Source organism: Psittacula echo (assembly GCF_963264785.1).
Source record: "Psittacula echo genome assembly, chromosome: 3".
NCBI lineage: Eukaryota > Metazoa > Chordata > Aves > Psittaciformes > Psittacidae > Psittacula > Psittacula echo.
In genome coordinates this window covers 41529278-41601366 of record NC_137736.1, presented here as the reverse complement: position 1 = coordinate 41601366, position 72089 = coordinate 41529278, and the positions used below count along the sequence as shown (strand labels likewise).

General features: G+C 39.5%; 1 protein-coding gene across 2 annotated transcripts; it reads left to right on the top strand.

Annotated features, from left to right (window-relative positions):
- Window positions 1-28040: 28040 nt before the first annotated feature.
- On the top strand, window positions 28041-59735 carry GK (glycerol kinase; the record flags this gene model as incomplete). Of its 2 annotated transcripts, none has more annotated exons than XM_080612931.1 (19): window positions 28041-28118; window positions 35819-35892; window positions 36558-36664; window positions 37339-37416; window positions 38383-38462; window positions 39434-39571; window positions 41182-41291; window positions 42495-42561; window positions 44683-44718; window positions 45343-45410; window positions 46765-46807; window positions 47454-47534; window positions 49433-49511; window positions 50958-51054; window positions 52685-52769; window positions 56096-56216; window positions 57169-57312; window positions 58284-58364; window positions 59644-59735. In XM_080612931.1, 19 exons carry the CDS (start codon window positions 28041-28043, stop codon window positions 59733-59735), a joined length of 1659 nt encoding a protein of 552 aa, XP_080469057.1. The 2 variants fall into 2 exon arrangements, with proteins under 2 accessions (XP_080469057.1, XP_080469056.1); XM_080612930.1 differs by having other exon boundaries at window positions 42495-42573.
- Between the last annotated feature and the right edge of the window lie 12354 nt (window positions 59736-72089).

Genomic DNA, 72089 nt, shown 5'->3' with positions numbered 1-72089 from the left:
TCTGTAGAGGTCCTCAGAAAGTTTTCAAAATATATTAAAAATCATCTAAGTCCATATAAAAATAGCCAGATACAAATGGGCAGATTTTTTGAAAGTAAAAAGTTCTTCCACAGCCAGAAAAGCACAGCTACCCAGCACCACTGAAAACTATATCTACTTTATAGAGATACCTCAGTATGGATTCAAGACTTGCTTTCGGGCACTTAGATTTGGAAAAAATAAATGGCTTTATTTTTATTTCCCCAGGCATGCGCATGTAATGTTTTTAGTGCTCTAGAGGAAGTCAAACACTATCTGTATTTGTACACAGTAGCTGTATGTGTCTATGGAAGAGAGATGTAGAACTGTGTGAGAGGAGAGGGAAAGCTTTAGCACCTTAGGGAGTCTCAGTCAGTCTCCTCATCTGTAAATGTAGCTCAGATTGTCTGAGGCAAAGCCAATTTATTTTTATCAGTGTACTCCACTACAGTAAGCCCAGGGCATCAAGAATGTGTTATCCCTGCTCCCACAGGTGAAAAGGAAAACATTTGAAGTAAGTTGCACAGTTCCTGTTTCCTTCTCTACCACATTCTTTCTACTCCCAGGGAGTTTTCCCCAGGAAACTGCTTTAATTTTGACCCTATATACACCTTAGCTTTTTATTTCAGTTCAGGAGTTTATTTCCAAAACAAATCTGCCAGTTGTATGCCCTCACTGTGCTTTGCCTCTTTTAATAATGTGAAGCAGATTTCTTTTGAATGAAACTCAGCAGGGGGACACTCACCAGGACCATACTTCAAATGTGCCATGGGCAAGTTTCCCCATGGGCTTTCACAGGATGCAGCGGAGCTAGTCAAATCTGACTGCCTCGGAACATGTATACCATAGAGGTAGGGTTTCAGCACCAGCTGTTCCACTGTTCACATCTGCTCCAAATGTGGTGCACTATTGGCTGATTTAAGCAGAACAGAAAAATGTTGTCAAGGGACTCATCTATAGGATTCTACTGGACAGTTTATCATTTCTTCACCGAGTAACCCTTGCCCACTGATGCCATTCACCCAGCATGTCTCAGTATGTTGTAACTGATAATGCTATACTGTCATAAACACAAGGTTGAAGTTCCTTTTGTACACCTACATGCTCCACCACAGAGGTTCAGTATAAGTAAATCTCTGCTTAGCCTGGGCCTGTTTTGTCGAGCAGTGCAAAGCAGCTGCCTGTCACTTCTAGGTGAAATGTTTGCGTTCTAGAAACAATAAGTTGGGAGCCTTTGAGAGGATCAATATTCCATAGCTTTCCATTGCTTTTCAGCATAAGTGCAGAAAATAAATCAATTTTCATGTACATATATTCAAGCAGGCATGTACAAAGTAAGATTGATCAGGTTATCAAACAATTATAGCTCTATCCCCTTTTGGTATGTCTATGCTATTAACTAGGAATTTTGAAATTTCAAAGGTCAAAGATAACACCATAAGATTACCACCTAGTCTATAATTACTTCGTGCATTATGATGACAAAGAGAATATTTTGAATCCTTTTGTTCATTGGAAGGGAAGAGGTTACTGAAGGAAATAAGCACATTATCCAGTGCTTCATCATAAAGAACAATCATGAAAGATTTATGTTCCTTACAGCAGCAAAATCACTTATATTTCAAGCTTCCCAGTATGCCACATTTGATTAGAACCTGAAGCTCAGTTTCCAATGTGTCAATTACACCAATATAATCAATTATTTGAGTAAAACATCAGTCTTTAAACAGGAAAGAAGCCTCCATTGTGCACAGTTTTCTTTCCTCTCAATTACTTGAAGTAGAAAAAAGATCAATATAATTTTCCAGATAAAATGTGAGGATCCCCATCTTCCACAGGAGTGCCAGGAAAGACTGGTTTTCAGATATCTCAGTCTGAATGGAGCCTCACGGATGAACTACTCCAGCCCTCACCTGTAAGGTGGAAGAAAGGTGCCTGTGGCATAATCATCCTTTTGGCCACATGCTTCTAAAGAGGAGGAAAAGGGCTTAAATGCACAGACAACCTTTGAAGCTCTGGAAAATGTGGGGGAGTTTTGATGCCCACCTCTATTTCTTACTTCCAGGCGCCCATGGCCAGCAACTGCCCCCACATCTCTGAGAAGTCTGGCTATGCTTAAGGCCCAGAGCCTTACCTTTAGGAACTAAGCCAGGGAGCACAGCAGCTTTCACATCACTAAATTGATCGAGTTTTGCACTCAGAGTTTGATACCTTGAAATGAAACAGTCATTTCATCATACAAATGACCACTAAATCTTTTACTTATCTACAGTGGCAGGAACTATGAATTTCCTGATTTCTTGTTGCATTATAATATGATTTTTGTACTTCAAGTGACAATGGAATAGGGAACATTTGCTGCCTTACATGCTCCTTCAAGTCAATTAAATCATAGAATCATAGAATAGTTAGGGTTGGAAAGGACCTTAAGATCATCTAGTTCCAACCCCCCTGCCATCGGCAGGAACACCTCCCATTAAACCATGCCACCCAAGACTTTGTCTAACCTGGCCTTGAACACTGCCAGGGATGGAGCATTCACGACTTCCTTGGGCAACCCATTCCAGTGCCTCACCACTCTTACAGTAAAGAACTTCTTCCTTATATCCAGTCTAAACTTCCCCTGTTTAAGTTTGAACCCGTTACCCCTTGTCCTATCTCTACAGTCCCTATTGAAGAGTCCCTCCCCAGCATCCTTATAGGTTCCCTTCAGACACTGGAAGGCTGCTATGAGGTCTCCACACAGCCTTCTCTTCTCTAGGTTGAACAGCCCCAGCTTTCTCACCCTATCTTCATCCAGGAGGTGCTCCAGTCCCCTGATCATCCTCATGGCCCTCCTCTGGACTTGTTCCAACAGTTCCATGTCCTTTTTATGCTGAGGACACCAGAACTGCACACAATACTCCAAGTGAGGTCTCACGAGAGCAGAGTAGAGGGACGGGATCACCTCCCTCGATCTGCTGGTCACACTCCTTTTGATGAAGCTCAGCATACAGTTGGCTTTCTGGGCTGTGAGAGCACACTGAAGCTGGCTCATGTTAAGTTTCTCATCCATCAACACCCCCAAGTCCTTCTCCGCAGGGCTGCTCTGAATCTCTTCTCTGCCCAACCTGTAGCTGTGCCTGGGATTGCTCCGACCCAGGTGTAGGACCTTGCACTTGCCATGGTTGAACTTCATAAGGTTGGCATCAGCCCACCTCACAAGCGTGTCGAGGTCCCTCTGGATGGCATCCCTTCCCTCCAGCGTATCAACCGAACCACACAGCTTGGTGTCATCGGCAAACTTGCTGAGGGTGCACTCAATCCCACTGTCCATGTCACCGACAAAGATGTTGAACAAGACCGGTCCCAACACCGATCCCTGAGGGACACCACTCGTTACTGGTCTCCAGCCGGACATCGAGCCATTGACCACAACTCTTTGCGTGCGGCCATCCAGCCAGTTCTTAATCCACTGAGTGGTCCACCCATCAAATTGATGTCTCTCCAATTTAGAGACAAGGATGTCGTGTGGGACAGTGTCGAACGCTTTGCACAAGTTCAGGTAGATGACGTCAACTGCTCTACCCCTGTCCATCAGTTCTGTAGCCCCATCATAGAAGGCCACCAAATTGGTCAGGCAGGATTTCCCCTTAGTGAAGCCATGCTGGCTGTCACCAAGCACCTCCTTGTTTTTCATGTGCCTTAGCATGCCTTCCAGGAGAATCTGCTCCAAGAGTTTGCCAGGCACAGAGGTGAGACTGACTGGTCTGTAATTCCCTGGGTCACCCATATTCCGCTTCTTGAAAATGGGGGTTATATTTCCCTTTTTTCAGTCAGTGGGAATTTCACCTGACTGCCATGAATTTTCAAATATGATGGACAGAAAATATGCAATTTATTCATGAGAATATTTTGTTCCTCTTTTGTGGCTCACATAAATATTTTAGTTGTGTCCAACCATCTCTATAGGTTCAATCTATGTGAAAATGAAGGAAAAAAGCAAGGCCTTTGATATAAGAAAATTATAAGCTAGACCATTGTATCCTCCGATAAAATTTCCAAGGCCAAAGGGAGTTTTCTATGGGAAAAGACAGCAGTATTGGACACAGTATATTGAAGCTGTTCTACATTATGTTCCCAGCATCATTCTCTTGTAGTAATGAACAACCAGTTAATGAAGTCTTTTCAGTTCATGTTCTTTTCTCCTCATACTAATTTGCATGAGCTATGAGGCTGGTCTTGTCACTTGTCTTGAAATCCTTCCCTGCAATCTCAACCTCTCTTCGTTCATAATCCTTTATTTACCTTTATTGGACAAACTGTTCTGCCCAAATTTTTTTAATGAAGGCCATAAATAATGCTGCATCAATGTACTCTTAATAAAGTGTCTTACTGTAAAAGCAATCCCATTGATGGCAGAGAGTGTATCGTGGTTTCTGTGCATAACCACATATGGGCAGACAAACATACAAGAATTACTATTTACTCTGCAGTGCATGAATCACAAGTGGCCTGTAAAGCATCAGAAGTTAGTATGCTGGACAGGCTACCCTCTTTCCATTGTCAGTGTCTGGCCAAAAGAGAAAAAAAAGGGGTTTTTTTTCCTTTTTCCTGATTTTTTTAATTTGTTTTTCATTTTGTTTTTTAATATTCTTTTTAAACTAGTAGCATGATAACTTAGAAATGGTTGGCTTTAAACAATAGATCTAAATGCCACCTACTTTTTAACACCCCCGGAGACTTAAACAATAAAGAGAAAAAAAGGAGGTCCACAATGATACATAGAATCATAGAATAGTTAGGGTTGGAAAAGGCCATCTAGTTCCAACACTCCTGCCATGGGCAGGGACACCTCACAATAAACCATGTCACCCAAGACTCTGTCCAACCCGGCCTTGAACACCACCAGGAATGGAGCACTCACAACTTCCTTGGGCAATCTGTTCCAGTGCCTCACCACCCTCACAGTAAAGAACTTCTTCCTTATATCCAATCTAAACTTCCTCTGTTTGAACCAATTACCCTTTCTCCTATCACTACAGTCCCTGATGAAGAGTCCCTCCCCAGCATCCTTGTAGGCACTCTTCAGATACTGGAAGGTTGCTATGATGTCTCCATGCAGCCTTCTCTTCTCCAGGCTGAACAGCCCCAACTTTCTCAGCCTGTCTTCAAAAGGGTGGTGCTCATAGACAAATATTCACTGAGATACTGATGTACACCATAAATTCTGTGTACAGTTTGCTCTCTGCGGCTGACTGATATGCCTCAGGGTATGATGCATTTCAGTCAGCAGCAGAGAGGAGATTGAAAGCCGGGTAGAGTACAAACTGCAACTACTCCTTAAGCAATAAAGCATATTCTTCCCCATCTCATCAGCCAGCTTGGCTGAAAGATTTATCAGCAGCTATAACCTTCTTGTGTTTGCACCTTCCACATCTTTTTAGGTGGTCTTCTAGGATCATTTTTTTAAACTTCCAGACATCAGTTCTGCTTCTTTCATAGACTCTGTGTTATGGTAGTCCTTGTCCATACCTTTAAGAGTCCATTTTGAGAGAAGAAATTTAGGAATGAAAATTTCATAGAATCATAGAATGGTTTGGTTTGGAAAGCACCTTAAGATCATCTAGATCCAACCCCCTTGCATGGGCAGAGACAACTTCTACTAGACCATGTCACTCAAGATCATGTTCAATCTGGCCTTGAACACTGCCAGGAATGGAGCATTTACCACTTCTCTGGGCAACCTGCTCAGTGTCTCACCAGTCTCACAGAAAGAACTTCTTCCTTATATCTCATCTGAATGTCCTCTGTTTGAACTTGAACTCATTACCTCTTGTCCTATCTCTACAGTCCCTGATGAAGAGTCCCTCCCCAGCATCCCTGTAGGCCCCCTTCAGATACTGGAAGGCTGCTATGAGGTCTCCACACAGCTTTCTCTTCTCCAAGCTGAACAGTCCCAACTTTCTCATCCTGTCTTCATACAGGAGGTGCTCCAGTCCCCTGATCATCCTCATGGCCCTCCTCTGGACTTGTTCCAACAGTTCCATGTCCTTCTTATATTGAGGACATCAGAACTGCACACAGTACTCCAAGTGAGATCTCACAAGAGTAGAGTAGAGGGGCAGGATCACCTTCCTCGACCTGCTGGTCACACTCCTTTTGATGCAGCTCAGCATACAGTTGGCCTTCTGGGCTGTGAGAGCACACTGAAGCTGGCCCATGTTAAGTTTCTCATCCACCAACACTCCCAAGTCCTTCTCCGCAGGGCTGCTCTGAATCTCTTCTCTGCCCAACCTGTAGCTGTGCCTGGAATTGCCTTGACCCAGGTGTAGGACCTTGCACTTGGCTTGGTTGAACTTCATGAGTTTGGCATTGTGTCAACTCACAAGCATGTCAAGGTCCCTGTGGAGGGCATCCCTTCTCTCCAGCCTATCAACTGAATCACATAACTTAGTGTCATTGGCATACTTGCTGAGAGCGCACTCAATCCCACTGTCCATGTTACCGACTAAGATGATGAACAAGATCATTTTTCAAACATTGAAAACTTCTTTAAATGCTTGAAATTCACGTAAATCATTTCAGCAATGTGAAAAAAATTCTTAATTATTGTTTTTCACCTTTAAGTCTGAGCGTGTGTAGCAAATAGGTGTGATCAAAATCAGTATTTCAGGTGGCAAATAAATCAGCCACTCCATATCCCTGTATTTCAGAGCACTTCCTGAAGAACAAAAAAGTGCGTGAGCCTCTATATCACATCACTTCCTACACAGGAATCCCACAGGGATGTTGTAATGCATGCTTTGCCTCACAAGTATGAAATGACTACTCACATATGCTCACCTAATTAAGCAGCAGTTAATTACATCCTATGCATCAGATAGAAAGGCATAGCATTGGATTAATAAGACTAACCAGTAGATCTGGAAGGAAATATTTTTGCTGCTTGGAACATAGCTCCCCTTTTATTGAAGGAGTATTGTTTATTGACTGCAGAGACTCCTGCAGTCCACAGCACCGTCCCTGGAAGAGCATAGCACAGTCTGAAGTTGTGCTACCAGTGTTGCCAGAGCTTGGCTTTCTTTCCCTCAAGAACCCTTTTCTGCTTTTTTGCCCCACGGTGAGCTCTGGATTCCCTTTTCAGCAGGTCTGCAGATTTAATAAGCTCTAAGCCTCAGAAAATCCCAGCTGATAAGAGGTGAAGCTTGTTGTTCCACCTGTGTGCATCTTGAGGACAAGGAAGGTTAGAGCCCTCATCTCTGCAGGACTAGCTCAGTACAATATTGGCAGTTTTCTCCCTGGCTTATCCCTGTCATATTCCCACTCTGGCTAGACAGACTCTCTGGGATAAACCAGGATTTTCTGTGTAATTCCAAAGCAGGAAATAGCTAATTATATTATGAAAGTCTCAAATGCTATTTCCAAAGGCAATACAGATTGGCTGGAACGCTGCCTACCTGCATAAAATCCTGCCATATGATACATTCCCTAATTGCAATGCTTGCATTGAGTCTTTGTTAAAAATAAATCATGTGTCACACTGCTAATGTACTTCTTGGTTCAGTGATAACTAGTCACTAGTGATGACACTTTAAGATCAGGCAAAAAGCTTTTAACTGAAAAACAAGATTAGGCAATAGATAAGATTTTTCTTCTTTTTTAGTTTTTCACTATACCTCAGTGTAATGTAATAAAACCAAAGGAAGTCAGACTTCTAAGACGGAATTTATGTTGATAGTGTATCAAAATACCACAGCAATTGCAGAAATCCGAGAAGTGCCAGAGTTTCAGGTTACTATAGGTGCATTGACAGAATGTAATTTCTACTTAGAGCCATCCAGTGGTGACTGGCTGAATTTCATGTATCTTTTCCTCAAGTACTGGCTCTTAGTTTGACTCTCATTTCCACATCCCCCACTTATTCTTTCACCTTTCCAGCAATCAACAAATTCAATTCAAAATTCTCTCTGAATTAAGGCACTGTCTTCAGGAGGTTTACAATGAAGATGACTGCGGAAACCTGGAAGCAGCAACAGAAAAAACAGTGGATCTGCTGAGTACTTTTAACAAAATAATAATAGAAAACCCTCTTGCACTTACATAAAAACCAGATGCCAACAAACCACTGCCTGTGCTTTTGTTTGAGTTAGGTATTCCCGGGCAACCATGCCATGGACAAATAAAAAAATAAAAGCAGCAAATATGACAGCCTAGAACGACTGCAGACATATCGTCAGTTAACTAACAAAGAAACAATGCTCATTGTAGTTTGCTGCTGAAGCAATATCGAGGGGTGTGAGACCTGGCAGAGGGGGTAGAGGGAGGAATGGTACCATGGACTAGTTTCTGAAAAGTAGATTGAAAATTAAGGGTCGCCAAGTTGATTTTTTGAAAGAGAGGATTGCTGGTAAGAGGCTGGAAAACACTAAATCAATTAATTATACAGTTATAGAGAGCCAAGGAAGCTTTTTCAGATGGAGGCTGAAACTGAGATTTTGCAAGGAAAACTGGTGGCAAAAGGTTATTTAGTTACATTGATAGGAAAACAATTTCAGAAAAATGGATGTAGAGTGATTTCTAAAAATAAATTCATCTGCTTAAAGGTGGGACTCAGTGGGTTAATTAAAAGTGTATTTTTGATGTAGCCCTTGGAGGATTTACTGAAGATATATATACATATTCAAGAGGACGGGGACAGAAACAATAAAAAGATTTAGGAATAAGGTACACCAGTTTATATTTTTAAAAATGCAATTACAAGACTCCAGTGTGTCCCTGCAGAAGGAAGGCCAATATCATCTTGTGCTGCATTAGGCAGAGCATTGCCAGCAGATTGAGAAAGCTGATGCTTCTCTTCTGCTCGTCCCTGGTGATACACCTCTGGAGCACATCTGGAGGAAAAGCAGAGACAGCTGGGACTGCTCAGCTGGGAGAAGAGAAGGCTCTTAGATTTATAGACGTGCATAAATACCTAATGGGGAGAGTACAGACAATAGAGCCAGGCTCTCCTCCGTGTTGCCCAGTGACAGGATGAGAGGTAATGGGCACAAACTAAAATACAAGAAATTTCATGATATACAAGACACTATTTTACCATGAAGGTGATCCAGCACAGGAACAGCTTGCTCAGAGAGGCAGTGGAGTCTCCATCCTTGAAGATACTCAAACCGCAACTGGACACAGCTCTGAGCAGCCTGCTCTTACTGACTCTGTTCTGAGCAGATGTTTGGACCAGATGATCTTCACAGGTGCCTTCCTGCCTCAGCTGGTCTGTGACTCTAAATAGGAAGAAGAAAATAAATAGAAATAATCAGTACAAAAGAAACAAATATTTCTCTGTGAATGTTTGTTGCTACTGTAACATAGAATAACATTGATGTGTGAAAATATATCAATACAATACACAAATATGTGGCTGTAAGCATGACACAATAGATAAAAGCTGGATATGAAACTAGACAAGGAGGTAACAGAATAACCACAAACAGGAAGAATGGAGACAAAAGGTAAATAAGGACTTTTTTGCTCAAGGTAGCTTTTGATACTTGATAATTTGGGTTATATTGCCAACACTGCCAACATTCTCTGTTTCTGAATGAGATCTGTAAATATTACATTACTAATTTTCTCAACTCATAAAATCACTTAATAGCAAGTACTAGTTTATGTAACACTTTCAGGAAAACAAGACAATGTCATGGATTTGGTTACACAAAAGGCAAACAAATTCAATTGATTTCAGTAACCACTAAGTAAAACTGGAAACTAAGAGAAAGCTAACCAAAGAAGGCAGCCACAGGCCAAGTAATTACATTTCCATAATAGAAGATATTATTGGAAGGAGGCTGAATGCTGGTATCAAGAATCCCAAAAAAGCAGAAAGATTTCTGAAAACCAGAAGGAGGTAGGAAACTTAGAGTCTAGGACAATGTGAATGACAGGAGGTTTGGTTTGTTTGTTTGTTTGCTTGTTTTTAAAAGCAACTATGAAACCAGAGAGGGTAGGAATAGCCTCTAAACTCAGAAGTTTAACTCCTAAGTCAGTATTAAGGAGTGTTTGCATCTCTCTGGGCATTCTAGAATTGCTGAAAAATGCTTTGCCTGTGCTGTCAGGCAAAGTTGGTTATTTGGGGGGGTTTTTTCTTTATTTTTTTAATTTTTTGTTTTATGTTAGGTGGCATCTTTAGTGACTTGACAAGGATATTTATTAGGAAAGAACTCAATAAATCATCAGAAATTAGAGCTGTTTAGTACTTGCACCATTTCTAATTTTTTTTTTTTTTTTTTTGTCTCATATCACACCAAACTGCTCAGTTTTACTTACATCATTATTTACAACACAGGAATTGTAACTGAAAAGTTACAGTGTCCCTATAGCATCTGTATCACCATCAAACTGAGGAGACATTCATGTTAAGTCAGCCAATACTTACGATACAGAATTTTATAGAAGTTTGTAAAATAATTGTACACACCCAGATGCTGTGATAAGATAAAGAGCACTTGGCATCACAGCATAATTCATATTCTGCTATGGACTTACTGTTACAAGTAACCAGGAAATATTTCATAACCCACTTGACTCACCCATATGTGACACATAATGCAGTCAATGGTCACAGAAATTTGCATCTAGCCATGTACCATAACACAGTACTTTGAACGCCATATTAGTATACCAAGGCAAAACTCAGGGTTAAGGCTGATTGCTGAGCTAAAAGGAGGTTGTTTGCTTATCACTCACAGAGTCTGGACTGCAGAGGAAAGTGGTTTTATTGTACATAATATTCTCTGGTAGCCCTGGGGAGCTCTAGACTGTTCAGCCTGGAGAAGAGAAGGCTGCGTGGAGACATCATAGCAGCCTTCCAGTATCTGAAGGGGGCCTACAAGGATGCTGGGGAGGGACTATTCATCAGGGACTGTAGTGACAGGACAAGGGGTAACGGGTTAAAACTTAAACACAGGAGAAGTTTAGATTGTATATAAGGAAGAAATTCTTTACTGAGAGGGTGGTGAGGCACTGGAATGGGTTGCCCAGGGAGGTTGTGAATGGTCCACCCCTGGCAGTGTTCAAGGCCAGGTTGGACAGAGCCTTGGGTAGCATGGTTTAGTGTGGGGTGTCCCTGCCCATGGCAGGGGGGTTGGAACTAGATGATCTTAAGGTCCTTTCCAACCCTAACTATTCTATGATTCTATGACTGCTAAGGTCAGATGTCTAAACAGAAGACCTGGTGTTGACCACCCTCAAGGGCTGGACTTTTTTTTTTTTTTAACTGAAGTTTAACTGAGTTTGAATTAGCTACATCCTTCTAAAGAAAAGACTGGGAGGGACCGTATCTCCGTATCTCCCCAGCTACCTCCCACAACTTCTCCATAGTCCCAGTTGCATCTCCAGCATGAAGTCTAAGGTCTTCCGAAAAGAAGAAGCTGCTTGGTCACAGCCTTGATGCCTTTCAGCTGTGGCTAAGGAGAGGACAGAGGAGAGATACAACTTCAGCCATTCTGTTGCTTGCTTTCCTGCCAAGCAATGTGACCTCTGGGATGAACTGAGCAGGTCTGACCAGCTCTGCATAGCAATTGAAGGGCACTCCCCATCAAATATACACCTCTTAGAGAAGCCCGGGAAAGAGGAAAACCTACCAGCACTCTGATTCACAACCCTGGCAGCTACACATTGATCCAATCTGTACTGGTAGGATCCGGTCTGATGAAATGGGAGCAGAGAAGAGGAGAGGGAGAATGAGAGGAAGAGGGAGAAGGAGACGAGAGGAGAGGGAGATAAGGGAGAGGGAGGGGGAGAGGGAGAGCGAGGAGGAGAGGGAGAGGATCTACCTCAAAGTGTCTAAGTTATGCCCTTCGCTGATTTCATTGGTAAATTGAATTTCTTACGATTAAGAGATTGGATCTTCCTCTTAAATGCTGAAATGTTTGCTAATGCAATGAACACCAGCCTAAAATAAGGATCACTGGGTGTCTCTGTAATGCAGGGGAGAGAGAACTTTGTCCTGTCCTCTGGAAAAAATTACTGTTGTGAAACAATTTGGGAACTGATAAGCTCCTTTACCTGCAGACTGGAAAAAATACCCTTTTAGGGTTGGTTGGTTTGGATTTTTTCACATCTTCAGCCCTCAGGCCCACAGCCACAGCTTACTTGATTTGCCTGTTGCAGGTGGTATAGCTCATGTTTAAAAGCACAAAGATGAGAGTTTGGGCCTTTTGAGATTTGCATTAGTGAGATAACAAATATTTTATAAGATCTGCTAAGAAATGGACACTCCACCCTTGAACTGCTTCTTCAGAAGAGCACATTGCAGTTCCTTATTCTTTGCTTCCTGAGGTGAATGAACTGATCACTGCTCACAAAATTGTAGAATGAATTTTCCCATGTCCACTGAAATTTGTTATAAACAAGGTAGTCTCTGAACTCAAGTCATTAAAAGAGATAGAGTGATCGCATAACAAACACAATATCAACCCACCAGCCACTCTACGTGCAGAAGGACACAACACATCCAGGGAAAATAGCTTCTCACTTTTCTTCCACAACAGCCCCTTCTTCAGTGAGTGATTGCAGAAAAGATTTCTTCAGGAGGCTGGCTGTTTAAAGTTTAACTGATGAGGGCTTTTTGCAAAGCCAAAGCAGGGTGTTTCTTTCAGGAGGTATTTTCTGTATAACAGTATAAATCTGATCTTCAAACTTTCTGGAACTGGCTTGGAGAAAAGCTAATATTCCAAGCTAAAAATAAGTTCTCAGAGTTGGTGATTTTTTCCATCATTTTGATGGAAAAATCTCTCCTTTATTTGCCGAAATATATGGCTCTGAACTGATTTTGAAGCATCTGAAATGTTCAGTGCTTAGTTCTGTTATGTAAATCCTAAATCCCTCCTTTCCTGCCCAGTAAGCTGTCATGAGAAATATGCTTTGTTATCTGAGATCACCTGTTTCACATACACTGCCTCAGCTGTCAAAATGATAAACAGTAAAACATTCTGCTGACGTGCATAAGGAAAACATAGCATTTCAGCCACAGAAAAGTTCTTTGGTTTAGACCAGGCTTCTAATTATTATAAGATTTTAAAGAGCAGTCTTTCCAGGAGAAGGTATGGAAAAAATCCTTTTATTTGGATGCTGTGTCTCCTGGGAACTTAAGGAATAGTATAACATTTCTCTAGGGGGAAAAATGTGGGGGTTTTAATCTTAGAAGACCGTAATAGGATGACCTGAGTTCCCTCAAAACCTAAGTTATTCTATGAAAATTATGGCATTCAACCACTTATTAAGGTATGCTATTCTGATATATATTGTGTTATTATTTTATTATATGAAAAAGGTATTTATTTGGTTTTATGTATATAAATGTTACAAATGTAACAATTACAATTATTTAGTGTTAATACCATTTACTTTCAAAGTTCACATCGTACTTTGAAATATTAATAGAACTGTAGTTCCCTACATTTAAAATGCATCTGAGGTTTTTTAATACCATCTGTCCTCTTTTGTCTTAGCAGACTCACACGCTCCACCATTAATCGTCTGAGAACTTTGTACAAAATGCACCATGGAAGTTGTTTTTTCTGTTTACTCACTGTTTATCTTGTTTACAAAAGTACAGCAAACAAAGATAGTAAGCAGAGATATCTGAGAGATAATTTGATGTTAAAATGTTAATCTAGTTTCTTTCTTAAGTAAGCAGTGCCAAGGCAAAGCAAAGCAAACACAGACACAAACATCAAGCACATTTTATGGCATCCACAGCAGAAATCCATATCTCCTTTCTTTTTTAAATTCACTGAAAAAGCTTCCTTTAACTGCAGAGGGAGCAAGAATTTTCCTGAAGTATTTTGAAACATTCAGCTATGGTGCACTCACTGTGCAGTGTCTTGGTCATTAGCCAGATAACTATTTCTGCATAGAACAGAAAGAACAAACTACATCTATAGTATCTGAAATCAAACTGAGCAGTGTGTTTCCTCAGGCTGACTCCCTGTCTCAATATGGTCGAAATAAATGTATAAAAGAGGCTAAAATTAGCAATTCAATTTCTTTGTATTATTATACAAAAAATATAATCTCATACAGAATGAAGTCAGCTATGAATTTATCTTAGAATAATAGGAACTTTATAATGTCATTAGAAAGGTAATTTTTCTACTGCAATAAGTAGATGAACTTTACCACTGCCACACTAATGTTCATCATCTGAATGTCTAGCCTTATGATTTTATCTGTGCCCATATTGTACTTTGTCCTAATAGCCTCAACAAGGAGTATACACAGAGAAATCACTCTTCTACAGTCATCATCATGTTATTCAATTGCATGGAAGAATCAACACAGCTTCTAGAGGTTAATGTACTTACAGGGATGACTCACAAACAAGGCAGCTGGAGAAGTTTCCACCCTAGCTCTCAGCTCTGCCCCTAAGGAGCTTCTTCTCCTGCAGAAGAGTGTTGTAACCTGGACAGAACCAAATGCTTATGAGTAAGCTGTTCTGATGATGGACCAGAGCATTACTGGAATTAGACAGAAGTTAATAACAAGTAGCTGAGATATGAATATATAAGTACATCCTGTTAATGAACCATTGCTGGGTAGACTGAAATGTCAAAGGCCCTGAAATATGAGGAGGGAATAACAACTATAGTATGCTGCAGTTATCAGGAGTTTACTTCATGAAACATGAGCAGGAAACTATGTTTTGAGGTACATTAAACAAAAATGGAACCTGCTGTTGGAAAACTATTCAGACAGTATGCAAGACTCACATAATTTGACCATGTTCAGAACTGTATAATAACCTACTGAAACAGCCATAACTGGTATCATAGGTGGAGGCATCTTTACATTGTATATAAGCTTGTAAGAAACATCTATTGTACAAGTATCTGTGCTTCAGAATCCAGTATGCAAATCTGACACTCTGGTTGCCTGCAATGCTGTGTATGTTACATTATGGTCACTCCAGGCAAAGACACCCTTTACATTTGCCTCTGGTCTAGCATCCCTTTAGGGCTTGGCTGTAATCTGGCTGGCTCTGACAGCAGATATTAACACTGGCATTACCCTGGGTTTCCTGGACTGCAGCAGGCTGGTTCCTGTGCTGGCTCAGGACCATGGGATGAGCAGTTCATCCTCGCCTTCCAGGAGAAGAGCAAGAATAGCAAGAACTGGTCAATGTTTCAGACAAGAGATTTTCTTGGTTTTCTGCATGTCATGATCCTCCACCGTTGCACCAGGAAAGTGCATTCTTTAGCTGCCATCAGTAATGTTTGAGATGTGTAGTCTCAGCAGATGCTCAGAAAGCACACAACAAAGTATAAAAAAGTCAAACTCAGTCTTTGAAGATGAGTCCACGTATACACTTTCTCTTTGGGTGATTGGGCTTTTTGCTCTCATCATATCTACTAGACATGTTTCAACTTTCTCACACTCTCCTCGGAATATTCTACAGATTTTTTAATTTCACAACCTCAGTTATTCCCTGCTGCTGAAAAGCACTTTTCTCTTGGACAGCTTCATTGATAACTTTATTGATAGCTTAGCTTCCTTTGTGTCTTTTTCTTGTAGTTTATTTTAGCTGATTCCATCTGAGAGTTTCTTTTCCTTTTAGAGCTGGGTTGTTGGGTTTTTCCCCCATAAACATTGCTTCGGGCTTCTGATTTGGCAATACCTGAAATAAATATATGCAATATCTACCAAATTAACTTCAAATGCAATCCAATTCCCAAATCAAACACAGCAAGGCATTTTTTATGAAGTTCAAAAAGGCTGGTGTTCACTTCAGTGTCCCCAGTGAACTATATTTGCCAGCTTACATAGCAAATTAGTTTTCTGATTCAGTAAGGAACTTGTGCAGTATGTGTCTGTCTCTATTCCTTTGAACCTGGAATGCTCCAAAATAAGAGAGTACAAGCCTAAGGAACAGCTGCTGCTGATGCATGTCTTCACATCATTGTCAGTCCCTGGCATCAGAAAGCACCTGTTACTCTGGATCAGTTCTTTCATACCCTGGTCCCTGGAAACATAGGTCAAACTGAGACTTCCTCATTTGACATCTCTTAGAATCATTGAACAGTTAGGGTTGGAAAGGACCTTAAAATCATCAAGTTCCAACCCCCATGCCATAGGCAGGGACACCTCACACTAAAACATGCCACCCAAGGCTCTGTCCAACCTGGCCTTGAACACTGCCAGGGATGGACCATTCACAACTTCCTCGGGCAACCCATTCCAGTGCATCCTTATACACCCTTCAGATACTGGAAGGCCGCTATGAGGTCGCCACGCAGCCTTCTCTTCTCCAGGGTGAACAGCCCCAACTTTCTCACCCTATCTTCACAATGGAGGTGCTCCAGTCCCCTGATCATCCTCATGGCCTCCTCTAGACTTGTTCCAACAGTTCCATGTCCTTCTTATGCTCAGGACATCAGAACTGTACACAATACTCCAAGTGGGGTCTCATGAGAGCAGAGTAGAGGGGCAGGATCACCTCCCTCGACCTGTTGGCCATGCTCTTTCTGATGCAGTCCAGGATATGGTTGGCTTTCTGGGCTGCAAGCATACACTGAAGCCAGCTCATGTTCATTTTCTCATCCACCAACACCCCCAAGTCCTTCTCCGCAGGGCTGCTCTGAATCTCTTCTCTGCCCAACCTGTAGCTGTGCCTGGGATTGCTTCCACCCAGGTGCAAGACCTTGTACTTGGCATGGTTAAACTTCATAAGGTTGGCATCAGCCCACCTCACAAGCATGACAAGGTCCCTCTGGATGGCATCCCTTCCCTCCAGCGTATCAACTGAACCACACAGCTTGGTGTCATCGGCAAACTTGCTGAGGGTGCACTCAATCCCACTGTCCACGTCACCGACAAAGATGTTGAACAAGATCGATCCCAACATCAATCCCTGAGGGACACCACTTATTACTGGTCTCCAGCTGGACAGCTTTTATAAGCTCTTATTAGCTGCTTCCACCTTTTATAAGCCTCTTTTTTCCTTCAAAGTTTCCTCAGCAGCTCCTTATCCATCTATGGAGGTCCCCTGGTCCTCCTGATGCATTTCCTTCTAGTTGGGATGCAATACTCCTGAGCTTGGAGCAGGTGATCCTTGAATACCAACCAACAGTCTTGGGCCCCCCTGCCCTCTAGGGCTGTATCACATGGAACCTTATCAAACAAGTTCCTGAAGAGGCCAAAGTCTTCTCTCTTGAAGTCCAGGGCAGCGAGCTTGCTGCACACTCTTCTCACTGTCCTGAGGATCTCAAACTTGACCATCTCATGATCACTATAACCAAGGCTGCCCTGAAGCATCACATTTCCAACAAGCCCTTCCCTGTTGGTGAGCACGAGGTCAAGCATGGCACCTCTCTCTCCTTGTCAGCTACTCTATTATTTACAGAAGGAAGTTGTCTTCCATACAATCGAGCAACCTCCTTGGTTGCTTGTGCCAGGCCGTACCATCCCTCCAACAGATAGCAGGGTGGTTAAAGACCCCCGTGAGGACAAAGGCCTGCAAGCCTGAGGCTGTTCCTATCTGTCTATAGAGCACTTCATCCACAGAGTCCTCTTGATCAGGCGGTCTGTAACAGATGCCCGCACAAATGTCCCCCATAGCTGTTCTTCCTTTAACCCTGACCCACAAACTCTCTGTTAACTGATCACCAGTCCCCAAAGTTCCATATTCTCCAGCCTATCCCTAACATAAATAGCAAGTCCCCCTCTCCATCTGCTGGGCCTGCCTTTTGTAAAGAGCCTGTAACCTTCCATTCCAACATCCCAGTCATAGGAGCCATCCCACCATGTTTCTGTGATACCTGTTATATCATATCCCCATACATCATATCATGTGCACACATCTTTAATTCCTCTTGTTTGTTCCCCATACTATAGGCATTTGTATAGAGGCATCTGAGCCCAGCTGCAAATGAAGCTGGCTCATTGGCTGGAGTGGCTGAAATATCTCTACATTGCTCCGAGCATTTATTATAGGTGCTGGCAACTGACTGCGTGTGTTGGGATGGAATGGTGCCCCCTTCCCCCAACACATCTAGTTTAAAACTTTCTTTACCAGCCTGGCAAGCCTCCTACCAAAACAGCTCTTCCCTTTCATTGTCAGACCAGCTCCACCACCCTCCAGTAGACCTGGCCTCCCAAATCGATTCCCATGTTCTAAATACCCAAACCCCTGACTATGACACCACCCTTTTAACTATTTATTAACCTGGCCAATCCTCCTAGCCTTTTTAAGGTCCTCGCCTTTATCCTGGAGAATTGATGAAAGGACAATCTGAGCTCCAGAGCCCCTAGCCACCTCTCCCAGGGCTCTGTAGTCCTTCTTAATGTTCTCTGGGCTACTGCTATCTATATCACTAGCACCCACATGGATCACTAGAAGTGGATAATAGTCAGTGGGACTTACTAGACCAGGCAGCCTCTCTGCAACATCCCTGATCCATGCCCCTGGTAGGCAACACATCTCCCTTGAGACTGGGTCAGGCTGACAGATGAGTGCTTCTGTGCCTTTCAAAGTAGAGCTCCCTACTACTACGACTTGCTGCTTTTTCCTGGCAGCACCAGTAGTGATGTTCTTCATCAGTGCATCAGCTGGCTGCTCATGTGGCAAGATGTGTTTCCTTGTTAGCCCCCTGCAGAACTGCAAGGTGGTTCTGGGTGGGGACATCAGATTTATGACGAAGCCCCTTGCTTTTAATTGTCCTCTTCCTCCTTTCTTTGTTGGCATTTTTTTTTTTGTTTCCTGGGTTAATGGCCTCCTCCTTTCCTCCAGGAGCTACAGGGGACACTTGAGGCCCCTGCACAGTTTGGGCTTGGAGCAAGCATTCCTGCTTCCTCTCACCTTCCCTGACATCTTGCAGCCTATTAACAGCGTCCCACAGCTCAGCCCCTGCTGCAGGAGGACCTCCACCAGGGAGCACCGAGTGCAGCCCTGCTCATTGCTCACGCTCCCCTCACCAGACCAGTGCAGGCACTCTCTACACTCCAAGCTCTGCACTGCAGCCTCCCCTCTCATCGGCTCTGTCTGGGTGCCTACGCTGGCTACCGCCGGTGCAGGCAGAGCAGAGCTCCCAGACCGGGCCCTAGTCATGGAGCGAGCGCTCACCATCCCGCTCTCTCTGCCTGCGCAACCTGCCGCGCAAGCTCCCATACCACGCTTGTTCGCCCCGCAACTTGGGGCAGGTTTTTAACCAGTCAGGGCTGGTGTCACTCCTCGTGGCTCCGCCCCCTGTGAGTCCCTGCTCCCGTCAGCTGAGCTGCCGGCTCCTGGGCAAGTCCTGTGGAGGACTTGAGGCTCCCTCGATGGGTCTGGCCGCTCTGAGTTGAGGCTCCTGGATGCTGAGCTTCTCCCCTCAGGTGTTGAAGGCATCCTCTCTCGAGCTACTCACCTCAGCAACTGACACACTTCAGCAATTTCCACAACTTCTCCCAGTTCTTGACCATTTACAGAAGATGTCTAAGGAACTTTGATTTCTTAATATCCAGTCGCCAGTTCAGGAGGTTCTGGGCCAAGCTTCAAAGCCCTTCACCAATAACAGCAAGGCCTTGAAGGAGAAGAAAAGAAGGTCCAAGGGCTTGGCTTGGTCCCAGAACTGCTTGCTGCTCCTGCCACATCAGCTAGTACTGATGAAAGAAAGGAAAAAAAAAAAAAAAAAAAAAAAAAAAAAAAAAAAAAAAAAAAAAAAGCAAAAAAAACCAAGGTTACTAAGAAGAAAATCTGTTAGATTTTCTGCAGGACTCAGTCTCAAGGAATCCTTTAGAATCACAACTGAAACTTTACATCTATTGTTCCAGCCTTAGTAAAATATGCTGCTCTTTTCAGAAAGGAAAGGCTACAGGGCAGGGCTGCTACTGGCATCAAGGCTAGGACTGTCCAGGATTCTCCTCTTCCTAGAACCTGAACTCCATCACAGCAGGAATGCTTCTCACAGGAGATGTTCAGCTTCTTCTGTCCTGATAGTTGTGCTGATCAGTCCTGGATTCTGCAAAGACCAGTCTTTTTCTGCACTTCTAGATGCTGCTTTCTTTTTTTTTTTTTTTTTTTTTTTTTTCATTAGAATGGCCCATTTATCCCCAGTATCAGTCAGAAAGAATTTCTCCCCCTACATACAGAACCCCTAGATTTATAGCATAAATTCAGGGTATTTTCATAATCTCTTGTGGAAGATATTCTCAAATATTATGGTACTGCTGGAGGAGTCATCAATACTGAACAAGGTTTATAGGACAACATCCAATACCCAATCTCTACAGAAGGTCTTTACCTATAAATCAGGCTTTGCTGGACTCTTCTTACCTACTCAGTGATCTTCTGCAGAAACAATGGACTGTAAATATCAAGTCCTTACTACAGAGTTTTTGTTTAAACACCTATCCTCTTATTTCATTTAGGGAATTAGCTAGAAAACTGAAAAATACATAACAATATTAGAGCCATAAAAACAGGAGGAAAGTTCTAATCTGGCAGCAACTCTTAAGTCTAGGGTATCCAATTACTGTATCAAGCTTTGCTCCTAGGTCTTATTCCTTTATTTGGAACTATCTGTGTAGGTTATATTTGTTTAACTATTAATCTAGTAGCAAATTCTACTCATTCCTCAGTGTTAAAAACTAACACAAAAGTTAAAGCTGAAGCAAAGGCATGTCCCATGGTTTTCTTCTGGCAACAAATTCCTTGATACATTAAAATCTAAGGTTGGCATTTGCATTACTTCTGAGTCCTTTATGAACTGGGTATGGAAGTAACCATCACAGTTATCAGCAGTTCCACTTACAATGTAGGTGACTTAGGCATTTACAGAAGGCCATTCTAACACACTCCTCTATCTGATGGGGTATCCCTTCACACACACATCATGCTGCTGCATAAGAATGTAGCCAAATTTGCTAGCAGATTAGGTGAAATTCTATGCTTTCTTAGCCCTCCAGTCTCTAAAATGGAAGAATCACTGTATCCTTGGATGCCCATAGGGCTCTGCCTTTTTTGTATTTTTAAAATTTTCAGGTGTTCTACGATACCATTCATCCCTACTGCTAACACCCAGCCCCACAGAGGTATCTTTGATTTGGGCATTTTTTTTTTTTTTTGATTGGGCACAGGGCAAAGGTGATACCAGTGAATGACTTCCATGATCTCGGCGCTGTCTTCAAAATCTATAGGATGACCCCCTAGAACTTCATTATTAAACCACTATAGACTATGAAGCAATACACAACTGCTAGAGCATTTGGAAATAGTGCAGGTAGTGGCAGCAGTCCTGCTTGAAGCATTTCTATTGTTTCAGATTCTGCTTGGAGACATGTTACACGGAAATGGCATGCAATACTTCCAAAGGAAAGAAAAGAGGCTATTTAGCCATAGCTGGAGATTCTTGAAAACTCTAATCCACTGGTACATTAGCTTCATGCTCTGTCTATTTCATATTCCAGCTTGTCTCTGTTTGGATTACAAATGGAGGGCAACTGAAAGCATGTGGCTAATGTCTACCTAGCATTAGGTAGACTTGTCATGGAGGTCAAGGGAGTAGGGCTAGAGCATGCTTACAGATATTCAGTGCTTGGGTGTTTGTTACACTTACTCTCAAAAACAGTCACAGAACCACAGGATCAGGTATGCTGGAAGGAACCTCTGGAGGCCAGCTGGTTCCACACCCTGTTCAAAGGAGGCTCAGTTACAGCAAGTTGGTCAGGCCTTGCCCAGCTGCATTTTGAGTATCCTGAAGGATGGAGATTTTACAGGCTCTCTGAGCATTTGCTCCACTGTTTGACAACTCTGACTGGGGGGTGAAAAAAAGTTAAAAAAAAAAAAAAGCTTATTTCTAGCCATCCCTTCACCTCTTATATCTAGATAGAATTGCATGTGTTCTGACTAGTGTGTCTTCCCTCCTGTTTCTGTCACCGTGCACCTCTGAGAACAGACTGGATCCATCTCCTCTACACCCTCCCACTAGGTAGCTACAGGCAGCAGAACATGTCCCCTAGGCTTTTGCTTATGGCTGAGCAAACATGGCACTCTCAGATGTTCTTCATACATTATCTACCAGTCTCCCAAGAATTCCAGCTCCTGGTAACTAACATCATTTTGTGTTAGGATATAATCAGTGCATAAAGAATCTCCAGAAGACCTCTGTATAGCTGAAGTCTCCCATCAGCTTTATGACAGATACATCAGTTTTGTCACGTAAAATTGAAAAGGGCCATGTATTATTCTCAAAAACAAGCAGTACAGTTCATTCTTCATGACAATAGTGTAGCCATTAGTACCTCCAGAATTACCCAAAAGAGAGCTAAAATTTGATTGGATGATATGGAGGCTAAAGGTCCATGAGCAGCTGAGGCAATCTAAGAGGCTGCAGTTGCTGAATATTTCATGCTGTCCCTAGTCTCCTCCACATCATTTCCTACTTACTCTTAACCTTTCCCATGCTCCTCGCTGTGGAAAGCTCTGCTTTTGCACCAGCTCTGGCACTCATTATGGTGAGTCAATTCAGCTTCTTGGCAGAAAACAATCTGCTTTTATTTTGTCTGGGTATGTTTTCTGCCATGTTAATGAGCTCAGACAACTCAAGAAAGGTTCCAACAAACCCCAGACCCACTGCACAATAAGCAGAAACTGTGCACAGCCGCGATCAGGATGAAAGTGGTAAAAAACATCCTCTTCTAGGACCTATGTGCAGCTAGATCAACTTACCCTATGGAATCCTGCCTCTGCTGGTTATTATTAGATTTTTCAGTCCTGTCTTCCCTGAGGTCAGCAGGAATGCAGATACTGATTCATGAGAAAGGCAGTGGCTAAGGAATGCAGTACCTTTGGACCTGACAGAAAGCTGCCCTTTACCTCTGCTCTGCTAAGGACTTGCTACAGGAACACTGGCCAGTAATTTAGCTGCTCTGAGCTTATCTCCAGATATGTAAATATATGCTAGAAGTATTACACTTCCACAAGAGGTTTTGTAGCAGTAATACATCAAAAACTTTTGAGGTCCACAGACAAAGAGACGTACGCATCCTGGGGCCATCTAATTACCGACAGTAAATTACTAGACCACTATATAATAATCAGTACTAAACTCTCAATGCCCTTTCTGAAGACATTGCACAGCAATTCAGCATGGAATAACCAAACTGAAACAGAAAACCGAAAGGGTGGGATATATTTTCTTAAGTATACTAAGTATGTATTTTTCTTAGTATAATTAAATATATTTCTAAAAACCCAACATATTTTTGAAATACGTTTTTGTAAACACTATCCTGTATTATCTTGGACATATAGCACCTCTTACTTGAAACTATTTTTTCTGCTTTGATTTAGTTCTTCTGCATGATGTGAGAGCTCAGGTTAGTGCAGGATTAACAGAATTTGTTTAAATCCAGTGTAGTGACAGTCTCAGGGTTCTCATACAATTCCACTGCTGCTGCTTCTTTTGGGTATCTTCACTACATATAGAAACCAGAGCCTTGAGTGTGTATCACTAAATTTTCAATCCTTAACTAGGATTTAGAGACAGCAATGTCAAATACCAGCATTTAGAGCAATTCACATACTATCATACATAGCAATTTCACTTTAGCTTACTTTTCGAATAGCTTATTTTTTTAAACATCCACTATCCAGTTCAAAAAAAACCCAAACATGTGAAAAGATGCAGTGGATAAGCAGCAGTTGCCTTGTCTCTGCTAACTTGAAAACTAAAGAACAGAATGATCCCATGAGAATTGCAACTATCATCTGTTTATGGAGCACGAACTAGATTAAGTCATTTGATAAAAATAAGTTTAAAAAAAAATAGCTAGCAAAATACAGCTGCTACAAAACTAGTAGAAGACTAACTGTTTTAATGCTTTCCTTTAATGCAGTGTATACTTCTCTTCATGAGTAAGTGTTGCAGTAAGTTGCCATATTTTGGTATGGAAGCTAGAAGACCAAATATCACCAAGTTAAGGATTTCGAAGCAAGAAGCATCAACTGTACCACTAATGAATATTTATAATTCACTTAATTATGCATTTTAATTCTCAAGATTGCTTACTTTTATCTATCCATAGTTTGTGTTTTTTCTTCTGATTTCATCATGTTGATTTGAATAATACTATGCATGTAAGGATTACTGGCTTAATAACTACTTTTCAAAGTACTTAGGATTAGTTGTCTTTAAAATGTTAACTTATTTCATCTAAGTTTTATTTTTGTCCACCAGAAAGATAGCAACTGCAACAATGATTGCTCAGGGTTTGAACAGTGAGACAGTAATTTAAATATAACATGTCATTTAGGGGAAACTATTGTCTAATATCAGGCCAGAAGTAAAACACATCCCGCGAGACATTCATTGCACCACCACAGTCATGGCTTCACAATAAAATTGATCTTGCCAGATGGTGACAGAGTACTGCAGGTGGACAACTTCTAAAATAAACCCAGGAGACAGAAAGTAGAGTTGCCCATTTCTAATCTCCTTCCTCTGGACATATGAAAAGGTTGCCTGCATACGGGTACTGCAGATGGTCTACATAAATGTAAGGGCACTGGCAGCCAAGGTCATGATCTGTTTTGTGTTTGTTCCCTGAGCCAGTGAGAGGCGCTGAATTTTCCACGTGTGCAGGCATATGCACTCTCAAGCATACCACTCATCTTCCCAGTAGGCAAAAGGGTGCATGTGACAGTGTGACTCATTATCCTGGTGCACCGTACACTTTATACCTACACCTGTTGCAGGCTGGTTCAAAATATGTGCCTTCAGCTCTTCCTGGGGGAACAGGAACACAAGTTCAGACATCAGTAACGAAGAGAGGATTCAACTCCTGAGCCCTCTCTGCCACTAAGAGGCAGAAAGGAAAGACATGTGGACTGCTGGCATCCAGTCTTTAATTCACACTGTATCACATGCTTGGACTGGGCTGACACAGTTGCATTCTGTCCTTAACTTGAGGTCAATAAAAAAGAACAAGACAGCAGAATGCAATTACCAACATCTCTCCATTCTGCTGAGATGGAAAAAAGCCCATAACAAACCAAAACCAAAAAAACCCAAACATAAACCAAACAATTGGGTTTACTGGATATTGAAAATAGTTCTTTAGTAACCAAATCATGCTTTATTTGGAAAAATGCATCATAAAAATTTTTATGTTTAATGAATGTGTTTCAAATGTGTTCACTACCTCTACCTGAATTAAACTTTGTTGGGTAATGGGTTCAAACTTAAACAAAGGAAGTTCACAGTAGATATAAGGAAGAAGTTCTTTACTGTGAGGGTGGTGAGGCATTGGAACAGGTTGCACAAAGAAGTGGTAAACGCTCCATCCCTGGCAGTGTTCAAGGTCAGGTTGGATGGAGTCTTGGGTGACATGGTCTAGTGTGAGGTGTCCCTGCCCACGGCAGGGGGGTTGGAACTTGATGATCTTAAGGTCCTTTCCAACCCTAACTATTTTATGATTCTATGTAATTAAGTTCTTCAAAATCAGTGGGAGCCTCCATTATTTCTGCCAGGCTCAAGACTGTTACACTAAGCATATCTAACTTCCAAAATCTTTCCTTCTGTCATGAATAATACATATAAGTCTCCCAACAAGCACTTGCTAGGTATGAGCTTGATTTATTTATTTTTGTTCCCATTTTACATGTTCTTCAGTAGGGGAACAGAACAGCTAACAATTTAAGCTACATTGTGTACACTTGTCTCAGGGAGACCTGAGCCAGAAGCAGAAGAAATTAGTCCACACAGATGTTCACACTCCTTCCTTTAAAGGAGGCTAATTCATTTGAAACTATCTCAGCAGAGAGTGGCCCCACACCATATTACCTTAAAGGTATGGCCACAGCTCCATCCTTCCTTCCCCTGCAGGCAGCTTCCTTGGGACAGTGCCCACTATCTCTACTAGTAACTCTGCCAACAGTAATGCTCATGTATTGTATAATAAATACCACATGGGGAAAAAAAAAAAAAAATGTTCTCTTCAAACACTGAGCAGAAATGTAAAAGAAAGGAGAGTACACTGTTTAATGAGCCAGGAAGAATAAGCTATTCTCCCTGACCTTGTAATTTCTAGCTTTGGAAAAAATTCTTTCTCCTTCTGTCAGTCATGCTTGCGTGTCTGCTGCAAGTCAAAGAAATGTCAGAGGTTATCATTGCCACTCCTCCTGTTCCTGGTCTATGGAAAACAGAGGCACTGCTAAAGAATGGCCAAGAAAATGGTACATCTGCACCTCCAAGAAAAATTCTGTAACACAGTGATCTTTATAAACTTTATGTAGGCGAGTAGTATTTAATGCGTTGCATAAATATCAGTCAGGATATGGATTCCTCCCTTTTTGGATCCTGGGAGACCTCAACTCTTGCTGAAAATAGTTATATCTTGAGTTTAAATTAGTTAAAAACACCATAGGGCAGTTTTAAAAGAAACAAAAAGAGTAACACAAACCCCACAGATTTCCTAGCAATTATACTAATGAATTCAGACTTAACTAAAATCCCATTAGATTAATTCCTTGAATTGTTAATCTACATGGAGATGCTGTAGTCTTACACAAGATTTTCAAGCGGTTGTTACTAGTAGCTTTAGAGTGGAAGCTGCCCGCAGCGTATGCTGTGATAACTGGGGGGCGTTAGAGGCAAAGCTGGGAGGCATCGTTATGACTATCACTCACTGTAGATCCTTCTCTGTGGGGTGCAGCACATCTCTGAGCAAACTAATCTCTGAACTACAGCTTAAATTCTAAGAAAAAACACCATTCTTGGTTATAAAGATTTAGAATAACGGAGAATCCTCCACAACGGTTGGTGAGTGGTTGAAGTGCTTCATTACTCTCACTCTGGAAAACATGGATCTTACTACTAAACTATATGTCTCATTTCAGATTTTGTAATTACGTGCTGCAACTGAATTCCTTGCTATCTGTTACAATGGGCAGACAGTACGGTTCAGATCCTAAGAGGCTCCCAGACGCCAGCTGAAGTACTGAGGAACAAAAGAAAGGTATGTCAGAAGCGCTGAGTAAATGTCACACGCAAAACGTTACCAAGTGGCAGCAGTCAGATTCTGCTTATCAGGGAGCAATGCCTACAGAACACTGAGGCTGGACAACAGCTACTCACGGAGAGAGAGCTGCAACAAAGACAAATCTGTTTAATGGCGCCTGTGGGGGCCGATTTGCTGGCAACGTGTGCCACTGGGTAACTTCTCATGTGCTTTAGTCAGCGTTATTAGCTTTTGCAATTCGATCACGGGTCTTGCAACACCAGCAGTTTTTCTTGAAGCACTAGTTACCAGCACATAGTAAGGAAGATCAAGATCCCATTTTTTTAAGTTAGCATTTCAGCTTGACAAAGGGTCAAGCTGTAAAGATTGAAACAACCCCCTTAGGGGCTGGCTAACGTGCCAGTGCCACGGCTACGAGGAAGGACTCCTCGGCGATATTCACTCCGAAAAGAAAACTTCCAGCAGACATCCCGGTATGGCACCTCCCGGGTTCTCACCCTCCGCGGCTGGACCCCGCCTCAGAGAGGCAACGCCGTCGGCCACACCGTGGAAGCCAACCGGGCTCGGGAGGGGTTTCTTTCCTCTCGCGCCTATTGCGAGCAAAACGGGTTTCACCGCAGCAGCACAGGACTGACCGCGGACCGGTGCCCCGGCACCTCGCCCTGCAGGCTTCCTAGGGAGTTACGTCCAGCCCGCCGAAGACGCCCGGCAGGGGCACTGCCCTCCTCGAGGCAGTGCTTCGCGCGCCCAGCCCAGCGCCCCCCTTACGTTAACGGCTCCGCCACATAACCCCTCCCACTCCCCCGCCCTGACATCGTTGGCCCACTTCCTGCGCTCCCGGCCCCGCCCTCGCCCCTCCGCCCCCGCCGCGCCCCGAGCGCTGATTGGCTGAGGGCTGACAATGCGCGCGGCAGCGCCCCCCGGCCCGCCCCCCCTGCCGGTTTCACCCCTTCAGCCACGCGCCGCTAGCCGCGAGCTGGCGGGCGTTGTTAGCACGGCCGTTACCCGTCTGCTGAGGGGACACAACGGGTGGCGGAGCGGGACTCATGGCTGCGTCCAACCGGATGATGCTGGGGCCACTGGTCGGCTCCATCGATCAGGGCACCAGCTCCACTCGCTTCTTGGTGAGCACATCGCGGGGCTTGCGGCGGCCCCCTGGGCGCAGAGGCGTACGGGGTGCAGGCGGCGGCCCGGAGGAGCTGCCCGTTCCGCTCCTGCATCCTCGCGGGGCCCCTCCGGCCTCTTCTGTGCCCTTGGAGAAGGGCAGGGGGAGAGGGCCGCTCGAGGCACGTGCCACGGCTCCTGTCTCCAGCCCTGCACCGGCTCCCTCTGTCCCTTGGCGGGCCGGGGCCACCGCGCCGTGAAAGGAAGTGAGCGCCGGTGGACGCGGGGGGTGGGGAGCTGCTGGCCGGCAGTGTCCCCCGGCGATAGGACCCCCGTCGCCTTCCCGCCGCCCTGGGGTGCGAACACCGCTGCCCGTACCGTGGGGAGCGGAGGGGAGAGGGCCGTGCGACGGTGCCCTCCCGGCCGCAGGGCAAAGCAGAGGGCAGCGTTTCTGGGTGCTGCTGGAGGAGGCTGCAAAATCCTGCTGCTTCGAGCAGGCTGTGTTTTAAATCTGAAAGGTCTGTCGCCCTGAAGTCAAATGGACAAGGTGCACAGGCATTGCAGAAATAAATACGAGTGAGTTGAGTGACTGTGATTAGCTAGCAGTGTTCAGACAGTGCAATGACTCTGCCGCGTTCCCCTCTAAAACCTACTTGGGCCTGTTGGAATGACTGCTGCAGTTCCGCAGGCTACATCCTTAATGTCAATGTGTCCGGAACACTGTAGGTATTCAGGTGACTGAGCTTGCACACGTTATGAGAGGTGATCTTGTTTAAACTCTGGAGGAAGATAGTTTTTTTCAGAATAGGGTGATTAATATAATAATAGTAGCCTATATAAACCCTTTAGTTTAAGGATCTAGTTATTTCTCTATTATGCAATAGAAAGTAACTAATGTTGCTATTATATATGAAACTTATAAACTTCCTGCATGCAAATCTCTATGAATGACCTGTTGCTGAGTCAGTAAATCATAGTGATTTGATTTAGATCCCACTGATAATTCCACTGTAGAAATGGAGTAGAGAATGACTAGATACAAAATGCTGCCAAATGTGATCAGCTGGGAAGAGGAATGTTTTATCTTGCCCTTGTCCTTATTTTGTGTTTTTTTGTTGTTTTGTTTTTGGTTTTTTTGTTTTTTTTTTTTTTTTGGTTTTTTTTTTTTTTTTTTTTTTTTTTTGTTGTTGTTTTTTTTTTTGTTTTTTTTTTTTTTCGGGGGTGTGTGTGTTTGCATGGTTTGTTTGGTTTTGTGTGGGTTTTAGGGTTTTTTTCAATGCTTTCCCCATGTGGTATGTTCTTTCATGAAGATGGAGACTAGAATATCTTCTTGACCTGTGTTACCATTATTACTCAATATCACGACCTTCGTGGGATTGTCAAATGACAAAACACAGATCTGGGAGTGGAGGGAAACTCCAAACTGACAAATGACACCAGCAGGCTATCTTGCATGCCAGCCAGGAGTCCTTTTTGGAAAGAATTTGGAGAAGTTTCCTTTAACACCTGAAGATAAACTCTATCTGCTTTATGTGTATGCAAGGTTAACTTTTTTCTTAGCATGAAAGGTTAACATTAGTAGAACTGAAAGTGACACAGCAAGCTTTAAATTTATACTCAAGCTCTTTTTATCAGTATTTTTACAAGTTCTAACAAGGAATTTCTTGCACTAGATGCATTCATCAGTGGATTGTATACAGTTGGGAGCTTTTTCTGCCTACATTAGGTATTTTGCCTCTGTTCAAGGATTCAGGTGCTTACACAAATGCTGTTTGTTTTTTGGGGTTTGTGTGTGTGTTTGTTTTGTGTTCTGTTTTTCTTTTTTTTTTTTTTTTTTTTTTAAGTGTATTGTGTCTGTCACTTTTCAATTCTTTTTGTATCCATCCCAGTTTCTCAGTTCATTTCAAAATACAATGTTGTCTTCAGTTTGGCAGTGACCAAACTATAATGATAATAAAGTTATGTGAATTTGAGCAAAAAAGATACATCATCACTGAATTAAATCAAAACATAGGGTAAGGGGAAGGAGAGGGCAAACTGTGCATGGATTTGCTACAAGCTGCATCAGGCATTCAGATAATAACGTATCTGGAGAATTGTGTGCTGGGAAGAGATTGCCACACTTAGAAGAGAGACTTGGCTTTGAAATTGTTTTAAACCAAAAGGTAATGTGATTTTCCCAAGTTGTTTTCTTGGCTCTGTTGTTTGCTCTCTATCTTCTACTGTGTTAGTTGTTTTCCATGCCTTTTTCTCTTAATCTCTCTACATTATATTTTTTCTCTAATGCTTCCAGCAATTTTCATCTTCACCAAGTCATCAGTCAAAATGAAATTGCTGGTTACTTTGCACATGTCTATCCAGTACAACTGCTACCTTGTTTTTTAAGATGGAAGACATACAATTTTGACCAGGTTAAAGATGACTGGGTGAGAAACTGACAGGTCCTTTGGGGCTGAAGGGTAGTGTCAACAGTTCAGAGTCTAAATTTACAATTACAGGTGCCAGTTTACAAGTGGTGTTCCACAGCAGTCAGTAGCAAAGAAAATACTGTGACAGCCCATAGTATTTTCATTAACAGCCTGGACGATGGGGTGGAATGCCCTCTCAAGTTTGCAGATCACCATAGACGGGAAGAACAGTTCATTCGAATTCCAGTTGGAGAAGTGGCCTGGCAGAAGCCTAAGTTCAACAAAGTTCATCACTTGGGACAGAAGGCTAAGGACCAGCTCGGTGGAAAAGGACCCGGGCTCCTGCTTTATGAGCAAGTTCAATAGAAGCGAGCGGTGTGTTCTTGTGCTGGTGAAGATTAACCACATTAGGAAAAGTGCAGACTGTGGATCAAAGAAGTAATTATTGCCATCTGTGTGGCACTTGGGAGGCAGAATCTAGAACACTATGTCTGGTTTTGACTCCCCCAGAGGCAGAGAGAGTCTGAAGAACTGGATTTCGTCCAGCAGGGGGTCACTAACATGATCACTGTGCTGCTAGCGCTAAGCATGCAAGGAGAGGTTGAGAGAGATCAGGGGCTGTTTCTTCACGGGGAAGTGTAAGAGAGTGTCTTCAGCTATCAAACCACATCTTGTAGAGAGCACAGAACAAGCCTTTTGTCAGATATGCACAGAAAATACAACAGGCAATGAACACAAGCTGGATCAAGTGAAGTTTCAAATAAATGTAAGGAAGAAATATTTCACTATGAGGGGCTCTGGATCAGGGACCCAGAAAGCCTGTGGAATTTCCATCCTTGCAGACTCTCAACATTTGACTAGCAAAAGCCCTGAACAACCTGGTCTAACTTTAAGCTTACCTGAGCAGTGGGTCACGCTAGACAACTCCTAGAGATTCCTTCCAGAATTAATAATTCTGTGTATGGACACAAGTTTTGAGAGGTTCTCCTGCTTATGTGACTGAAGCTGTATAAGCACAGATGATAAAGAAGCACCAGAACGAAGGTGCGTTTCTGCTACTGCCACTACTTATTTATCCTTGCCTCTCACACACAACATACATACAGTTTTAGCTTATGCTGTAGTTTCACCGTCTGGGAACCCTGATTTTGATTTTTTTTTTTTTTTCTTGCTAAGCTACTTGCTTTTGCAAAATGAACTGTAATTATTTTTGAGATTTGAGATCTCAACTTTTCTGTTGCGTTGAGTCTGCTTAACAAATTCAGTTACCAGGGAGAGCACAGTGCTTAAAGCAGTGCAGTTGCTTAAGGCTCATTTTCTTTAAGATACCAAGCAGGAAAATAAATTGAGTAGGCTAAACAAGTGTACCCAGATGACAAAAGTCTGGTCTAGATGTTTTGCCAAATATTTTCACCAAATACTTGCATCTCTCAGTTTACATTTTATTCAAGAATTGTATAATAAAAATCCATTGTAACTTCTTTTGCCAAAAGCCTTTGGATCATGAGCTAATGGTTAGCCTAACCACTGGCTGATCTCTTGAAAGGTATTTCTTGGGTAACATCTAGCATTTTATCCAGGAGCAAGAAGAATAAAAATATTCAGTGAAGTACACATACAGTCAAGTACATATACAGTACTTCAAGTTCTAGCTTTGTCAGTCAGCCCCAATATTTTTTTCCACCTCATTTCAAAAGAAACATTCAAATAAAGCTGTATCACATTGTCAGCATTCTTTTCAGTAAACAAAACCTGGGTTTAGAGAAGGAAAAACTTAGTACCCATTAAGCTTACCCTTCAGAGGGAAATCTGCTTCACCCCTCTACTGAAATAATGTGACATTTGGGGGGAAAAAGGCAAAGCTTGACTGTATAGCTAACAAGAAGGGTTAAAAATATTGCAAATATTTCAGTTTTTTCCTAGCTCTTAGCTTTTATCACTTCAAGTACATTGCAGGTTTGCTTTTTATTCCCACAGGAGGGAAGAGACACCTGCTTGAAGGGGGGGAGGAGGGAGATCTCTTCATCAGGAGCCTTCCAAGCAAGATAATTTCTGGGAAACTTTTTAAACTTATTCATAATTTCTGCCTGCCTGCTAAGTAAAATGCTAAAGGTAGGATTATTGTTTGTCATCCTTCCCCCAGCTGGGTTTATTTCAATGCAGTTTCAGAACTGGAGCTAGGAGCTTGTTTGCTATAGCTGTTTGAGCTTAACAAGAAGTCATGAAGATACAGCATAGGTCAATAGAAGTAGCTTTTCTCCAGGCAGAGTTACGTGGCAGAGCTTGAGAGTAATGAAAAGTTACTTCTAAAATCTGTTTTCATTATCATCTTTTCAGCTGTGCAGCTTCTTGCTTGACTTCCATAAGCCTCATGTTTCTGTTTGTCTCATACTTATTTTCATCTTTGGAAATTATTACAACTGATTGATCTGAATTCTTTTCCACTAAGATAATAAAGACTCAATGTAATACCATGCAGCTCTCTGCATCCATGCATATGATGCCATGTGTTGTATTACAGACCTTGTAAAGATCAGCCCTTGTGCTTGCTTACCTACAGCACAGCTAAGTATGTCTGTCTTCTCTCTGCGCTTGAGATTTAAGGCTCAAGCTGTAATTCTTTGTATGATAATTTATTGGGAGTGGAAAGACTGTGTTATTTATTCTTTTCCTCAATCCCTCACCAGATAATGCCGTACCTATCTGGTGGTTTTCACTGCCTTTCATGAAGTCATCTCTGTTCAAGATACCTCTACATGTCCAGTAGGCTGGACAATCCTTTTGTGACTACTGCTGATAAAATTAAGGCAAAACCCACTTTGTCTTCCCCTACCTCCAGAAGAGACAGATCAATATCATAAATTGGAACCAGTTCTTAATGCATATGAAAGGAACAAAAGTGGTAACAGAAATATGCTTCAAACCTTTTCCAGCAAGAATGTACTAACCTCTGAATTACTCATACTTACTGTCACCTATCTCTCTCTCTGTCTCTACTGTCAGAGAGAAACAAGGACAGATTTTTTGAGTTTTGGCAATATTTTTTTTTTTTGGGGGGTGGGCAGGGAAAGAGGGGAGGTCCTTTTTGTTCTATTTTATAATCTTCTAGGTTCAAATATGATGACCCATTTATGTTTGTCATCCTTTGTGTATCAGGATTCTATTTATTGCTGTAGAATATGGTATTGTTCCCAGTGGAACTTTTTAATCCCTTGCCCTGAGGTGCAGGGAGTGTCTGCTGGTTTTGTTGACGATGGATTAGGAGAGTGTGTTTACCTAGTTCTCTATGGGCATGAAAAGATCTAGGCATTTGTAGTGTTACTGCTTCTGTTGAAAATTTATTGCTGTTAGAACCGCTTGCTTAGAAGGAGTTAAAAACCTTTGGTGTGCTAGAGCTTCATGCTTTATTATATGTGGGTCCCACACTCCAGGTTCAATGAATGACCTTGTCCAATTGTATTTATTTCCTGCTAACAGTAGGAATCCTCATGCACTGTCTTCTGTTTCAAGAACTAGTGAATGATTAATGGCGAATGATCAGCCAAAATGTATTTTACACTGTTAGTTGGTCAGATACATACCAGTTCAATAAAGGCTTCTATATTTCTATCTTTATTATGAAAAACTTAGTAAATGTTACTGGGCTTTTGGCAGAAAGGCAATTTCAAGTAAAAAAAGTCTTGCTGCATACATGTAAAACTTAATGTCTCCTATTAACTATGTTGGAAAGTGTTTTAAGACCCCTATCCCATTATATGAGTTCCTTCCAAACATGGTTTCCTGACAGAGCTTACCCTTTCATTAGGGTATCTTGATATCAAGCCTCAGCTGGTAGATGAAACGCAGATAAGTAAATATGGTAGGAAGAATACAGTGGTGCTTTTTCTATGTAAACTTTCGAACTGATAACAGAGAAAGATGAACATATATCTTTTCAAAGATATATGAACATATATCTTTTCTGGATAGAGGAGGGGAAAATTTAGTATTTTCCAGAGGTTGTGCTGTTGCTATCCTTTGAGGTTTTCAAGACTTGTGTCAAAAAAGTCCTTGAGCAGTCTGGTCTAATCTCATAGCTGACCCTGCTTTGAGGAGGAGGTTGTACTAGAGATTTCACAAGGTCCTCTTCAGCCTGAATTATTCTATTATTCTAATATATAACTAGAATGTTTCTAAGCTTCAAAATTTCATTTTAAAGATACACTTTAAGGTTTCCAAGAAACTGGAGAATTAGAACTTCATCTGCTTTTTGTCAGGATTGTTCTAATAGTTTCAGAGTAAACTGTACTATCTAAATGAAATCAAGAGTTCATGGATTACAAACTTTAAGAGCAATTCCTAATGTTTGTGGAATGAGAAGAGAGAGTTGACAAGGAAGTCTAGAAAAGATGCAGTTGTATCCTAGAGAGTGGATGGGTATAATGGAATTTTGTACCCTTAGTATGAGAGTGGTTTTTAAATCTGACCCTCCTCTGCTTGCCATAAAAAGATAGGATAATGTCCTACTGGCATGTTCTGCGGTTAGCCTGTGTCTGCTGTTAAATTTTTCTTTCTAGGTCCCTGAACATTCTTCAAGCAAAAGATTATGCATGGTGCTAATGAGAAAAAGCCATTTTCACTAGAACATCTTCAAAGCCCAATCAGTTATGCTTGCTTACCCATTGTACACTTGAGTTGGATGTTTTACTGGGTGACAGCTTGGCCACAGTCAAGAACTTCTGGAAACAGTTCACTGATGGTTAATGAAGAGCATTGTATATTCTAGCTGAGCTTTTACTTCAAGGCAGAGCTTCTAACTTGTGATTCCTTAAGAATAGCCATTATTATAGTCCTCAGGATTCTATACTCTGCTGGGTTTTTTTATGGTAGTATATCCAAATCTAAGTCACTTTTCTTCAGTTCTTTTTTTTTTTTTTAGCGTATTGTGCTGCTGCAGTGACATTCTTTTCTTGTCAGATTGTTCGTTAGCTCTGTATTTATAGTTTTGAAACAAAATGGGTTCTAAGTGCTTTTTCTTTCTGCACCATTTAGTTCCTTTTGTGATTTCTAAACTACACAATTGCTTTCTTTTAAAATCACTATTCCTAAAAGCAGTTATAATGGACAGCATAGCTTACCAAAATATTCTTTGCATACTTTAGTTACAACAATTCCTGTATCGTGAACCGAGGTTACATGGATATGTGGGTTGATGATAGAAAATTACTATTAATTGTAAGGGCACTGTATTTGTTCAAAAGAATAAATGTTAATTTATTGTTGTTTAAACTTCTGTGTTCATAGAAAATTTTGTTGTTGTAATTTATTTTCAGGTTTTTAATGCAAAAACATCAGAGCTCTTGAGTCACCATCAAGTTGAAATAGTGCAGAAATTCCCTAAAGAAGGGTATGAAATTTCTGTGGTTTTTCATTTGTGTACATTTTTGTAGAACTTACATATTTTTATCTATGAATGATCAAAACTGAAGTTGATTAATAATAACTAAGAACACAGTATCTGCTACAAAAGACTGATAGAAAAAATGGTATAAAAAAACCTCATGTGGGGTGTCTGGTAGGTGCTCAGAGTTACGTAAACTAAAAATAATTAGCGTTTTACTGCTAACACTCACTAACATTTGAAATTTAATCTTTAAAGTTTACAACTAAAGCTTACACAAGACTTAAAGTGTCATTTAAAGTGGTAAAGCTGGTCATTTTCACACTTTAGTCATAGTTTCCATCTTAATATATATATTGCTTAGTACATGAAGTGGTTTTATTTGATGGATTGTTCTTAGCTGACCTACCATTTGCTGCCAAAGCCTTCTGTATAGAATAAAGCAAAAGAAAAAATCTTTGTTTTCTGCAGGTTTTTTTGTGAAAATACAGTTTACTGTTTAAAAAGGGTTTGAAATTCATTGCACTTTTTCTAGATATGTAAAACATACTTTGTAGTTACGATTTTGTCAAATACTCAGCTGGTTTTTTTTCAGACTAAAAATTTCTTTTTTTTTCCTTCAATGTAATTTTTTTGCATTTTTATTAACTGGTGTTTACTCTTTATTAAAGATGGGTGGAACAAGATCCAAAGGAAATATTAAGTTCTGTCCATGAATGTGTGGAAAAGACATGTGAGAAACTGCAACAACTGAACATAGACATCACTAATATAAAAGGTATTCATAAAGTCATAGAATCATTTAGGTTGGAAAAGACCTTTAAGATCATCAAGTCCTACCATTACCCCAGGACTGCCAAGTCCACCACTAAACCATGTCGCTAAGGGCCTCATCATATGGTTAACCGAGGGCTTTAGCATACTTACGGTTGAGCAACTAAGACTCTCTAGTTTTTAAGTCAATAAATAAGAAGGGTGGCAGAATGTGCTGGCTTTAAAGAAAATGTTAAATTGGAATTGAGAGCAGTTTGTTTGGGAGGAGTAATGAGATAATAAGTAAGTCTGTCGTTTACTTTAGCAATGCAGAATCTACAAAGTAGACTTAACAGAGAGACAAGTAATGAATGAAGAAATTCTGAAATTTAAATTTGGATTCATTGGGAAAAACAGGTTTCCCTGTCAGTGTTGTTGCTGTCTCAGTTTGTGTAAAAAAAAAAAAAAATAAAATATTTAGAGCACATAGGTTAAGTAGGAAAAGTTGAATGATGAGGTTTTCAAAGTAATATTTCTAGATTATAACATGAAAAATTTGAAAGCTTTTTATTTCCCATTTACTTTCCTCTTCTCCTTACCAATACCACCATCCTCTCCACATACCCTTTCCTTACTCACCCCCCAAAAGGGGTAAACAAACCTTCTGAAAAGGATACTTCTTTCTATTTTGTCCTGAAGCCATTGGAGTCAGCAATCAGAGAGAAACAACAGTGGTTTGGGACAAGACAACTGGAGAACCTCTTTATAATGCTATCGGTAACTAGTCTACTTTTGAATTATGTAATACCATAAAATGAGCATGTTGTGAAAAAATGCTTTCCTTACTTCCTGTGCAGATCTCATTGCGGCCAAGCTTACTGACTTCTTTTATTGTTTGATGTCTGTGTCATAAGCTGTGTGTTTGTATATACCAGTGCAACTAAAAAAACCCCAGACTATTCTGTTAGAATTATTACTTAATAAATCATTTTATGTGATTTTAAAAGAAACAGTATTCCTCAGGGGTTTTGTACATCCCTGACATGTAATGAAGCTCTGGGTTATGCCAGATCACGTCCTTTTAAATGAAGGAGCTTACTACATTTTCAGGGGACTATTGATTTAACTTCCAATGAAAAACACATTAAGTAGGTTTAATGAAATCTCATTGCTTTCGAGTTTTACTTTTAACTTACCTTAGCTTTTCAGATTGTCAGCAGTAGCATAGTATCATTGAAAAACCAGGACTCTTCTATATTCAAACCTGTGCTGCTTTATCTTAAGCAGCTTTATCTTATGCAGCTTTATCTTAAGCCCAGCTGTACCTTGATAACTCTGATGTTGCACTTAAGTTCAAAGTTTTCATAGGTGTAATAAATAATCAGCCTACTATTTGTTTTAACCTCTTAGTTTAATGACAGTCATCTGCTGTAAACAAGGTAGTATTAATAATTTTCTTGTGCTCCAAAAGAGAAAGGTATGTATCCTATTTTGTGGGAAATCATATTTGATTTCTCAAGTTGTTTGTCCTTCTAAATCAGTGAGTTTATCTAACCATTTTCAATTTTTACAACAGTGCATTTAAAATACAATGGCAATACAGTATTGTTCCAATTACATGAAAAGCTAAGAAAAAAAAGAAATCAGCAATTTACTGGCAAGAACTCTGGTTTTGTAGAATAAGCTTGTACATGTCACTTCTGTATTAAACCAGTTGATAAGTTAATTTATTAATGGTTTCAGTGTGGCTTGACCTGAGAACCCAGGCAACAGTTGACAGTCTTCTTAAAAAAATTCCAGGAAAAAACAAATCCTTTTTTAAGGTAAGACATATTCCAGAACATTTAAATTGTAGCTAAACTCTTACTGCTACAGTATATAAGGTTTTAAGATGAGTGCTTAAAATTCCCCAAAATAAAGTAAATCAGTTGTAGCTTCTAGTCCCTTTTTAGCTTGTCAAATAATAAAAGATGTTCATAATGCTATACACCAATCCAAGACTGGAAAATGTTTATTCTCCTCAAAAGAAGTGGTTAACACTCTTTACATATCTCAGTACAGAAGTTAAATGAGTAATCTTTCATGAGACTTAATCATGTGCTATCCAATGGTTAGTAAACATCACACACAAAAATTAACAGCAAGTAGGAAAAAAAAACATTTGGAAAGTAATTTATTGATGAAAAATTGTTATCCTTTCTCATGACTTTGAAATCAATTGCAACCAATCTGAGAACTGGGAAGATAGTTCATAGAAAGCAAATTCATTCTTTTTTTTATATGTGGATATATATAAAAAAGTGTCATAATTCTTCGATTTATATTTTCCTTGATTGACTGTATAAATTGTATATATTTTCTGTACATGTGTTTTCCAATAAGCAGGAAATGGGTGTCAAAAAGCATAAAAGCGTATTTGATTTTCAACTGAATACATATTCCACCTTTTCTGTGTTGTGCTACTCATTCTTGTTATCATTACTTCTGTCTAGTCATATGGGGATATCCTAGATAAGACAGGACTTCTGCAAACAACTGTTTCCACATAAATGATCTTTGACTTGCATTTAGATCAGCTTTGATATTTGTCCATTAATGCACTGATCATTTGTTTATATTTTCAGACTTGTGTATTGTATGGTTAGTATTCATCTAAATAGCAAGTTTGTGCAGTTTCTCCAAGTTTTGTGTCTTTGGTTTTTCACTTGCAATCACCATTTTTACATACAGCTACAGTATCTATGGAAAAGATACTTGTATGGTGTTTAGGTGATTTTTTAATTTTATTTTAAAGTTTAGGACTGGTCTCCCACTTAGCACTTATTTTAGTGCAGTGAAACTTCGATGGCTTTTGGACAATGTGGAAGAAATTAAGCAAGCAGTTGGTGATGGAAGAGCTATGTTTGGGACTATTGACTCATGGCTTATATGGGTGTGTATTTGTGAGTTTATTATCACTCCTTTTAAAATCAATTTTTATATCATACAAATTCCTGTGCAATGTACTGTGACATATGATGCCCAGTGATCACGCAATGATGTGAATACAAGCCACTACAGAAATGCCGTTAAAGTTCCATAGAATCATAGAATAGTTAGGGTTGGAAAGGACCTTAAGATCATCTAGTTCCAACCCCCCTGCCATGGGCAGGGACACCCCACACTAAACCATGCTACCCAAGGCCTCATCCAACCTGGCCTTGAACACCGCCAGGGGTGGAGCATTCACAACTTCCCTGGGCAACCCATTCCAGTGCCTCACCACCCTAACAGTAAAGAACTGTATCCTCATATGTAATATGAATTTCCCCTGTTTAAGTTTTAACCCATTACCCCTTGTCCTATCAATGCAGTCCCTGATGAAGAGTCCCTCCCCAGCATCCCTGTAGGCCCCCTTCAGATACTGGAAGGCCGCTATGAGGTCTCCACTCAGCCTTCTCTTCTCCAGGCTGAACAGCCCCAACTTCCTCAGCCTGTCTTCATACGGGAGGTGCTCCAGTCCTCTGATCATCCTCGTGGCCCTCCTCTGGACTTGTTCCAACAGTTCCATGTCCTTTTTATGTTGAGGACACCAGAACTGTAGACAATACTCCAAATGGCATCTTGCGAGAGCAGAGCAGAGAGGCAAGATCACCTCCTTTGACCTGCTGGTCATGCTTCTTTTAATGCAGCCCAGGATACAGTTGGCTTTCTGGGCTGTGAGTGCACGCTGCTGGCTCATGTTAAGTTTCTCATCCACCAGCACCCCCAAGTCCTTCCCCACAGGGCTTCTTCGAATGTCTTCTCGGCTCAACCTGTAGCTATGCCTGGGATTACTCCGACCCAGGTGTAGGACCTTGCACTTGGCTTGGTTGAACTTCATTGGCCACGTCTCAAGTATGTCAAGGTCCCTCTGGATGGCATCCCTTCCATCCAGCATACCAATCAAACCACTTAACTTAGTGTCATTGGCAGACTTGCTGAAGGCGCACTCAATCCCACTGTCCGTGTCGCTGACAAAGATGTTGAACAAGACCGGTCCCAACCCCAACCCCTCAGGGACACCACTCATTACTGGTCTCCAACTGTACATTGAGTCATTGACCACAATTCTCTGCGTGCAGCCACCCAGCCCATTCTTTTTCCACCAAGTGGTCCGTTCACCAGATTGATGTCTCTCCAGTTTAGAGACTAGGATGTTGTGTGGTAAATCATACTAGATGAAGTTTTTATTGTTCCTTTATTACTTTTTTTTTTTTTTTTGGTAGATGCTTACATGTAGTTTACCATTCATAGGTTGCTGTTAGGTTTTGCTCCTGCTTTTGGAAAACCCTCCAACTTCAGAAAGGTGCATCAGCCACCTTTGCAATATAAGAATCCAGGAGGTACTATTGTAACCCTGTTACCCCTCTTGTGCCTTTGTTCCACTGTAACAGGTCTGCCTCAGAAATCCCAGTTCCAAGCTGAAAGCATTGTGAATGCAGAAATATTTTTTTAAAAAAATTTCTTTAAGTAAATTTCTATCTTTGCTTGGTGAATACTGTTCATATAATTTTTGTTCAGAGTTTGACAGGTGGAAAGAATGGAGGTGTTCACTGTACAGATGTAACCAATGCCAGCAGAACAATGTTGTTCAACATTCATTCCTTGGAATGGGATCCTGAGCTCTGCCAGTAAGCTCATTTTTTCAGTAATACTGTTATTTAAATCGATTCTGTAAGTGTTGTGTGAAGAGATTAATTTAAGAGTAAGAACCTCTTTATCTAGACTAAGATTGGCAGTTACTCTTGCATTTACTGTTAGTGAAGTACATTAGTAGTTAAGAGTCATTGTTCTCCAGATGTCCAAATTGCAACAGCCTAGATTAATTAAAAGTAGCAGATTTTTTCTGTAGATGGAAGACTGGTTCATGGAAACAATGACATTTAATAGTTTCTTTATACCCTAATTAGATTTGTAAGTCACTTACAATGATAGTGTCCCTATTTTAAATTTAAATTTATTAACAATATTATAAAGATACTGCTGAAAGAGGAATGACTTCCCACATAAAAGAGTTGCATATGTCTTCAAAATATTCAAATAGAATCATAGAATAGTTGGGGTTGGAAAGGACCTTAAGATCATCTAGTTCCAACCCCCCTGCCATGGGCAGGGACACCCCACACTAAACCATGCTACCCAAGGCCTCATCCAACCTGGCCTTGAACACCGCCAAGGATGGAGCATTCACAACTTCCCTGGGCAACCCATTCCAGTGCCTCACCACCCTAACAGTAAAGAACTGTATCCTCATATGTAATATGAATTTCCCCTGTTTAAGTTTTAACCCATTACCCCTTGTCTTATCACTACAGTCCCTGATGAAGAGTCCCTCCCCAGCATCCCTGTAGGCCCCCTTCAGATACTGGAAGGCTTCTATGAGGTCTCCACACAGCCTTCTCTTCTCCAGGCTGAACAGCCCCAACTTCCTCAGCCTGTCTTCATACGGGAGGTGCTCCAGTCCCCTGATCATCCTCGTGGCCCTCCTCTGGACTTGTTCCAACAGTTCCATGTCCTTTTTATGTTGAGGACACCAGAACTGTACACAATACAGTCCCTAATGAAGAGGCATCCCTATAGCCCCCCTTCAGATACTGGAAGGCTGCTATGAGGTCTCCACTGGTTTACTCCGTAATTACTGTATAATTCAGTGTCATGTACTGTAACAAATAGAAAAACACAGTGATGGATTAAATCCTATAAGTCAAAGTTCTTTTACATTTTGTTTTTTTTTTTTTTCTTTAAAGCTTTAACATATTTAAGAAAATAAATGCCAAATGCTTTCTGCTTTAGCACTGACCACATATATATAAATTATTTTGTATTGTGTTCAGGTTCTTTGATATTCCTATGGAAATACTCCCAAAAGTACGAAGCTCCTCTGAGATTTATGGCCTGATGGTATGTTTTCTTGTGTTGTGTGAAGTGAATCTTGTACAAATATGACTATATCAATATAGATTTGTCAGAGTTTGCATAGATTAGGACTAATGGCTTTTTCTAGACCAGTATTGTTTGATTTATGATTAGTGTGTTATCTACTGTATAATATTAAATTGAGTATTTCTTGTTTTCTAAGTATCAAATAGACAAAACAAGATGGGAGAGGTTTTTGATAAGGATAAAAGTTTTATTTTTTTATTACAGTTACTTACTGATTTAAAGAGTACCTTTCAGAATGCTATGTTTAATCAGTACATTGAAAGAGTAAGATTGTTGTTATTAGAGAAAAGTATTTTTACTTCTGAAAAGAAATTATGAAAGACACCATGGAAGTCTTCATGATCTAAGAAGACTGGACAAGCTGTATGGTGTCTTATTTCCACATAACCAAGGGCAAGATTAGCCAGTTTTTGTGAACTGGAAAATCACAAGTGACACCTTAGATTGTTTTCTTTTTGAAAAACAAACTTCTCTTGCTGTATATATTTATATAGCACTTAATCAAAACATATTTTGGAATATGTCTTTTTAATACTTTTTTTTAATCACACTGCTTTCCAGTGCAGCTGTGAATATTAGGAGTAAATCGTTCATTGTTATCAAGTGACTGAGGTTTCAAATTTACTTTAATGCAGCACCACCTGTTGTGATACATTGGCATCTAATTTATTAGTTTCAGAATCAGATAAACTGGATGTTGTGATTTTGCATTCCTGGTAGTTTGCTCTGTTGTTTACTAAGAACATAGAAGAGCATTTTATAATTAAGACAAGTTACGAGAATTTTATTTAAAATATAATTCTAACTTGCCTGGCATGTAAGTATGTTTACTAATCTGTTAATGGAGATGCCACTAGAAGTCATTGTTGATTGTTAATAATGTGAAGATAGGATGAGAGTTAGTTGTATTAAGCTGAATGAGAGAGGTAAATGGAAACAGCATGGAAACCTGGCAACTGAAACACTATTGCTGGTCACTTTAAATGTGAACTTTTGTTTCTCTTCCCCTTTCCTTCCATTTTTTTTTTTTTTCTTTTTCTTCCTTTTGCTGACTGTAGAAAATCTGTCCTAGCCTGGTGAGTAGAGGCTTCCATTAGGCTGACTACCTACATCTTACCCATTCTGTTCAGATGCTGTGCATGTCCACTGGTTTAAGGATTAGTAAAAACACACTTCCTAGACCAATAAATTTGGCAGGTATTTCCAAATTTGAGATACAACAATTAGAGTTCATGCCAAAGTTGTTTCTAAAATGTAATCTTGATGTATGCATTTGCCTTAATTTGCAGGCTGTTGAATATATCTTTTGATGTCGAAGTAAAAAATACAGCTACTGGCTATCAAATGTCTTATTTTATAAATGAGAAAACCAGGCCATTCTGTCTACAAACATTCATTCTGTTATAGTGAAATATCAGATTCAGGCAGGGGGTTTTAATGCATTTATAAACTCAATTACCTAAATCCAGTTAATTAAAAATGAGAATTAAAGAAAAAGATTCAGATTGGAAATGCACTCGCATGGCTTCACTGAAAATGGATTTTCACAATTGCACAAAGAAACAGGTTAAAGGAAAAAGTAAAAAATGTCAGGATATAATTTTCTTAAGATATCTGTTGCAAAAATATAACTAAAAAACTACGTGGTAATGTTTGAAAAATTCTATATGAAACTTAAAATGCTGTGTTAAATGAGGCATCTGGTTTTGCTTAGTGTGTCATCACAACCACTTTTTTCTGTCCACTTTGCTATTTTGCACTTTTGCATTTTAAACTTGACACTGATTGCACGGATGACACTGAACCTAATTTTCTGTCCACTTTGATTTCAACAAAATTTATGTTAAGAACTGTTGAGGTGGCATTAGATAGACCTGTACATTTCCTGCTGGTTTTCAGTGTTATAGTCATGAGCCACATTAAGCTGAAGTCCGTTGCATACCCGAACTGAACCATGTTGCCTACATGACCCTTCTTTGTTTTCCTTTGAGCATTAAAAGTTTAGCTTCTTTTTCATTGTCCTCAACTGTAACCATGGAAAGCTAATTTGGAGCTTTTCTTTCTCTTTTTGTGAATCAGAAATCTGGAGCTTTGACAGGTGTACCAATTTCTGGGGTAAGTCCTCCTTCAATTCAGATTCTGGGATAAGAACCTGTTTCTGCACAAACATATTGTCACTGGGAAAAGCTTTAACATGGGGGAATCCTGCTACAAATTAAGTTGATATTTTTTTACTTCATGTTAATCATGAACTAAACTTTTGAAGTTGAATTATTAATTGACTGTATTCTTCATTATTCAGTTATGGTCTGGCTGTGGAAATACAGCTGATGGCTTTAATTCATATGTATAGTGCTGTTCCAAACTTACGATCTCGAAGTGAGTAACATTAAAAAATGGAAGCAAGCCCGGCATTATATATAGAAAGAGTTCAGTATATACATAATCCAGAAATGCTGAGCAGATTCTCAGCCTTTTTCAATACAATATGCACAAAGATAGTAGATTTTTATTTTTATTTCTTTAAATTGTTCACCATAAGTAGCATGACACATTTCATTTGCAGTTCTTATAAAGGGAAGAGTAGTAAAAAGCATGGATTGTCTTTGTAGATTTCTCCTTACTTCCAATTACGTGTGTGCTCCTAGAAGATTAAAGTTCATCTTTTCATGTTCTTTTTCATGCATATGATCAATGTTGCAGACATTTGCTAAAAACCCCACAAACCTCTCTTTTCAGTGCTTGGGTGACCAGTCTGCTGCTCTTGTTGGGCAAATGTGCTTTCAAGATGGGCAGGCAAAAAATACGTAAGTTGTTATGAAAGTAGAAGATAAACACACTGTTTAGTTTTGAGTTTAACATTATGTTCTCTTTCAAGCTAACTGCCAAATGCTTTTTTGTTTACCCCGTAACTACAGCTCTACCTTTTGACTCTATTGACCTACAAAGTAGAGTGTCCTGACTTTTATATAAAATAGTGGCCATGTGAGTTAGATTGCGTAGACTTGAATGACACAAACCCCTCATCCTTGCTATACGGGAAAGGTTCATTTCAGTTGCATTCGTTAGTTTTGCTTTTGTGTCTAGCTCAGTGTGAAGCCTGTTAGTGTCCCTCAGTTAAAATAGATGGTCTGGTAAATCAGGCAACTGGTGTAATCAAACATTCGTTTGAGGAGAAGCTCTCTGATTAAATGACTTACTGCTCCATTTACAGCCATTTGCTTAACTGAGCATGTAGGTACATACACAGTATGGCACTTTCACAGATTTAATTGCATTTAATCTAGACTTATTGCTAATAAACCTTCACTTTATCTTTTATATTTATGCACCAATGTAATGGTTAGTGGCCTTGTATTTTAGTAAAACAAACATGGTTCTAAATAATGCTGTCACAAAGTATTTTTATAAGAAACAGTTTTATAATGCAAGAGACCTCTTGAGAAAAAAAAAAAAAAAACAAAACAAACCAACAGCAACAAAACAAAACCCCACCCATACAGCTAAACAAAATGGTAAAAGCAAGACTGGCAGGGGAGGGTTAACCTGTTTATGTTATTGCTTTACTATTTTTCTCTCCAAATACAACTGAAGACTATCTCAATACTATTTTAAGCTATTAATTTTCAGGGTGTTAAGAAGGTAGGGTACTAGCAATTTTTTAGAATAAGTTACAGTGGATTATGAGTAATTAAATTTTATTAATTTGTGTCCTTACATGTATGTGCATACACACATATAAGTGATGTGGTCTTTGAATGATGGAAACAAAATTTCTTTAATTTTTCCCTTTAAAAGTTTGAATTTAATATTGTGAAATATTTATTTTATGAAGTAGCTTTCATACTCATCTTGAACTGAAGTCGGTAAACACTGCCACCAAAGAGGAATTCACATTTACATTTTCAGCTGTACTAATCCTTGATCAAGTATTATTCAAGAAATAGTCACAGAGGGGCTTGGGACTGGATTTTTCAGCTGCAGACTGCATTTAAATCAACTCTTTGAGGATGATTTTATCATCAGTTAATGGTAACATAACCGTCAAGAGGCAAAAAGTGGTGTCTTGACTCTACAAAGGGGAGTCGCAGATTCATGAATTGCAGTAACAGGTTATCCTTTAAACAGCCTGGTTTTAACTCGTCTTTGCTTTCATGCTAGGTATGGAACAGGATGTTTCTTGTTGTGCAATACAGGTCAGAAGGTCAGTTTCATTTTTTAGTTCACTTTTTATTTTACAATCTTTAAGCTCTGGAGTACAACTGTGTGTTAGCCTTTCTTATTAAAAACAATTATATTGCTAGAGATAAGGAAAAGCGTATGCTGAAATCTGGAAGAATAGAAAGGAATAATTTATTCAAGGTGTTTCAGTAAGACTCCGTTTCCTAGCTCTTTAAGTTTCAAAAAAAACCCACTTCTCATAGCAAGTTCCTTGCTCTTTCCTTGGATATGTTTCTTAATATCACCCAGAAGTGCTGAGTGTTTTGTTACTTAACCACATGCTTTTCTCCTTGTGTTGTCTTTTTTATTTCTTCCATTCATTTTGTCCCATCGTTTCTTTGCAGTTGTTCTTCTTATTCACATCTCCTTCTAAAGACCCCAATTCTTTATTATGAGGAGGCTAGAAAGATCTAAGGCAGCTTATAGAAATGAGAGTTAACACCAATAATCTGAGGGATCTATCTTAGGTGTTCGTTTAGAGTGGCTGATAATTTACATCGTTTAAACCTTCCCTATTTTTTTTTTTCTTTGAAGGTTTTAACTCTTGTTTATTATAATTTGGATATTTTTATTTAACTATTTTCTGCCTCTGTTCATGCTTTTCCTTTTCTTTCCCCCTTCCCCATTAGTCTGTGTTTTCTGAGCATGGTCTTCTAACCACAATAGCTTACAAACTGGGCAGAGACAAACCTGTTTGTTATGCACTAGAGGTAAGTCCAGTAATTATTCCTTTTTGTAATGATACATGTTCTTGTTTACTTCTCTAGTGTCTTACATTATATTCAGTTGCATGGAAATAAAAATAATTTTGTTTTAGCTTGTGTGCCTCAAGGCTTGTGTGTGGTTTTGGTTAGCCTTATCTCCAATCTGTATCATGTAATCTAATAAAAATATTTCTCCATTGCATCACTTATATTTTCAGGGCATGATGGCTAAAACTTTTTTTATGTTACACAGTCTTTTAAATATGTAATAAATGTAAATAAATGAAACAGAAAAATTTTTATACTAGAAGTGGGCTTAAAAAAGAGAGGAAAAAGTACTAGTGTTCATCTCATAATAAAAGTCATAACTAAATATCTTTGGTTTTTATCTCATTCTAATGGATTTTACTTCTAACTTTTGAAAATCTAAATCAAAGTCCTGGGGCAAGAAGCCTCTAAAAATTGAGCTTTTTTTTACCTACTGAGACATAAGTACCTACTTCCAGAATTTAGTTCTTCAGTTCTCCACACAACCCTGAGGGCATCCAAATCCTGTAGAAAATTGGATTTTTACTTTAATTTCAGGGTTCATTGCTCTAAAGCCCTGCTTCTGAAGCACAGATCAGCTGAGCACCTATTTGCCACCAAACCTTCATTGGGAATAACAGAACTCTTCCATCTATGTTGCTTAGTGGGCTTGATCTAATAGTTATTATCAAAACATGCATACTGTATTCTCTGCTGACATTAAGCTTTTGTACAAAGCCTACATTTTCCATGTGAAACAGACAGACACACAGGATTTTCTTCATTGGGAGAACAGTTTGTGGCTTACAGTACTTTTCTAAGATGTAGGAGTCTGTGTACCTTTGCTTTTCCTTTCCTAAGGAAAGCTGATCTTGCATTGGCCATGTTTTGGCAAACTTTGGGGTTTTCATTTTGTGCAGAGGTATGAGAGGTTTGTTTTATTTTTAACACATGTTCTTAAAGCAATAACTGAAACTGTCCCGAGAGTGATTTGTATTTCTGCGTGTTGAAACATGAGCATGTGTACTTTGCTTCTTCCTCAGCTCCAGGTCTTTAATGTCACTGTCTGAAGAAATGGCTTCAGCAGAAGATATTAAGCATCTTTTCTCCTGTATCCATGCTAGAATCATCTACAATCTGCTGGTTTAGGTACTACACTGAGGCAAAAAATGTGGATTCAGCCTTTGCTTTTCATCAAAGTTGTGTCTTGTAATAGCTAGCTGGTTAGAAAACATCTCTGTTCCTTCTAGCAATGGCTTTGGATGAAAATACAATGCTGCTCCCATTTTACTTGAAGGTTAGTCTAGTAGACTTGAGATTGTCTTGTAGAGAAAACCATTTGGACTTTGGAATGAGGTGAGAGCCATGCCGTTTATCTATGAGATGATGGAGCCATTCAGGGCTGTTCACTGTGGCAACAGAGCAATTTTGCTGGCACATACAAGTACCTACATTTCTGTCTCATCATTTATATTTAAGTTCTAGACATAATCTGTCTTGCATTTTCAAATCAAAGCATAAAAATCTTAATTTGTCAGAAAAAGAAAGATGAGGCTGCTGGACCTCATAATGGTATGTTCAGGAGAAGACCTAAATTAGACAAACAAGAAGTCTGCTTAGGAAATGTCATGGTAACTCTCTCCATAGCAAAAATCATGCAATACATACCATTTACTACATGAAGCCTGTGTAACAGGCTGCCACTTTTACATGGCAGTCTCCAGCTATCAAGAAACTTGTGGTTTGGTTGTGAGCATTCTTGGAGCACTGTAAACCTGCAGCTGGAAACGACAGCTACCTTTCCTCTCCAGTCTTGTGAAAAGGAATAGGAAGCTATCAGTTGTCATCTCCTAATGTAGTGATTTTGTTTCTTTCAGGGATCTGTTGCAATAGCTGGTGCTGTTGTTCGTTGGCTGAGGGACAATCTAGGTATCCTTAAAACTTCACAGGAAGTTGGTAAGTATTCACAATTTGGAGCTTAAAGTTTTAAGTTCTTAAAGTTTTCCAATTTCTTGATGTCTGGAATGTTTGCAAAGCTGCCACTTAAAGGAATTGTGGAGGATGATAATCCATTTTGGATAAGAATGTATTAATCCTTTAACATTTGGGTAGCTAATGTTTTCTACTTGAGCTCAACTGAAACAACCTGGAGCGTGACATTATAGAAACTAGGAATATATCAGACTTTGAAAAAGGAAAGTATGCAAGTGTAGCCATTTGGAAGTGACCGATTTATGAGATTTAGGATTAAAAAGCAATTAATTACATATTTTTAATAATTTTATATCTTATTCAAAGGTGTAAAATTTCTAATTCAAATTTTACATAAAACTGCAAAGATTAAGCAAAAACTTAAAACATCAATCTATCTTTTTCTGTAAGAAAGCTTTTCATACCATACAGAAGAATATAAACTACTGTCATGTGAATTAGCCAGCTGTTGAAACACTACAGTACCTCTTGGCTTCAGAAGTTTGACTAGACCTTTGAAAGGTTTGAGTTTCAAGAATTTCAATCTTGTCAGTGTTCTTAAAGTCATATGGGACTTCATCATCTCCTCCTGTTTCCCTGAACATGTCCTTCCTTCTACCTTCACTGCTTTTTTAAGTAGAGTTTGTATAAATGTACCATTTTAAAAGTTTTTGAATAAATTTTCCTACTTTTTTTCTCTATTGCTATGTTTCTCTGATCATTGCAAACAGAATAAATTTAAAAAAGCAGAAAAAACATTTTCCCTTCTTCTTATAGGAAGGAGCTGCACATTGGCATTACATCATCTTCAGATCTAGATGCTTTAATGTAATTTTTTAAAATTAAAAATATTTTAATATTAGGGAGTTCAGATATCCAGAGTTATTACTCAGATATTAAGAAGCTTCAGATTTCCTTGTAGCTAGCCTTGTGATTATATGTGTAAGCTGAGAATTTAGAACTCTAAATCCATTTGAAATTAATGAGAATTTAGTTCTTAACTCGCTTTGGTCTTGATCCAGTTTCATCTGCTTGCCTTGACTTAGATGCAAGTAAAGTGTGACCTTTTGCACTGCTCTGAAGGTTGCATTCGTTACCCACATGATGCCCTTTGAAAACCTCACAAAATCTACGTCAGAATATTGAGTACACAATTTTGGTTTTCAGTTTTGATTTTTCGTTTTACATTTCCCACAACTCCCTATGCCCCATCTTCCATTCACATTGTTACAAATGGACAACTAGTCAATAAAAAGCAGAGTGCCAGAGTTAGTTGTATTTTCTAATTGTATGTGGCTTTATTATTTTTGTAGCTGCCTATCATATTCTGAGTATTTTCCCTATGTAACTAATAACACCTTTAATTGTCATATTTAAGTGTTGGTACAGTTGCGAAAAGCTAAGTGAAGACTGTTTGTGTGTGTGCATTAGAAAAACTGGCCGCAGAAGCGGGGACTTCTTACGGCTGCTACTTTGTGCCAGCATTTTCAGGATTGTACGCACCATACTGGGAACCCAGTGCAAGGGGGTAAGAATCTAAGCACTGTGTTTGCAGGAAGATTTAATGATTTTACAAATACTTTCACTAGTCCTTCCAGGTATATGAAATTGTTATTTTTGTTCCTGTGATATGTCATTATACATCATTCTCTGTGGTATCTTCAAGGAATTACCATGTTTCTCTTTCGTATTTAACCAGTTCAAGATAGCAGCTGCTCCTAGAACGAAAAGGATCAGCTACTTCAGCAGCTCGGCCTTCTCTCCTTGCATCCAAAAAAAAACTGGGGGGAGGAGCAGGGAAAACATTTGGGCTGGGTTGTGTGTTTTACAGGACAAGTGCAAAGTAGTTTGATCATTCTTGCCACTAATGAGGCCAGCTTTCTTTCCTCACGCATTTCTGTTTCTGAAAGGATATTTATCTCAGTAAAGAGCAAAAGGAGGTCTGCACACCTGTGAGTTCTCAGGCAACAAAAGCAGAAAGTGAAGAATTTAGTTCTGATGAATTTTTTGAGCTCAGTTTCCCACGTCTGCTGCATTCACTATCACAAATGATAAAGGCTTCTTAACTCCTCCCCACTTCTCCTCTCTCTCCTTCTTCTTTTATTCAGCTTTCTTTCCAGTCTGTCGAACACTCTTTTCTCCTTTCCTTCTAGTCTCTTTCCTGCAGTTAAGACTTAACTAGCTGGTACTAGTTAGAGCTACTAGGTCAAACAATTCTATTTGTTTTTTCTGCTATTGTGAGCTTGCCTACTGTTTCTGGAATCACAACAGGCCATGGAAGTCACAGTATAAAAAATATAAATAGAAAATAACTTTCCTAAAATGAGAAAAGGAATCTTAAAGAATATCAAGTTCTGAGGGTTTAGAGTAGCTGTATCTTTCAAATTTAGATATTTTTTGTACATAAGAAATAAAAAATCTTTGAGTTAGATTTTTTACAGTTTTTTAGATCAAGTGCTTAACTGTTCAACTGTTAAAACCTGATCTTTGGAATGACAACAACTAAAAATGTCCTTTAATATATTTGAGCTTGTATCTATCCCACACCAATGTAGCAGCATTTCTGTGTAATACACTACTATTCCTCAGATGTTGAAACAGAATAAAAGGATAATTATTTGCTCTGTGGTTCAGAGTACATTGACAGAATTCAGCATACTTATGGTTAGATTATTTTCATATCCAAAAATCTCTTTGAAGGTGCAAAAGCAACTAGTGATCAGAATGGATCTGGAAACAATTTTAAGCATTTAGAGCACAGCACTGACACAAATGGGCTTCTCCTTAAGAACTGAAAGCACTAGACAATTTATGAAGATTTAGTCATAGGTGGTATCATTTTTTAAAGAAAAATCAGCAGTGATCATTCAAGACTAGAATTTGTGTGTGTATAGGTGAATATGCACCCATCTGCATGTAGATTGGCAATAAAATTTTAATTTATGGCAGTTGTATTGATTGGACACTGAACGCATTTGTCAGGAAAATAGTGATGAGATTTTTGATTAAAGATAAACAAGCTTGCTAATATTAAAATGTAACGCTCATACGATAGAACTGAATGAGCTTTGAATTAGAAGGCCTAGATCTGAAGTAATGGTGTGTGTCTGGTAAAGAAGTATGTCCTCTAACTGGTTGTTGTTTTTTTTTCTCAACAGTATTATCTGTGGCCTTACTCAGTTTACAAATAAAAACCACATTGCCTTTGCTGCACTAGAAGCGGTTTGCTTTCAAACACGAGAGGTAAAGGCAAATTGGGTCCTAAATGCATTGTAAATTATTGTGGTAACAGCAACTATATCCCTTCAGGAAGAGAGAGGATTGAAAACATTTAATGAAGATTAATTGTATACTTTATATTGTACTTGGATGCTATTCTTCTCTTTATGTAGTGCTGATGTTGAAAAATTGTTTTGTGGGCTCAGCTACAGTGGTGTGGTTGGGTGGTACATTATTTTAGGGTGGCAATACTGCTATTTTTCAGCACTTAAAATAAGGTGATTCTACTTTGCCAATATTTTGAGAAGCAGAGCACAGAAACATTAAAATGACAAGGCCAGTGCCATAATTAAAAAGTCACATTAATGTAAAAGGCTACATTTTATATTGTTTGCTGTGATGGAGATGGCTTATGTTGCTTCTGGCATACAATAACAAAAATAAGTTAAAACAAGGCAGCAGCAAACATACCAATGGAACTCTGGATTCACTTCATGCCTGTTACATCTTGCGTTGCCTTAGCTGGCATTCTGCAACAGCAAACCTAAATTCTCATGGAAGAAATAAATCCTGCAACTGAATCAAAGGGATTGATATCAGTATGTTCTGAGCATTAGAATCTTTGTATCACTATCTACTATCAATTTACACTCCCTGTATTCCAGTCAAATACAGAAGAAATCCCTTGACCCCAAAGGATAACAGTCAAACTTGAATTTCATTGCATGTTTTTAACCTGCTTTTATTTAAACATACCAAGTTTTTAAAGTAACACTCAGCTAACACGGTGTGAGAGGAGGAAAGCAGCTTGCTGTTTCTGTAGTGACATAGAGTAAAAAGTCCTCACGTGGAAAAAGCCAGAAGTTTCACCCAAATGTCTGCTTTTGAAGCTGTGCTAACAACCTCTGAGTACTCAGAAAGTTGTGAAGGAGTTTGGTGGTAGAAGTCAGGGCAAAGTTACAGGAAACTGAACTGATAGTTTAGTTTGTTGTCTGCTCCTCTCTTTTCTCATCCCTCCTGTCATCCATTCCCTCTCATGTGTCAGCTCAATGAACTTTCCGGCAGAAAATTATCCCTCTTTCTGCTCGGCTGTTTTTCTGCTGGATTACTGGTCTCAGCTGCCTCGTAGAGGAGAGCAGCAGATGTCAGAACAAGAGACAGGGCATGTCACTGGGAGTAGGAGGGAGGGGAATAAAGCTGACTGACTGAGGACGACATTAACTGTTTGAACAGACCTAATACTTCCTCATACTTTAGTCAATGTGCTTTTATCACAATGACAGGAGTGCCTGAGCAGGTCTCTGGACACACTTAAATTAACAAATTAAGTACTAGTGACACAAATAAAATATATGTACATTTTTCAGAAATATATTGTTAGTTCTGTCTTGTCAGAGACAAAGGGTTTTGTTTTAATTCCAGTTAAAATGGAAATCCTTTGTATCCTTGAGGAAAACCCTCAAATTTCATGTTCATTGCAGTTCTTGATTGTCTTATTGTGCCATCCAATTCTTCCAAGTCTCTTTTCCTTGTTATCTAGAAAGCTTCTTCCTTGTGCAGACAGATGACACTTGTTACATTTTGTAATTCCACAATGCATTATGGAAAAACAAGCAATTTTTCAGTTCTAAGAGCTGTACAATGCTGTCATTAGAAAAAACTTACATACGTGGGTACCCTAGTCTTCATCCTACTTCAGTACAATAGAAATAGCAGCATGATCGTGATTTGTTTTGTTGCTTTATCCCTTCCTGATTTCTAGCATTCTTTTTTTTTTTTTTAATCTATATTGAGTGCATAGTGTGATTCAACATGCTTTTGCGCAGTGGTAAACAAAGCCAGAACCTCCAATGCTATATGTATGTAAAGCTGAGATTATGAGGGGCTAATGATGTTTTGAATGTTAAAAAACGTAGGCAAAACCAGGCTAGATACATGTGAAGGAAATCAGTGACAGGGAGCAGTACTAGCTTAGTACTGCCAGCAGACTTTGCTGCTGTGCTGTGAATTGTCTTTTCTAGGTTATTTCTAATGTATTGAACAGTGCAGGCCCATGGACAGATGCCTCCACCATGAAAACTGGCCTTAGTCTTCTGATTTTAACCATTACTTATCTTGTGGCAGTTCTTTTAGTTCCTTTAAAGATTTTCTGGTAAGGGACCTTGCTAATTTACTTTCTGGAATGGGTAGAATCTGCTGGACAACTCATCTCTATATACTTTTTACTACCTTGCGAACCTAACAATTTTTTTTGTTCTTTTTTAAAAAGAACCGTGCTGACTTCTCCCAGTAAGGATTGTATGAGTACTTTGTGAGCTACAGAACAGCACAAGAGTGCATTGTAGTTTTGTGGGGTTTGTGTCTATGTTGCTTTGTCATTTAAAGCTGAGAAAAGCACACTTCTTTTTTTTATTCTAATAAATTGAAAATTACAAGGAGAAAATAACTCTGCGCTAGTTAATGCTTAACTTTGTCAACAAAAGTTATGTACTAACCTAAAAAAATGTAAATGAGACCTTTAATTGACTGTTTTTACAAAACCCTAGAAAATCCACTATTCTGCATTTAATAGGTTCTTGTAGGATAATGCTTTGGTGTTATCAGTAGCTAAGTTTTGAGGCAGACCTTACATTTTTAGGAAACCCTCTAAATATTGATAGGTATCAGTGAATTAAATACTCCACTCTTAGTTACTTTTCACTTGCAAAGACTTTAACAATTTTCATATATTTTCAGCTATCCACTGTGCCCAAAAGAAGGAAACATTATTTTACCAAAAAATTACACCAACAGTTGCAATCTGTCTTCTGTAATGTAAGATTCTCAATTTTCAACAGCTGATTGAAAATATTTCAAGAGGCTGCTCTGCCAAAACAGTTCAACATTCAGTGGTTCCTATTGAGTGTCTTCCAGATTTGCCAGTTCAAACATTTTAATTTTTCACCTCTTTAATGCACCAAATTAGAGAAAGTATTTAGACAAACTGCAATCAGCTAAAGGACTCCATTTAGTATTACTTCTTCCTTTGTTATCTTTGATAAATGTAGTTGTCATCAGCTTTTCGTCAAAGTTTTTCTTCTCAGACCATATAAGCAACACATAGGGTAGATATGGAGGATCAGAGGAGAAACATGTCATGCATTAGGATTTCTGTAATACACAGAATGCATTTGCTGTACATTAAGCAAAGCTATATCATCACTACCTCTTTTTGCCCTTTTGATATATAGGGGAGGGGAGTTATCTACTTAACACCCTTCAGCAAATACTGAATTATCAGTATTTTACACTCAGAGAGTGTCATAGATTTCTCTGCAATTAAATAATAACATATATTACTTTTACTTAAGCTTTTAGATGCCATAAACAAGGACTGTGGGGTACCACTAAGCCAGTTACAGGTAGACGGAGGAATGACCAATAATAAAGTCCTCATGCAACTCCAATCAGACATTCTCTGTATTCCAGTAGGTAAGATGAAATTACAACTCCTATTCATTTTTTAAAGCTCAAAAAAGCATTGATTTGTCATGGCTAATGTGTCACTGCACATCAGGACATTGCATAGTAACATCAGGGCATTATACATCTTTGTCTGTACTGAAGACTGATAATTTGCTGCATAAATGTAATAATCTGCCTAATATGCGGCTTCTAGAAAATAATTTAGAAAAACATTGTGTTGTCTCTTATGCATAAATGTGAGACACTTCATTGGAAAGTTTTTAACACTAGAGGTATTATAGCTTGCCTTTAATAATACATAATACACAAGGCTCATGCTGTCAGTGCAGAGCCGTAGTTCATAGCAGATGAAATGATACAATCGATAGAATCAGATTTTAAAGGGTCCTCTGCCTTAAGCAGAGAAGCAGGCAGTTCTGGAGTTAATGGAGCAGAGTTAGCATTGACATCTTGGGGGTGAGATGGTCATATCTGTGAAAGGGAAACAAGCTAGTAATACAGCAATGTGTAGCCTCTTTTAAGATGCCTTTTCTTAATATAAATGCTTTAAATAACACAATATCTAGAACACGGGAACAAGACTGGTAACTTAGCCAGTGATCACTGCCTTGAGAAGGGACGGAGAAGATAAAAAGATAGTGTATTATTAACACGAGCACTCTAGGGAAACTGATGGTTGAGGTCAGCAGCCTTGCATGTGGTGTGAAAATGGGCAATTGGATGATTCAGTCTTGAACAAAGTAGTAATCTGAGATATTTCAAAGACTTGGACGACTTTGGATGAAGTTAGCCTCCTAACTGTGTGAATTGTAATAAAATGAGGCTTGCAGTTGCTAAACTTAAAGTAAGCATATAGCTGCTATATCGTTCTAGATACATATGTAAATCTTTAGTTCTGATTATCATAAAGGTGACTTTCATTAAAAATCTTCATGGCTTTCTCTGTGATTTATTTCAGTAAAGCCATCAATGCCTGAAACAACAGCTTTAGGAGCTGCTATGGCAGCAGGAGCTGCAGAAGGAGTTGGAATTTGGAGTCTGAATCCTGGGGATTTGACAGCAGTGACATGTGAACGATTTGAGCCACAGATCAACCCAGAAGGTAAAACCCTTTCATATTACCTAGGAAGTCACAAGCTTAATGTTCTATGTCCAGCAGATTGTGGTTTTTAATTTGTTGCAGTCTAACATACTGATATAAAACCAGTTATATATGAACATCTTCACAAATGTTAAAGATGAGCTATTTTGTAGTGTTCAGTTTAGAGAAAAGTGCATTTCAATTACTGTTATGTCCCTTTATTGACTAGTAAGATTGCAAAATGATTAAAATAACATAACTCCACAGGGGAATATGTTGGGTTTTTCTTCTTTCGTTATTTTGAAAGAAGCTTGGCACTGGGCATTGGAGTTAGTAGCTTTTGATTTATAGCAAGTAGAATCAAAGAAATCTTGAAAGATTTTTAGGATAAAGATGTCTCCTAAGGCTCCCGTGCATTTGTGAGTTTTTACAGATGTAGACAGGACAGACTGACTGGTTTTAGGACACTTTTCTTTTGGCTTTAAAAAGCCTACATTAATCATTATTTTTTAGCTAACTGTCTTCTTCATCAGTTCGGAAGTGCTTCTAGAGATGGAAGGCGTGTACTTGACATAATTAATCCATGTGCAAGACAAATGCATTTTTGTCTTTTTAAATTATTTCTTAACTTCTAGTGCAGAATTTTGTCTTATTGATTATAATTACTGCTATAATTCCTACTTCAAGACAGTTTTTTCAACACTGAAGGACTTCTACATGAATAGCAATTGCTTCATTTTGTCCTACTTGTAAATCTTCTTATTGTGAAAATGCAGATAATTGGTTTTAAGGTTTATTTCTCCTTACTGTGCATAACTGTGGGGCTTTGGGTTGTTTTGGTTTTGGTTTTTTATTCATTATTGTTCTATGCAGACAAACTATATTGTGCAAAAGAATGGAAAACTAATATTGTAGTCTTTGATTCTTAAATACTTCTGGTTGTATTTATACTCATTGAGAGGCTTTTCTGTTTGCTGATTTCTCAATTTCAGAAAGTGAGTTTCGCTTTGCCAGATGGAAGAAAGCTGTGATGAAATCTATGGACTGGGTGACATCTGATGTTTCTTCAAATGGTAAACCAGAAATTAATCCTAGTCAAGTATTATTTAATTAGCCTGTTAACCTAGGTAGTCAATCTTCAGTTCGGTGACTGTTTCTGTTCATACCATCTCTATGGTATTTTTGGACTATTCCAGTGATTTAAAAATTACTACTTAAAACCACTGTACAAACAAAGCAGGAAAATAGATAGGTAGGACTTCCTCTTGAAAGGAGAGCACACACAATATCTTGTAGGGCTCTGAAAACAGAGGACATGAAATCAAGACTAACTACAGGTTTTGCAGAATGGCATTGATTTGCAAAAGAAAAAAAAAAGTGACCTAGAAGAAGAGATGCAGCACAATTCTAAGACAGTGCAGGGATTCTGTAAACTTTCTTACACTAAAACATCGTGTTGCAAAGGAGAAAAGGTTCATTCTGTGATTTTTCTTGCTATATCCTGCCTTTATTATTTGCTGGGTAGGAAGGGAGGGATTGATAGCCACATCAAAATCTGTTTGCCCACAAGGGCTAAGAGCAAGAAGTTGTCATAAAGTGAAGAATTGCATAGTCGTATTATTCACACACACAGAATATACCAAACATTTTTGAGAGACTGAAGAAGTTCTTTCTTTGGAAGTAGACAGGGTTTTCTTCTGTCAGGTTTGAATTAAATAAAACCTGCAGTCTTCTATTATCTATAATTTGAATTTATATTTCAGCACTACTTCAGGATAAAACTTTTGTCCTGAATCAACACATCATTTATGGCTTTATCTTAATTTCATTTCCTTTTTGTTGGAAAAACTGTTAGAATGAAAAGTATTAAGTGAAGAATCCTCAAGATGTAAATTCCACTCACAATCCACAGATGCAGCTGTCATGCTGCATGAAGTCTCTTTCTTTCGTTCTTGAAAGCTAAAGCTAAAATTTTCCTTTCACCATCCTATATGTTGGTTTAAGTATCTTACTGAACACTATGGGAAATGTTATTTTCCTTAGTTCTTGCTTTGAAACTGTCTTCTGCTTGCTAAGAGTATTGAACATTGAAGACTACTAAAATGGGCTCAACCTAGGTAGTGCTAATTGAAATGGAATACAGTGGAATTTGGATTTCAACTTTTATACTGAGAGACTGTTTTGAATTATTGTGGGGAGTATAAATAATCCTTTTTAGTTTTTCTGCAAATGTCACTACATTTATTACATTTTGCTGTTCGTATGATTTCTAACTCATACATTACAATTTATGTATATATATTTCTCTTTTGATTTGCTTGACTGGATACACCCTACCCTGGATGACATCAGGTGACAGTAGTATCTTCTCTAGTCTGCCTTTGGGTCTTTATATTATGAGTAGCATGATAATGTTAATCGGAGCAAAGTACATCTCAGGTTAGTTATTATTTGAACTAGAACCTTTTAAAAGCTATCTACACTAGATCAAGTGTTGGGGGGGATTGTATTCCATCTCTTTATTTTTAGCAAAAATGATGCTTTTTGTTGTTCATGCACACGAGTGTTTGAGGGTGTGAATTACATACCTACCGGAACCAAGTGAATGCCAAATTCATCCTCATGTGCCATGAAATTCTTATTTGTTGATGCACATGAAACCTTGAACACTCCCTTCCATTTGTCTAGCTATGTGGACCGTACACAGTTTGTAAAAGGCATATAGGTTGGAGCAGAGTTTTGCACTGCCTGAATTACAGCGCGCATTGCAGTTAGAATAAGGTTCCATCCTTTATCCTGTATTTCTTCTCGTAACATTTAAAATCATTTTGAGGCTCTTGTTCAAATCAAATGAAAACTTCTCCTCTGTCCTTGAAAGGCTTCAAGTACCTCTTTCATTTTTCTCATTCCCTTGAAACTATTGTATGGCTAGAAAACTTCATCTACTAAATCTATACAATATACTTTTTGTACTTTGCTCTTGATGGATAAATGAATTCATTTTGTGTAAAAAGAAGAGACCCTAAAAGGCCTATCTGCAAAACTGGGGAAAGGAACTGTGTGCATATGCAATGAAGATGCATCTTCAACCTATGAATGTGTTTTATGTTAAAAGTTCTTAATATGGATGGCAGTGTTAGTTACTTATGCCAGAAGATATTTCATTAAGAAATTCTTATGGTAAGAAAAGGAAGTTTATATGGTGATGTCATTTATTCTTCGTTGTTGTCTTTCATAATTTCGTTACAAATAAAATATTTTACAGTATAGTCATTGTTGCTGCTTAGTAAGCTTTTGGGGGGTGGTTGTTTAGTTTACTTTCTTTGTTTTGGTTTTGGCAGGATGGGGTTGGGGGGACTGTTAATTAAGCAGACAATTGAGGACTCTAACATGCTCCTGTGATGATGTGTTTGTATTTTGGTTATGCTCATTTGGCCTGAATTAACTGTTCAATTGTAATTTTTCTTGCATGGAAGACACTGTCTGAGCTTGTAGGAGAACTAAAAACAAATTAAACAAATGCTAGGCAAAAATCAAGCTGAACAAATGGATTGACATTGATTTACTAACTCTGGAATGTGTCTGTGAATGACAGTCTTGATCATGAAAAATAAAATAAAACCAGCTGTGAATAGTGGGTAAATTTTTAACAAGCTGAACTCATCAATTTGAATATTAATTCCACATCAGGGTCTTCACCACATGGAGGATACCTAAAATAACATGAAGCTCAATGTCAAGTGGGCAGATAAGCAACTTAAATTCTGCATTTATTGCTTTTTTAAAACAACTAATCAGTAACCTGCATATAAATATCTAAACTTGCCCTGCTGGAACGCATAATTATTTATTTTTTTTTCTCCCTTCCCTAAGCTGGTCAGCGCCTTTCTGACTCACAAGTGGAAGCCATACTCATATCAAGTCACTCTGGCTTTCAGAACCCATTTTTACTGCTGTGTTCAGATAGCAGTAACTTAATAACAGTAAATTGATAAAAGATGTATATATATATAATTATTATATACACCACTAGAGTTGCTTTATATACCAGTATATTGGTATATTATTTACACGGTAAGCCTGGGGACAGGAGAAGTTGCCAGAAATTTCCAGCTCTGAATTGTTTTAAAAATTATGTCCAAAAGGGAATACCATCAGTGACGCTATGTAGTTTTGCTCAGCTATGTGTTAGGGTAGAACATGATAAATAGAATTTGTGTTTCTGGTTGGTGCAGGGCTGCTTCCCACTTAAATGTTTGCTCTGGTAAATATCCTTTTGCTTTTAAAAGCTGGATCTAGCTGACCAGGCTTGCCTTCTAATTCACTACAGGGGCACCATTAATTAATTTGTTATTTTTTATCTTTTAATGAAACACTGAAACTCCAACGCAGTCATCAGTTTAGTAGGTTTGAGGATTGAATCTACTGAGGATTGAATTCATCCTTCATGTGCTGAAACAGCAGTAAGTCTTGCATGGCAACAGTGCTGTTGTTGTTGAACGTGTCTCTGTAGGCCAGGGCCATGATTTTACAGCTACCGAAATGTGAAAGAAGAATATGCTGTGGCAGAACAGAGAACACTAACATGGAAAAAAAACATTTACAGAACTGCTAAACTAACTGTCTTTTCATGCAGCACCTGATGACTGAAAATGAAGAATACTGCATTGCATGTTAACATTTCATGATTTCATCATTTACTTGTACCTTATTTTATGATCTTCTTTCTTCTTCTCTCCCAGGGCAGAAATGGCCAATATTTTGTTTTATTTCACTATTAAAGCAAGTCGTATGTAGCAACTGGAGTCTGTATGCTAAGATTGTTAGGTTTTTTCATAGTAGTTTTGGAAGTGGACATCTGAGAGCTGTAGCTGTACCTTTTTGGGGGATGGGAGTTAACTGAAAGTGATGCTATATTTTATTAAACTAAAAAGAAATGCTTTTGCATGCTTAAATTGACATCTCTGAAGTGAGGTGTAAGTGGGGATTGGCTATATACAAGTCCTTAGGTGACACCTGGGGTAGAAAGTTCTTTGACTTTATTGTCACGGAACAAGGTGTCAGTGCCGATAATAATACTACATTATTCCTGCCTAAATACCCTTTGAGGTTTTTTTTAAAGATTCTGTTCTTCCTGTTTAGTTTCTTGTGCTGTGACAGTTACTGCCAAATTGCATGCTCGTTTATGTATAGGGATCACTATGGAGTTCTGCAGGTTCATAGAATTGAACTTACTGCATTCGTAGAATCATAGAATGGTTCAGGCTGGAAGGGTCCTCAAAGAAGTCTTAGCTGCAATAATAGTTCCCAAATTTTGGAAAGCTGAGCTCATATTCAGGAAAAAATAAGCTTAGAGTACCTTCTGTCAATTCTTGTACTTGTTAAAAATTTACCCACCGTAAGTGTGTGGTCTCTTCTACTATATTCACATCCCACACATGTAAGTGCTGGCTTATCTGATGTCACAAGATACATCTAATTTATAATTGCATTAATTGGAAAAAAAAGATTATTATACTGAATTCTTCTTATAGCTCAGCTGTGTTAGAGTGTTATTAATGTTTTAGAATAAATTCTGTTACTAATGCATGTTCTTTCTTGTTTAAGGTAATGGCAATTGAGACCACTTAGCGGACTCTCTGGATGCAGCTGATTTTTTTTTTTGTTTCTTTTTGTTTTGTTGTCTGAAGAGATTCTACCACCAGTATGATTATACTGTTTGTATGACTAAATCCACTCATGAATCCATCTGTTGCCATTCTCTGAGTAACATCCCCGTGGTACACTGAAACATAAGTCTTCAGCCCTTCATTGCTCTGCTCCCTTCCCCATCAACTCCAACTGCACTGGAGGCCTTTGCATCGACTATCTCACATCGTCCTCTAAAATTTCACAAGGCCTAGCTTTGAAAAAGTGGGTACAACAAAACCCTGCAACTTGTGAGTAATGTCAGATGTTTAGCTGTCCTTTCAGGGTTTTGATTCTTTATACAGCACACTGCAGAAGGTTAATGATGCACTAAAGAACTTTGTAAACCTCACAGCAATTCTTCCAGCTGCTGTGAGTTACCTTTTATATGTCTATGGTTGCCAAAGATTTTTCATTGTAGTGACCACTGGTCTGAAACACCTTCAGTGGTACAAACCTTTTAAACACTAGCTCAAAATGTATTACCTGTAGCACACCGCTGCCAGTTTGGCAATGAAGAGGTTGCTGATGTGGTCCACAGAGTATTGTTGAAACGATCAGTTACAAAGTTTAAAAGTTTGTTTTGGCTTCTGTAGTCGGTTTGCTGCTTACGAGTGTTTAAGACAGTAGTTCCTGTAGGTGTTCCTTTAAAAGAGGTAGGAGTAAGTAGGTGTTTTTGTTAAGGCCATATTTCACATTCTTGTGCTTTTCTGTTAGTTAGAAAGACAAATTTGATACGTCATTTTGATAGGACAGCTTCTTGGCCCTCAGCAACTGGTAACTTAAAAATACTGTGTACAATGCACTTTTCTTGATCAATACCGCATATATTCTGTCATCCTGCTTAAGGATATTTTAGTGACTATTCACTAAACTTTTGAAAGTTGAAGCTAACTTAGTTTTCCTTAAAGAGGGTCCACTTCAAATTAAATATTAGTGCTTTAGTTCTTGATCTCATTTAGTAGTAGTATCTCAGGGACCAAAAATCTCCCTTTCAGTTTTCATGTCCATAGTTTTAATAGCAAGTTGTTGCAAAATTTGCTGAGGCAACCCGAAGTGCATTTGACACCTGAAATCGGCCACTGGAATTCACGGGCAATGTGCATGACAATTGAATTGCATCCCCTTCGAAACTTTTTGTCCTCCACAGGTAAAGGAGTGAGGAAATAAATCATTTCATCTTCAGCTTTCCTGTTTGTACCAACAGCATGACAAATGCCAGCCTTACTGGTTAGGTCAGAGAAAATGTGTCCTTGTATAGTATCATCAGATCAGTATAGAATGATAGCAAGGTTAAATGTGGGAACAACACAAAGAATTTCAAAGATGTGTTTAAATGCACTAGGAGTCAAAGGGAGCGTTTCTCTGTGTGTTTGTTCTTAAAGAGTGTTGTCTTTAAAAAAAGATAGTCTTTAGCAAAGTTTGTTTTTTCTTTGTTACACTATGATTAGAGGCTTAGTTTTTAAAAAGATGTTAAATATACATGTGTCTGAAGCAATGGATTGCACAGAAGTTCAGGTCTGTATAATATATTTTATGTAAAACGCATAATTGCCTTTCTATTACCAAGTGCAATGAACTTTGAAAATGTGACTTTTAATTCAAAAGGTAGAGAAGGAACATTTTTGTCTTGTGGTTGCATGTATAAATTCAACAGAGGGAATTTTTGTGCACAGGTGAAAATGTGACAACTTCATTGAAACCCTGCATCTCCTGTAAATACTCAAATGTGAGGTGTGACAACTAAAATTTCTGGGTTTCCCAGTTTTTACTAGAGAGAAAGAGTGAAAATGAACATGAAAATCTTTATACTCCTTACCTTTACTCTGAGCTGTTGTTGATCCCACCTCACCCTAGGGGACAGGAGTAACAGCAGCTTTTGGAGCACATAGGGTGAGAGCAGCACACATCTCAAGCAGTGGACTTCCGAGTATGACCTCTTGCCAAAAGCAATGAAGTATTGAATCTGGGAATGATTGATGTTGAAGTGTTGCCTTTGCTGACGATGGACGTGGCAGGGGAAAGGTAGCACATAGTCAGCAGGAGAGGGGGGTTTTGCTGCTTTTCTGACATCTTTTACTGGGAAACACAATTCCTGTTAGTTTTTCACTGAGTAACAATCATAATTTTATTTTCAATTGCTGTTGCAAATATTTTTAAGAATTTCACACCACTGTTAAGTTTCTACCAACATAGTTGAACTATATGGTAAACTGCACGTTGGCAGGAAGGGGACAAACTGTTGAAAATTAGCTTTTTGTGAAGCTGTGATTTATTTTTTTCTATAAATTAGCAATTTCTAAATTTTTACTTGAGAAATGCATTAACTTGGTATTAAAATACCACAAATAAATTGATGTAAGATGTTGTTTTATTCTTGCACGTTCTCTCTCGGATGCATTTTCATCAATGTTTTCTATATGAGGCATCAGTGTACTTTGACACATGTTAAACAAGGGAGCTCCCTCTTTCAGTATTATAGACACAGACCACAACTTGCTCAGATACACGCATTGCCTATGTGCGGTACTGCCCTCTGCTTTTCAGTGATATATTCCGTTTCAAGGACGTGATTAAAAGTTACATTTCCTCAAGTCCCTCCATATTCAGGAAAAAGCAGGAAAATACAAGTAAAACGACAAGAAGGACACTGTTGTAACACAGGTTTTAGCCAAAAGCCTTGAACACCATTGCTTGGTGGGACCAGTACACCAAACGATTTTTGGTCTTGTACCATTGTCCAGTAATTGCTGCAGATTAAAAAGCCATTATGAGTTGGGAGAAGAAATGATTATGAAGTAGAAAACATTGCTGGGGACACTAGCCAGCAGCATAAGGTATTCCTGTTATTTTAAGAAAGAAACATGGGGATATGTATATATGTGAAGGGCACATAAGTGCGTGCCTGGTTCTTGTTTGTTCATCTCTTTGTAGCTCCCAATTATATTCTGCACATCTAGTGCTGCCTAATTATACCAAAGATACGGCCTTCATCCATATTCCCCACAAAGTCTTTAGTCCCCTAATCAGTTGCGTCAGTCAGAAACACACCCCACCCCCAAAAAGGAGTCATTTAGATATCATATCAGCACAGCAGCCTTTGCTAATATGTCATTACTTAATATCAGACTTCTCCCACTGCTTCTGAGACTCTTGTGTCTTCCTTTCACATGGCAAAATTACAGCCTGGCCCTTAGTCGTGCTGCACAAGGGCATGGTCAAATTTCAAGATTCATCAGGATGGAATACAATGAGATTAGAACTTTATTAATGTAATCAGTATCAGAAATTTCTATGTAAAAAGATGTTTTGTTCAATGAAAGCTAATACAGTGTCTAGTCTGTTGTTGGAACTCTATGCAAGAAAGCTTCTTGTCTGCATGTCTGTGTTGGCATCCAAGCCGTAATCTTTCCATCTAAAGAATCCTATGTCCGCAGCAATTAGAATGCTGTCCCATTATGAGCTGCAGCACAGGACCAGTACCTTTTTTGAATTTTTTATATTATAAGAATTAACTGGCATTCATGGAAGCAGTATTTGTTAGTCCTAGGGATAAGGATAGGCAAAAGAGTAGCAGCCCTTAAGATCTCAGAAATGGCACAGGCACACTGCCGGAATGATTTTCCTATGCTACTCAGAGAGACCTTGACAGGCTGGAGAAATGAGCTGGCGGGAACCACATCAAGTTCAACAAGGGGCAGTGGCAACCCCTGCCCCTGGGGAGGAACAACCTCAGGCACTGGGACATGCTGGGGGCCAACCCGCTGGGAAGCAGCTTTGCAGAAAAGGTGCTGGGGGTCCTGGTGGACACCAAGTTAAACATGAGGCAGCAATTGCTGCAAAGGTGGCCAACAGCATTTTGGGCTGCATCAGGCAGAGCGTTGCCAGCAGGTCAAGGCAGGTGACCCTCTCTAAAACCAGCCCTGGTGAGGTACATCTGGGGTGCTGGGTCCAGCATGAGAAAGACATAGACCTACAGTAGGCAACAAAGAAAGTTAAAGGACTGGAGATCTGTCATATGGAAGAAGCTGATTGATCTGGGACTGCTCAGCTTGGAGAAAGCTCAGATATCAATACCTGATGCAGCTAGTAAGGCGGCCATGAAGCCAGACCCTTCTCAGTGGTGCCCAGTGGCAGGACAAGAGGCAGCTGATCCAAATTGACACACAGGAAATCCCATTCAAACAAGACATTGTTTTACTCTGAGGGGAGTCACAGACAGGAGCACTCAGAAAGCTTGTGATCCCTCAAGATACTCATGGCTCTGGTGTCACAGACCCTGCTCCGAGCAGGGGATTGGATCAGAGGTACTCTCCTGACTCAGCTGGTCTGCAGGTAGGTCAGCCACAACCTGTATCCAAGCACAGGCTGAAGGCTTGAGCCATCTAATAATGAAGGGCAGGGAAAATGCAACACTGGTTTATTTAGACAAAACCAGTCTGATTTGTATGAACCAGTTTTCACACAGTGTTGTATTTCAGCATGATTCAGCTGGCATTATTACAATGTTACCCTATGTGTGTATTTGCTTTGGAAGTCAGCCCTGTTGTGTACGCTTATTATCTGACTCTTTATAGTTTTAAGAGATTATCTTTTAAGCAGTTGCAGTGGGAGTTTAAGTAGAGTGACTATTTTTCAGATTGCTAGTTGCTTTAGTCTAATACCCTGTTTTTCAGAGGGAATTATGATACAAGATGCTTCAAAGCAGCCTAAAAGACAAGATAACACGCTTCCAAGGAGATCACAGTTAAACCGTAGTTAGCAAAACCTGAACAATGAGTTTGTTGAATTTTTGTGAATGGAAAACATTGGTTTGAGAGTGAGTTCTTTCTGTCTTGTGGTGCTTTTTCTTTAAAACCATGGGCTGCTAGTCTGGGTGTGCCCTCCTCTGTCATTCACTTCTATTGGAGGCATCTTCCACATCATTGCTTTTCAGTTCTGCAGGGATGGAGCACTCCAAGAACTGAAGATCCAGCAGCTCTAGCTTCCTGATCCCCTGATACACTTCCTGGGTCTTGTGCAACTATAGAAGAGCTTGCAGACAGGACGGTATTGATGTTCGGTTGTCACTGTCTAAACAAGCATTTTCTCTCCCACCTCTAAAGTCATTACAGTTGTCTTCCATTTGTTTTGGCAACAGGATGGGTTAGTCAGCATGCTCAACAGCACCCACATTTCCTATGCTACTTCATGAACAGCTTCAGGAGTTTTGTGTGTATCACTTCAGCTACTTATTTTTGCTGTTTTCTGACAACACCAGTCCTATCTGTCTTTCTTCTGTATGTTGTCTTGCAGGTGAACACATTACTGAAAACCTGCCATAGACCTTACTGTTTGATACAGAGGAACTCAGGATTCATGAACTGTTTGTCATTGCATTTTTTGAGCACAGAAATCCTTTCTGTATTACTATTCTATGTCCGACAACAGAAGTCAGCTTACAGTTGATAGAATACATAACACAGATATTAACGCCCTCCCCTGCATGATGTTTCAGCGTCAACATCACTTTCTTCTGCAAATACTAAAGCCAAGTGCTGCCCCCATTATGAAGGAAGGTTACTTGAAAAACTGTAAATGGCTTCAGTGTTTATCTGCTTATAACTGGAATCTAATAAGCCTTCTGTGGGCAGCATTTTCTGCAAATGAATGTGCCAGAGCTGCCTCCAACCGTGATTGGTCTTTTCAGGAAGAATTGATTCTTCAGATGTGCAATTCTGAGGAACTGACTCTTCAGCAGAAGAAACTGCTTTAACAAGAAGAAAAGCTTCTAGAGCTCTCACAGGACAAATACTGGAGGCATCAGATATTCTCCAAGTTGTTTGGCTTTGCTTAAGGACAATGTGGAAAAGGGGGGAGAGTGACCTATCTGGAATGCGCAAGAAACCTGTCTTCATTGTGAAGCAAATATGAGATGATAACTTTAATATTGTTCTCTAAATAATGATTGTTGTGTCTCAGTTAAACTTCAAAACATGTATTATTAAGTCTCTTTAAGGCATTTCCCATCCCCCACCCAGGAAATAGGTTTGTATTACCCACACAAGCTATTCTTATTTAGGCTCTCTTATTCAGTCTTCAACAAGGTGCAAAACACTTCATGTGCAACATGATACCTCTATTCTGTGACCCTCTAATGTATAAGCCTTAAAGTAAATGAGTTTCACCTTACTCATTTGGATTTACCTTACTAGTTTGGATTTCAGCTCACTGCTGAATTTCTGACTCAGGAGTTGTCAAGGGCTGTCATACCCAGCAAGGGATTTCAGATCATGCGATCATTTCTTTGACTGTTACCAGTGTTCTTGTTTGACTGCTGGTATTACACCAACAAACAGGTGTATACAATGCAAGCTTTGCCAAACTTCTAAATGTTAAGTAAATGCTAAGTAAAATCCATATTAGTTCAATTAATTTAACATTTTAATACTGCTCCAAGATTTTGTTTGCTAATCTTGAAATAGGTTGTTTATTCACGAGTATGTGAAATACTGAGTCCCAGTTGATGTGCAGATGTGACAGACTATATATTGGAATATACAGGTATGGTTTTATTATTTGGTATGTGAAGCAAGCGCTTATGAAATGTAGAAAAAGACATACCAGAGCCCAGTGTAATGCACTAGTAGATCAAAACCATAGAATCATAAAATCATAGACTAGTTTGGGTTGGAAGGGACTTTCAAAGTTCATCTGGTCCAACCAGCCTGCAATGAGCAGGGACATCTTCAACTAGACCAGGTTGCCCAGAGCCACATCCAGCCTGGCCTTGAATGCCTCCAGGCATGGGGCATCCACCACCTCTCTGGGCAACCTGTGCCAGGATTTTACCACACTCATTGTAAAGAATTTCTTCTTCACATTCAGCTTGAATTTACTCTTTTAGTTTAAAACCGTTACCCCTCATCCTATTGCAACAGTCTCTTTGGTGTTCATGTTCCCAGTTCCCCTTTTAGTAAGAAAAAGCATTGTTTTGTACGCATCTTCCACAGATTTCAGTGCATCCTTTTCAATCTATTTGACAGTCAATCTTGTTTTGATAGTTTGGGCTGGTTGGGAAAGGTGCTATAGACACAAGCCCAGGCACAACAGAGAATAAATAGCAAAATTTGGTGCCAAAGCACGATGGTCACTTTATCTGGTAAACAAGGCATTTAGAACAAGGCTGAGTATCATCAAAGTAGATAGCAAATACCCAGCAGTCCAATTATTTTCCCTTTGTCTCTATCAGAAACAAATAACCATTTGAAGATCCCTACCTGAAGACCCATTATCTCCAGAACAGAACAACAGAAATAATCACTTCCTTCAAAACTAATACAAAATGAAACTGTACAGACTGGATTTCCCCACACAGAATTAATGTAGCCAGTTTAGCCTTGCTTTATTCACAGCATCCAGGCGGAGCTATTTGCTGGCCCATTATCAGGTACCCCCAAGCCATGTTAGGGGTTTAGCCCACTGCAGTGCTCAAGCCCCCTTTCTCCGGCTCCTCCACAAGTGGAGCTGTAACTTCTATATCAACAGGAGTTACGTCTTTTATTACATTCCCTCCCTTTTCCATACACAGTACTTGGCTCCACAGCCGCAGACCCCATTCTTCCTTGCAGGCAGCTTTTTCATCCAGTCTCAAGAATGGTCAAAAAGCCTCCATCAAATACATTGGGATATTTGCCACCTGTTATCCCTGACCTTCATCTTCCCTCCTGTGCTTTGCCAGGAGGAAGGACAAGTAGAAATGGTTTTCATGTGGTTTAGCCTTTCTCCCTACTGTTTTTCTGTGTTTGTCTTTGCAGATAAAGTTTGATTTCTGAGAAATAAAGGAAAAAGAGCTTCTGCCTCTTCCAGCAGCTGCTGTTTGTGCTTTCCTCAGGAAAGATATGTCCAGCAAAGACCAATCTGTTTTCAACAGTTCAGTATATGAAGATCAGATCTTGCAGGATTAGCTCCAGTTAGAGCCAAAGTGTCATTACAGAGGATACGTCTGGACAAGGTCACAAAACTCAAACAGAAGAATTCTCAACCAGGATCCAGTATTATCTGGATATGACTGTATTCAATATTACATTAAAGACTAACTTTGTTGTTATGCTGTGCTCCCTCACCCAATGCATGTGCGTTTCTGCTAATTACTGCTCATCCATTTGGCAATATGAGGCTCCGCTGCTCTTTATTCCTGAGTTAGGAAAAGCCCTGGTGGCATTCCTACATGGCCAATAAAAGAGTTACCACCAGTAGCATTTAATTGTTTACAGCTACGCACAAAACAGGTTCCAACAATACAGCCATGATTCTGAATGGGAGGTAAAGCTGTTCCTTTACTCATCCCAGCAGGGTGGGAGTGGATGCTTTTCACTTCCACCAGTCTCTCTATTGCTGTTAGCCTTTTAATGGGTAAGGAAAGACACGAAGGCTTTTTGCTGCTGCAGGGACGGTGTATGTATCAAAAGGATGTAGGTGTATACCCTGAGGGGCAGGGATGATATACAGGATTTATTCCCTTCCTCCAGGGGACTACAGCTAGTTTTCTGGCCATTGGTTCTTTGCTTTTCCACTTCTTCCCTCTCTAGGGATCAAATTTCCACCTAATGGGATTGCCATTGTTAACTTTAATTATTTTAATACAAGTTTCACAGTACCTAGAGTTCTGGATTAAAACTACTACTTGCAGGTCTCATTACATATTACATATTGCATACTATATCTTAGATGATAATTATATATTATACATATTATATATACATATAAATACAGGTTTTAAAGCTTGTAGTTTTCACATCTTCTCAAGCTCAAGAAGCAGATAACAATAATTCTGTTTTGCAAATTCTGCAGTGTTGGAGTTGTTTGCCTTGGCAGCATATTTCTGTCCTATAACTGGACTTTAGAAGACAGCTGTTAGAAGGTCTGCTGGGTCTACTCGACCTTATCTTCTCCTTGTTTCTATGTACCTTCTATTTTTCGCTGTGATTCAGAGTAGTGTGTGTATGTCAGGATTGTTCTACTTGAAGTTAATTATTTTTCTATTACCTCCCATTGTAAAGTGTTAAAAGAGAAACTTATACTATAGTAATTCATACAGTCATAATATGTCACATAGCTGGTTTTTATTT